General features: G+C 41.5%; 1 protein-coding gene across 2 annotated transcripts; it reads right to left on the reverse strand.

Annotated features, from left to right (window-relative positions):
* Positions 1 to 53,333: 53,333 nt before the first annotated feature.
* On the reverse strand, positions 53,334 to 58,269 carry sdhaf4 (succinate dehydrogenase complex assembly factor 4). Of its 2 annotated transcripts, none has more exons than XM_053410807.1 (3): positions 58,129 to 58,269; positions 54,267 to 54,380; positions 53,334 to 53,772 (listed from the first exon to the last, which is right to left on the reverse strand). In XM_053410807.1, the coding sequence occupies exons 1-3, from the start codon at positions 58,202 to 58,204 to the stop codon at positions 53,663 to 53,665; spliced, it is 300 nt and encodes a 99-aa protein (XP_053266782.1). In that variant the 5' UTR covers positions 58,205 to 58,269; the 3' UTR covers positions 53,334 to 53,662. The 2 variants fall into 2 exon arrangements, with proteins under 2 accessions (XP_053266782.1, XP_053266783.1); XM_053410808.1 differs by having other exon boundaries at positions 58,017 to 58,186.
* Between the last annotated feature and the right edge of the window lie 7,447 nt (positions 58,270 to 65,716).

Here is a 65,716-nt window from a genome sequence, read left to right on the forward strand (position 1 = left end):
ATGAGTGATTAAAATGCGAAGATATGCCTCACTCTTTGTGTTAGGTAAAATACAGTACATGGGACACTTCTAAGCATTTTACACTATAGCAAAAATGCCTAGAAATGTCCCACACGTTTTGTCAGGTAAAAATACAATACATGGGAGAAAAAATTCTCCAGCACCAGCCAAGCCCGGGGGCCCACTCTAAAGCCCCACCATGAGTGCTGAAAAATGCCTAGAAATGTCTCACTCTTTGTGTTTGGTAAAAAAAATGACATGGGACACTTGTAGGCACTTTACATTATAGCAAGAATGCCTTTAAATGTCCCAAAGATTTTGTAATGTAAAAAATAAATACATGGAAGAAAAAATTCTCCAGCACCATCCAAGCCTTGGGAGCCACTCTAAAGCCCAACCTTTAGTGCTGAAAAATGCCTAGAAATGTCTCACTCTTTGTGTTAGGTTAAAAAAATAAAAATACATGGGACACTTGTAGGCACTTTACAGTGTAGCAAAAATGCCTCGAAATGTCCCACACGTTTTATTAGGGAAAAATGCAATACATGGTAGAAAAAATTCTCCAGCACCAGCCAAACCCGGGAACCCACTCTGAAGGCCCACCGTGAGTGATGAAAAATGCCTAGAAATGTCCCACACATTTTGTCAGGTAAAAAAAAAATACATGGGAGAAAAAATTCTCCAGCACCAGCCAAGCCTGGGGAGCCACTCCAAAGCCCAACCCTTAGTGCTGAAAAATGCCTAGAAATGTCTCATTCTTTGTGTTATGTAAAAAAAATGACATGGGACACTTGTAGGCACTTTACATTATAGCAAGAATGCCTAGAAATGTCCGAAATGTTTTGTTAGTGAAAAATGAATAACATGGGAGAAAAAATTCTCCAGCACCAGCCAAGCCTGGGGCGCCACTCTACAGCCCAACCCTGAGTGCTGAAAAATGACTAGAAATGTCTCACTCTTTGTGTTAGGTAAAATAAAATGAAAATACATGGGACACTTGTAGACACTTTACATTATAGCAAGAATGCCTAGAAATGTCCCAAATGTTTTGTTAGGGAAAAATACAATACATGGTAGAAAAAATTCTCCAGCACCAGCCAAGCCCAGGGACTCACTCTAAAGCCCCCACTCTGAGTACTGAAAAGGCCAGGAAATGTCTCACTCTTTTTTTGTTAGGGAAAAATACAATACATGGGACACTTCCAGGCACTTTACATTATATCAAAAATGCCTAGAGATTTCCCACACGTTTGGTTAGAGAAAAATACAATACATGGGAGAAAAAGCCTCAAGCATCAGCCAAGGCTGGGGACCCACTCTAAAGCCCCCACGATGAGTGATTAAAATGCGAAGATATGCCTCACTCTTTGTGTTAGGTAAAATACAGTACATGGGACACTTCTAAGCATTTTACACTATAGCAAAAATGCCTAGAAATGTCCCACACGTTTTGTCAGGTAAAAATACAGTACATGGGAGAAAAAATTCTCCAGCACCAGCCAAGCCCGGGGGCCCACTCTAAAGCCCCACCATGAGTGCTGAAAAATGCCTAGAAATGTCTCACTCTTTTTGTTAGGTAAAATAAAATGAAAATACATGGGACACTTGTAGGCACTTTACATTATAGCAAGAATGCCTTTAAATGTCCCAAAGGTTTTGTTATGTAAAAAAGAAATACATGGAAGAAAAAATTCTCCAGCACCATCCAAGCCTTGGGAGCCACTCTAAAGCCCAATCTTTAGTGCTGAAAAATGCTTAGAAATGTCTCACTCTTTGTGTTAGGTTAAAAGAATTAAAATACATGGGACACTTGTAGGCACTTTACAGTGTAGCAAAAATGCCTCAAAATGTCCCACACGTTTTTTTAGGGAAAAATGCAATACATGGTAGAAAAAATTCTCCAGCACCAGCCAAACCCGGGAACCCACTCTGAAGGCCCACCGTGAGTGATGAAAAATGCCTAGAAATGTCTCACTCTTTGTTCTAGGTTAAAACAAAACAAAAAATACATGGGACACTTCTAGTCACTTTACAGTTTAGCAAAAATGCCTAGAAAAGTCCCACACGTTTTGTCAGGTAAAAAAAAAATACATGGGAGAAAAAATTCTCCAGCACCAGCCAAGCCCAGGGACTCACTCTAAAGCCCCCACTCTGAGTACTGAAAAGGCCAAGAAATGTCTCACTCTTCGTGTTAGGGAAAATACAATACATGGGACACTTCTATGCACTTTACATTGCAGCAAAAATGCCTAGAAATGTCCCAAACATTGGGGTATGGAAAAATACAATACATTGGAGAAAAAAACCTCCAGCACCAGACAAGCCCGGGGACCCACTCTAAAGCCTCCACTCTGAGTGCTGAAAATACCTAGAAATGTCTCACTCTTTTTTTTGTTAGGGAAAAATACAATACATGGGACACTTCCAGGCACTTTACATTATATCAAAAATGCCTAGAGATTTCCCACACGTTTGGTTAGAGAAAAATACAATACATGGGAGAAAAAGCCTCAAGCATCAGCCGAGGCTGCGGACCCACTCTAAAGCCCCCACGATGAGTGCTTAAAATGCGAAGAAATGCCTCACTCTTTGTGTTAGGTAAAATACAGTACATGGGACACTTCTAAGCATTTTACACTATAGCAAAAAATTCTAGAAATGTCCCACACGTTTTGTCAGGTAAAAATACAATACATGGGAGAAAAAATTCTCCAGCACCAGCCAAGCCTGGGGAGCCACTCTTAAGCCCAACCTTTAGTGCTAAAAAATGGCTAGAAATGTCTCTCTCTTTGTGTTTTGTAAAAAAATGACATGGGACACTTGTAGGCACTTTACATCATAGCAAAAATGCCTAGAAATGTCCCATACATTTGGTTAGGGAAAAATACAATACATTGGAGTAAAAACCTCCAGCACCAGCAGAGGCCGGGAACCACTCTAAAGCGAAAACCCACCCTGAGTGCTGAAAATGCCTAGAAATATATCACTTTTTGTGTCAGGGAAAATACAATACATGGGACACTTACAGGCACTTTACATTATATCAAAAATGCCTAGAGATTTCCCACACGTTTGGTTAGAGAAAAATACTATACATGGGAGAAAAAGCCTCAAGCATCAGCCGAGGCTGCGGACCCACTCTAAAGCCCCCACGATGAGTGCTTAAAATGCGAAGAAATGCCTCACTCTTTGTTTTAGGTAAAATACAGTACATGGGACACTTCTAAGCATTTTACACTATAGCAAAAAATTCTAGAAATGTCCCACACGTTTTGTCAGGTAAAAATATAATACATGGGAGAAAAAATTCTCCAGCACCAGCCAAGCCTGGGGAGCCACTCTAAAGCCCACCCTGAGTGATGAAAAATGCCTAGAAATGTCTCACTCTTTGTGTTAGGTAAAAACAAAACAAAAAATACATGGGACAGTTGTAGGCACTTTACAGTATAGCAAAAATTCCTCAAAATGTCCCACACGTTTTGTTAGGTAGAAAAGAAATACGTGGGCGAAAAAATACTCCAGCACCAGCCAAGCCCAGGAACTCACTCTGAAGGCCCACCCTGAGTGATGAAAAATACGTAGAAGTGTCTCACTCTTTGTTATAGGTAAAAACAATTCAAAAAATACATGGGACACTTGTAGGCACTTTACAATATAGCAAAAATGCCTAGAAATGTCCCAAATGTTTTGTTAGGGAAAAATACAATACATGGTAGAAAAAATTCTCCAGCACCAGCCAAGCCTTGGGAACCACCCTAAAGCCCCACCATGAGTGCTGAAAAATAACTAGAAATGTCTCACTCTTTGAGTTAGGTAAAAAAATAAAATACATTGGACACTTGTAGGCACTCTACAGTGTAGCAAGAATGCCTAGAAATATCCCAAATGTTTTGTCAGTGAAAAATGAAATACATGGGAGAAAAAATTCTCCAGCACCAGCTAAGCCTTGGGAGCCAATCTAAAGCCCCACCCCGAGTGCTGAAAAATGCCTAGAAATGTCTCACTCTTTGTGTTATGTAAACAAATACATGGGACACTTGTAAGCACTTTACAGTGTAGCAAAAATGGCTAGAAAAGTCCTACACGTTTTGTCAGGTAAAAAAGAAATACATGGGAGAAAAATTCTCCAGCACCAGCCAAGCCTGGGGACCCACTCTAAAGCCCCACCCTGAGTGCTGAAAAATGCCTAGAAATGTCTCACTCTTTGTGTTAGGTTAAAAAAAAAAAAAATACATGGGACACTTGTAGGCACTTTACAGTGTAGCAAAAATGCCTAGAAAAGTCCCACACGTTTTGTTAGGTAAAAAAGAAATACATGGGAGAAAAAATTGTCCAGCACCAGCCAAACCTGGGGAGCCTCTCTAAAGCCCAACCTTTAGTGCTAAAAAATGGCTAGAAATGTCTCTCTCTTTGTGTTTTGTAAAAAAATGACATGGGACACTTGTAGGCACTTTACGTTATAGCAAGAATGCCTAGAAATGTCCCAAATGTTTTGTCAGTGAAAAATGAAATACATGGGGGAAAAAATTCTCCAGCACCAGTCAAGCCTTGGGAGCCACTCTAAAGCCCCACTCTGAGTGTGGAAAAATTCCTAGAAATGTCTCACTCTTTGTATTATGTAAAAAAATACATGGGACACTTGTAGGCACTTTACATCATAGCAAAAATGCCTAGAAATGTCCCAAACATTTGGTTAGGGAAAAATACAATACATTGGAGTAAAAATCTCCAGCACCAGCCGAGCCCGGGAACCACTCTAAAGCGAAAACCCACCCTGAGTGCTGAAAATGCCTAGAAATATATTACTCTTTGTGTCAGGGAAAATACAATACATGGGAGAAAAAGCCTCAAGCATCAGCCAAGGCTGGGGACCCACTCTAAAGCCCCCACGATGAGTGCTTAAAATGCGAAGAAATGCCTCACTCTTTGTGTTAGGTAAAAACCAGTACATGGGAATCTTCTAAGCATTTTACACTATAGCAAAAATGCCTAGAAATGTCCCACACGTATGGTTAGGGATAAATACAATACATGCTACATTTCTAGGCACATTACATTGTAGAAAAAATCTCTAGAAACGTCCAACGTTTGGTTAGAGAAAAAAACAATACATGGGAGAAAAAACCTCCAGCACCAGCCTCTCGCGGGGACCCACACTAAAGCCCCCTCCCTGAGTGCTGAAAATTCCTAGAAATGTCTCACTCATGGTGTTATGTAATAAAATACATTGGACACTTGTAGGCACTTTACATTATAGCAAAAATGTCTACAAAAGTCCCACACGTTTTGTTAGGTAAAAAAGAAATACGTGGGAGAAAAAATTCTCCAGCACCAGCCAAGCCTGGGGAGCCACTCTAAAGCCCACCCTGAGTGATGAAAAATGCCTAGAAATGTCTCACTCTTTGTGTTAGGTAAAAACAAAACAAAAAATACATGGGACAGTTGTAGGCACTTTACTGTATAGCAAAAATGCCTCAAAATGGCCCACACGTTTTGTTAGGTAAAAAAGAAATACGTGGGCGAAAAAATACTCCAGCACCAGCCAAGCCCGGGAACTCACTCTGAAGGCCCACCCTGAGTGATGAAAAATACGTAGAAATGTCTCACTCTTTGTTATAGGTAAAAACAATTCAAAAAATACATGGGACACTTGTAGGCACTTTACAATATAGCAAAAATGCCTAGAAATGTCCCAAATGTTTTGTTAGGGAAAAATGAAATACATGGGAGAAAAAATTCTCCAACACCAGCCAAGCCTTGGGAGCCACTCTAAAGCCCTACCCCGAGTGCTGAAAAATGCCTAGAAATGTCTCACTCTTTGTGTTATGTAAAAAAATACATGGGACACTTGTAGGCACTTTACAGTGTAGCAAAAATGGCTAGAAAAGTCCTACACGTTTTGTCAGGTAAAAAAGAAATACATGGGAGAAAAATTCTCCAGCACCAGCCAAGCCTGGGGAGCCACTCTAAAGCCCAACCCTTAGTTTTGAAAAATGCCTAGAAATGTCTCACTCTTTGTATTATGTAAAAAAATGACATGGGACACTTGTAGGCACTTTACATTAAAGCAAAAATGCCTAGAAATGTCCCAAATGTTTTGTTAGGGAAAAATGAAGTACAAGGGAGAAAAAATTCTCCAGCACCAGCCAAGCCTGGGGAGCAACTCTAAAGCCCCACCCTGAGTGCTGAAAAATGCCTAGAAATGTCTCACTCTTTGTGTTATGCAAAAAAATACATGGGACACTTGTAGGCACTTTACAGTGTAGCAAAAATGGCTAGAAAAGTCCCACACGTTTTATTAGAGAAAAATGCAATACATGGTAGAAAAAATTCTCCAGCACCAGCCAAGCCCAGGGACTCACTCTAAGGCCCCCACTCTGAGTGCTGAAAATGCCAAGAAATGTCTCAATCTTTGTGTTCGGGAAAAATACAATACATGGGACACTTCTAGGCACTTTACATTACACCAAAAATGCTTAAAATTTGTCCCACACTTTTGGTTAGGGAAAAATACAATACATGGGAAAATAAAACTCCAGCCCCAGCTAAGCCCGGGAACCTACTCTAAAGCCCCCACCCTGAGTTCTGAAAATGCCTAGAAATGTCTCACTCTTTGTGTCAGGGAAAATAACAATACATGGGACACTTCCAAGAACTTTACACTATAGGAAAAAATGCCCAGAGATTTCCCACAAGTTTTTTGAGGGGAAAATACAATACATGGGAGAAAAAGCCTCAAGCATCAGCCAAGCCCGGGGACCCACTCTAAAGCCCCCACTCTGAGTGCTGAAAATGCCTAAAAATGTCTCACTCTTTGAGTTTGGAAAAAAAACAATACGTGGGACACTTCCAGGCACTTTACATTATAGCAAAAATGCCTAGAAATGTCCCACACGTATGGTTAGGGAAAAGTAAAAATACATGGGACACTTCTAGAAACTTTACATTATTGCAAAAATGCCTAGAAAGGTCCCACTCGTTTGGTTAGGGTAAAATACAATACATGGGAGAAAAAGCCTCAAGCATCAACCAAGCCCGGGGACCCACTCTAAAGCCCCCACCCTGAGTGCTGAAAATGCCAAGAAACGTCTCACTCTTCGTGTTAGGGAAAAATAAAATATATGGGAAACTTTTAGGTACTTTACATCATAGCAAAAATGCCTAGCAATGTCCCATACATTTGGTGAGGGAAAAATACAATACATTGGAGTAAAAACCTCCAGCACCAGCCAAGCCCGGGACCCACTCTAAAGCGAAAACCCACCCTGAGTGCTGAAAATGCCTAGAAATATATCACTCTTTGTGTCAGGGAAAATACAATACATGGGACACTTCTAGCCACTTTACATTACAGCAAAAATGCATAGAAATATCCCACACATTTAGTTAGGGATAAATAATATACATGGGAGAAAAAAACCTCCAGCACCAGCCAAGCCCTGGGACCCACTCTAAAGCCCCCACTTTGAGTGCTGAAAATGCCAAGCAACGTCTCACTCTTTGTAATAGGGAAAATACAATACATGGGACACTTCTAGGCACTTTACATTCCAGCAAAAAAGTCTAGAAGTGTCCCAGACGTTTGGTTTGGGAAAAATACAATACATTGGAGAATAAACCTCCAGAACCAGCCAAGCCTGGGGACCCACTCCAAAGCCCCCACTCTGAGTGCTGAAAATGCCTAGAAATGTCTCACTCTTTGTGTTAGGGAAAAATACAATACATGGGACACTTCCAGGCACTTTACATTATAGCAAAAATGCCTAGAAATATCCGACACATTTAGTAAGGGAAAAATACAATACATGGGAGAAAAAACCTCCAGCACCAGCCTCTCGCGGGGACCCACACTAAAGCCCCCTCCCTGAGTGCTGAAAATTCCTAGAAATGTCTCATTCATTGTGTTAGCAAAAATAGCAAAAATACCTAGAAATGTCTCACTCTTTGTGTTATGTAATAAAATACATTGGACACTTGTAGGCACTTTACATTATAGCAAAAATGTCTACAAAAGTCCCACACGTTTTGTTAGGTAAAAAAGAAATACGTGGGAGAAAAAATTCTCCAGCACCAGCCAAGCCTGGGGAGCCACTCTAAAGCCCACCCTGAGTGATGAAAAATGCCTAGAAATGTCTCACTCTTTGTGTTAGGTAAAAACAAAACAAAAAATACATGGGACACTTGTAGGCACTTTACAATATAGCAAAAATGCCTAGAAATGTCCCAAATGTTTTGTTAGGGAAAAATACAATACATGGTAGAAAAAATTCCCCAGCACCAGCCAAGCCTTGGGAGCCACCCTAAAGCCCCACCATGAGTGCTGAAAAATAACTAGAAATGTCTCACTCTTTGAGTTAGGTAAAAAAATAAAATACATTGGACACTTGTAGGCACTCTACAGTGTAGCAAGAATGCCTAGAAATGTCCCAAATGTTTTGTCAGTGAAAAATGAAATACATGGGAGAAAAAATTCTCCAGCACCAGCCAAGCCTTGGGAGCCACTCTAAAGCCCCACCCCGAGTGCTGAAAAATGCCTAGAAATGTCTCACTCTTTGTGTTATGTAAAAAAATACATGGGACACTTATAGGCACTTTACAGTGTAGCAAAAATGGCTAGAAAAGTCCTACACGTTTTGTCAGGTAAAAAAGAAATACATGGGAGAAAAATTCTCCAGCACCAGCCAAGCCTGGGGAGCCACTCTAAAGCCCAACCCTTAGTGCTGAAAAATGCCTAGAAATGTCTCACTCTTTGTATTATGTAAAAAAATGACATTGGACACTTGTAGGCACTTTACATTATAGCAAAAATGCCTAGAAATGTCCCAAATGTTTTGTTAGGGAAAAATGAAGTACAAGGGAGAAAAAATTCTCCAGCACCAGCCAAGCCTGGGGAGCAACTCTAAAGCCCCACCCTGAGTGCTGAAAAATGCCTAGAAATGTCTCACTCTTTGTGTTATGCAAAAAATTACATGGGACACTTGTAGGCACTTTACAGTGTAGCAAAAATGGCTAGAAAAGTCCCACACGTTTTATTAGAGAAAAATGCAATACATGGTAGAAAAAATTCTCCAGCACCAGCCAAGCCCAGGGACTCACTCTAAAGCCCCCACTCTGAGTGCTGAAAATGCCTAAAAATGTCTCACTCTTTGAGTTTGGAAAAAAAACAATACGTGGGACACTTCCAGGCACTTTACATTATAGCAAAAATGCCTAGAAATGTCCCACACGTATGGTTAGGGAAAAGTAAAAATACATGGGACACTTCTAGAAACTTTACATTATTGCAAAAATGCCTAGAAAGGTCCCACTCGTTTGGTTAGGGTAAAATACAATACATGGGAGAAAAAGCCTCAAGCATCAACCAAGCCCGGGGACCCACTCTAAAGCCCCCACTCTGAGTGCTGAAAATGCCAAGAAACGTCTCACTCTTCGTGTTAGGGAAAAATAAAATATATGGGAAACTTTTAGGTACTTTACATCATAGCAAAAATGCCTAGCAATGTCCCATACATTTGGTTAGGGAAAAATACAATACATTGGAGTAAAAACCTCCAGCACCAGCCATGCCCGGGAACCACTCTAAAGCGAAAACCCACCCTGAGTGCTGAAAATGCCTAGAAATATATCACTCTTTGTGTCAGGGAAAATACAATACATGGGACACTTCTAGCCACTTTACATTACAGCAAAAATGCATAGAAATATCCCACACATTTAGTTAGGGATAAATAATATACATGGGAGAAAAAAACCTCCAGCACCAGCCAAGCCCTGGGACCCACTCTAAAGCCCCCACTTTGAGTGCTGAAAATGCCAAGCAACGTCTCACTCTTTGTAATAGGGAAAATACAATACATGGGACACTTCTAGGCACTTTACATTCCAGCAAAAAAGTCTAGAAGTGTCCCAGACGTTTGGTTTGGGAAAAATACAATACATTGGAGAATAAACCTCCAGAACCAGCCAAGCCTGGGGACCCACTCCAAAGCCCCCACTCTGAGTGCTGAAAATGCCTAGAAATGTCTCACTCTTTGTGTTAGGGAAAAATACAATACATGGGACACTTCCAGGCACTTTACATTATATCAAAAATGCCTAGAGATTTCCCACACGTTTGGTTAGAGAAAAATACAATACATGGGAGAAAAAGCCTCAAGCATCAGCCGAGGCTGCGGACCCACTCTAAAGCCCCCACGATGAGTGCTTAAAATGCGAAGAAATGCCTCACTCTTTGTGTTAGGTAAAATACAGTACATGGGACACTTCTAAGCATTTTACACTATAGCAAACAATTCTAGAAATGTCCCACACGTTTTGTCAGGTAAAAATACAATACATGGGAGAAAAAATTCTCCAGCACCAGCCAAGCCTGGGGAGCCACTCTAAAGCCCAACCTTTAGTGCTAAAAAATGGCTAGAAATGTCTCTCTCTTTGTGTTTTGTAAAAAAATGACATGGGACACTTGTAGGCACTTTACATCATAGCAAAAATGCCTAGAAATGTCCCATACATTTGGTTAGGGAAAAATACAATACATTGGAGTAAAAACCTCCAGCACCAGCAGAGGCCGGGAACCACTCTAAAGCGAAAACCCACCCTGAGTGCTGAAAATGCCTAGAAATATATCACTTTTTGTGTCAGGGAAAATACAATACATGGGACACTTACAGGCACTTTACATTATATCAAAAATGCCTAGAGATTTCCCACACGTTTGGTTAGAGAAAAATACTATACATGGGAGAAAAAGCCTCAAGCATCAGCCGAGGCTGCGGACCCACTCTAAAGCCCCCACGATGAGTGCTTAAAATGCGAAGAAATGCCTCACTCTTTGTTTTAGGTAAAATACAGTACATGGGACACTTCTAACCATTTTACACTATAGCAAAAAATTCTAGAAATGTCCCACACGTTTTGTCAGGTAAAAATATAATACATGGGAGAAAAAATTCTCCAGCACCAGCCAAGCCTGGGGAGCCACTCTAAAGCCCACCCTGAGTGATGAAAAATGCCTAGAAATGTCTCACTCTTTGTGTTAGGTAAAAACAAAACAAAAAATACATGGGACAGTTGTAGGCACTTTACAGTATAGCAAAAATTCCTCAAAATGTCCCACACGTTTTGTTAGGTAGAAAAGAAATACGTGGGCGAAAAAATACTCCAGCACCAGCCAAGCCCAGGAACTCACTCTGAAGGCCCACCCTGAGTGATGAAAAATACGTAGAAATGTCTCACTCTTTGTTATAGGTAAAAACAATTCAAAAAATACATGGGACACTTGTAGGCACTTTACAATATAGCAAAAATGCCTAGAAATGTCCCAAATGTTTTGTTAGGGAAAAATACAATACATGGTAGAAAAAATTCTCCAGCACCAGCCAAGCCTTGGGAGCCACCCTAAAGCCCCACCATGAGTGCTGAAAAATAACTAGAAATGTCTCACTCTTTGAGTTAGGTAAAAAAATAAAATACATTGGACACTTGTAGGCACTCTACAGTGTAGCAAGAATGCCTAGAAATATCCCAAATGTTTTGTCAGTGAAAAATGAAATACATGGGAGAAAAAATTCTCCAGCACCAGCCAAGCCTTGGGAGCCAATCTAAAGCCCCACCCCGAGTGCTGAAAAATGCCTAGAAATGTCTCACTCTTTGTGTTATGTAAACAAATACATGGGACACTTGTAAGCACTTTACAGTGTAGCAAAAATGGCTAGAAAAGTCCTACACGTTTTGTCAGGTAAAAAAGAAATACATGGGAGAAAAATTCTCCAGCACCAGCCAAGCCTGGGGAGCCACTCTAAAGCCCCACCCTGAGTGCTGAAAAATGCCTAGAAATGTCTCACTCTTTGTGTTAGGTTAAAAAAAAAAAAAATACATGGGACACTTGTAGGCACTTTACAGTGTAGCAAAAATGCCTAGAAAAGTCCCACACGTTTTGTTAGGTAAAAAAGAAATACATGGGAGAAAAAATTGTCCAGCACCAGCCAAACCTGGGGAGCCTCTCTAAAGCCCAACCTTTAGTGCTAAAAAATGGCTAGAAATGTCTCTCTCTTTGTGTTTTGTAAAAAAATGACATGGGACACTTGTAGGCACTTTACGTTATAGCAAGAATGCCTAGAAATGTCCCAAATGTTTTGTCAGTGAAAAATGAAATACATGGGGGAAAAAATTCTCCAGCACCAGTCAAGCCTTGGGAGCCACTCTAAAGCCCCACTCCGAGTGCGGAAAAATTCCTAGAAATGTCTCACTCTTTGTATTATGTAAAAAAATACATGGGACACTTGTGGGCACTTTACATCATAGCAAAAATGCCTAGAAATGTCCCATACATTTGGTTAGGGAAAAATACAATACATTGGAGTAAAAATCTCCAGCACCAGCCGAGCCCGGGAACCACTCTAAAGCGAAAACCCACCCTGAGTGCTGAAAATGCCTAGAAATATATTACTCTTTGTGTCAGGGAAAATACAATACATGGGAGAAAAAGCCTCAAGCATCAGCCAAGGCTGGGGACCCACTCTAAAGCCCCCACGATGAGTGCTTAAAATGCGAAGAAATGCCTCACTCTTTGTGTTAGGTAAAAACCAGTACATGGGAATCTTCTAAGCATTTTACACTATAGCAAAAATGCCTAGAAATGTCCCACACGTATGGTTAGTGATAAATACAATACATGCTACATTTCTAGGCACATTACATTGTAGAAAAAATCTCTAGAAACGTCCAACGTTTGGTTAGAGAAAAAAACAATACATGGGAGAAAAAACCTCCAGCACCAGCCTCTCGCAGGGACCCACACTAAAGCCCCCTCCCTGAGTGCTGAAAATTCCTAGAAATGTCTCACTCATTGTGTTAGCAAAAATAGCAAAAATACCTAGAAATGTCTCACTCCTGGTGTTATGTAATAAAATACATTGGACACTTGTAGGCACTTTACATTATAGCAAAAATGTCTACAAAAGTCCCACACGTTTTGTTAGGTAAAAAAGAAATACGTGGGAGAAAAAATTCTCCAGCACCAGCCAAGCCTGGGGAGCCACTCTAAAGCCCACCCTGAGTGATGAAAAATGCCTAGAAATGTCTCACTCTTTGTGTTAGGTAAAAACAAAACAAAAAATACATGGGACAGTTGTAGGCACTTTACTGTATAGCAAAAATGCCTCAAAATGGCCCACACGTTTTGTTAGGTAAAAAAGAAATACGTGGGCGAAAAAATACTCCAGCACCAGCCAAGCCCGGGAACTCACTCTGAAGGCCCACCCTGAGTGATGAAAAATACGTAGAAATGTCTCACTCTTTGTTATAGGTAAAAACAATTCAAAAAATACATGGGACACTTGTAGGCACTTTACAATATAGCAAAAATGCCTAGAAATGTCCCAAATGTTTTGTTAGGGAAAAATACAGTACATGGCAGAAAAAATTCCCCAGCACCAGCCAAGCCTTGGGAGCCACCCTAAAGCCCCACCATGAGTGCTGAAAAATAACTAGAAATGTCTCACTCTTTGAGTTAGGTAAAAAAATAAAATACATTGGACACTTGTAGGCACTCTACAGTGTAGCAAGAATGCCTAGAAATGTCCCAAATGTTTTGTCAGTGAAAAATGAAATACATGGGAGAAAAAATTCTCCAACACCAGCCAAGCCTTGGGAGCCACTCTAAAGCCCTACCCCGAGTGCTGAAAAATGCCTAGAAATGTCTCACTCTTTGTGTTATGTAAAAAAATACATGGGACACTTGTAGGCACTTTACAGTGTAGCAAAAATGGCTAGAAAAGTCCTACACGTTTTGTCAGGTAAAAAAGAAATACATGGGAGAAAAATTCTCCAGCACCAGCCAAGCCTGGGGAGCCACTCTAAAGCCCAACCCTTAGTTTTGAAAAATGCCTAGAAATGTCTCACTCTTTGTATTATGTAAAAAAATGACATGGGACACTTGTAGGCACTTTACATTATAGCAAAAATGCCTAGAAATGTCCCAAATGTTTTGTTAGGGAAAAATGAAGTACAAGGGAGAAAAAATTCTCCAGCACCAGCCAAGCCTGGGGAGCAACTCTAAAGCCCCACCCTGAGTGCTGAAAAATGCCTAGAAATGTCTCACTCTTTGTGTTATGCAAAAAAATACATGGGACACTTGTAGGCACTTTACAGTGTAGCAAAAATGGCTAGAAAAGTCTCACACGTTTTATTAGAGAAAAATGCAATACATGGTAGAAAAAATTCTCCAGCACCAGCCAAGCCCAGGGACTCACTCTAAAGCCCCCACTCTGAGTGCTGAAAAGGCCAAGAAATGTCTCAATCTTTGTGTTCGGGAAAAATACAATACATGGGACACTTCTAGGCACTTTACATTACACCAAAAATGCTTAAAATTTGTCCCACACTTTTGGTTAGGGAAAAATACAATACATGGGAAAATAAAACTCCAGCCCCAGCTAAGCCCGGGAACCTACTCTAAAGCCCCCACCCTGAGTTCTGAAAATGCCTAGAAATGTCTCACTCTTTGTGTCAGGGAAAATAACAATACATGGGACACTACCAAGAACTTTACACTATAGGAAAAAATGCCCAGAGATTTCCCACAAGTTTTTTGAGGGGAAAATACAATACATGGGAGAAAAAGCCTCAAGCATCAGCCAAGCCCGGGGACCCACTCTAAAGCCCCCACTCTGAGTGCTGAAAATGCCTAAAAATGTCTCACTCTTTGAGTTTGGAAAAAAAACAATACGTGGGACACTTCCAGGCACTTTACATTATAGCAAAAATGCCTAGAAATGTCCCACACGTATGGTTAGGGAAAAGTAAAAATACATGGGACACTTCTAGAAACTTTACATTATTGCAAAAATGCCTAGAAAGGTCCCACTCGTTTGGTTAGGGTAAAATACAATACATGGGAGAAAAAGCCTCAAGCATCAACCAAGCCCGGGGACCCACTCTAAAGCCCCCACCCTGAGTGCTGAAAATGCCAAGAAACGTCTCACTCTTCGTGTTAGGGAAAAATAAAATATATGGGAAACTTTTAGGTACTTTACATCATAGCAAAAATGCCTAGCAATGTCCCATACATTTGGTTAGGGAAAAATACAATACATTGGAGTAAAAACCTCCAGCACCAGCCAAGCCCGGGAACCACTCTAAAGCGAAAACCCACCCTGAGTGCTGAAAATGCCTAGAAATATATCACTCTTTGTGTCAGGGAAAATACAATACATGGGACACTTCTAGCCACTTTACATTACAGCAAAAATGCATAGAAATATCCCACACATTTAGTTAGGGATAAATAATATTCATGGGAGAAAAAAACCTCCAGCACCAGCCAAGCCCTGGGACCCACTCTAAAGCCCCCACTTTGAGTGCTGAAAATGCCAAGCAACGTCTCACTCTTTGTAATAGGGAAAATACAATACATGGGACACTTCTAGGCACTTTACATTCCAGCAAAAAAGTCTAGAAGTGTCCCAGACGTTTGGTTTGGGAAAAATACAATACATTGGAGAATAAACCTCCAGAACCAGCCAAGCCTGGGGACCCACTCCAAAGCCCCCACTCTGAGTGCTGAAAATGCCTAGAAATGTCTCACTCTTTGTGTTAGGGAAAAATACAATACATGGGACACTTCCAGGCACTTTACATTATAGCAAAAATGCCTAGAAATATCCGACACATTTAGTAAGGGAAAAATACAATACATGGGAGAAAAAACCTCCAGCACCAGCCTCTCGCGGGGACCCACACTAAAGCCCCCTCCCTGAGTGCTGAAAATTCCTAGAAATGTCTCACTCATTGTGTTAGCAAAAATAGCAAAAATACCTAGAAATGTCTCACTCTTTGTGTTATGTAATAAAATACATTGGACACTTGTAGGCACTTTACATTATAGCAAAAATGTCTACAAAAGTCCCACACGTTTTGTTAGGTAAAAAAGAAATACGTGGGAGAAAAAATTCTCCAGCACCAGCCAAGCCTGGGGAGCCACTCTAAAGCCCACCCTGAGTGATGAAAAATGCCTAGAAATGTCTCACTCTTTGTGTTAGGTAAAAACAAAACAAAAAATACATGGGACACTTGTAGGCACTTTACAATATAGCAAAAATGCCTAGAAATGTCCCAAATGTTTTGTTAGGGAAAAATACAATACATGGTAGAAAAAATTCCCCAGCACCAGCCAAGCCTTGGGAGCCACCCTAAAGCCCCACCATGAGTGCTGAAAAATAACTAGAAATGTCTCACTCTTTGAGTTAGGTAAAAAAATAAAATACATTGGACACTTATAGGCACTCTACAGTGTAGCAAGAATGCCTAGAAATGTCCCAAATGTTTTGTCAGTGAAAAATGAAATACATGGGAGAATAAATTCTCCAGCACCAGCCAAGCCTTGGGAGCCACTCTAAAGCCCCACCCCGAGTGCTGAAAAATGCCTAGAAATGTCTCACTCTTTGTGTTATGTAAAAAAATACATGGGACACTTATAGGCACTTTACAGTGTAGCAAAAATGGCTAGAAAAGTCCTACACGTTTTGTCAGGTAAAAAAGAAATACATGGGAGAAAAATTCTCCAGCACCAGCCAAGCCTGGGGAGCCACTCTAAAGCCCAACCCTTAGTGCTGAAAAATGCCTAGAAATGTCTCACTCTTTGTATTATGTAAAAAAATGACATTGGACACTTGTAGGCACTTTACATTATAGCAAAAATGCCTAGAAATGTCCCAAATGTTTTGTTAGGGAAAAATGAAGTACAAGGGAGAAAAAATTCTCCAGCACCAGCCAAGCCTGGGGAGCAACTCTAAAGCCCCACCCTGAGTGCTGAAAAATGCCTAGAAATGTCTCACTCTTTGTGTTATGCAAAAAAATACATGGGACACTTGTAGGCACTTTACAGTGTAGCAAAAATGGCTAGAAAAGTCCCACACGTTTTATTAGAGAAAAATGCAATACATGGTAGAAAAAATTCTCCAGCACCAGCCAAGCCCAGGGACTCACTCTAAAGCCCCCACTCTGAGTGCTGAAAATGCCTAAAAATGTCTCACTCTTTGAGTTTGGAAAAAAAACAATACGTGGGACACTTCCAGGCACTTTACATTATAGCAAAAATGCCTAGAAATGTCCCACACGTATGGTTAGGGAAAAGTAAAAATACATGGGACACTTCTAGAAACTTTACATTATTGCAAAAATGCCTAGAAAGGTCCCACTCGTTTGGTTAGGGTAAAATACAATACATGGGAGAAAAAGCCTCAAGCATCAACCAAGCCCGGGGACCCACTCTAAAGCCCCCACTCTGAGTGCTGAAAATGCCAAGAAACGTCTCACTCTTCGTGTTAGGGAAAAATAAAATATATGGGAAACTTTTAGGTACTTTACATCATAGCAAAAATGCCTAGCAATGTCCCATACATTTGGTTAGGGAAAAATACAATACATTGGAGTAAAAACCTCCAGCACCAGCCATGCCCGGGAACCACTCTAAAGCGAAAACCCACCCTGAGTGCTGAAAATGCCTAGAAATATATCACTCTTTGTGTCAGGGAAAATACAATACATGGGACACTTCTAGCCACTTTACATTACAGCAAAAATGCATAGAAATATCCCACACATTTAGTTAGGGATAAATAATATACATGGGAGAAAAAAACCTCCAGCACCAGCCAAGCCCTGGGACCCACTCTAAAGCCCCCACTTTGAGTGCTGAAAATGCCAAGCAACGTCTCACTCTTTGTAATAGGGAAAATACAATACATGGGACACTTCTAGGCACTTTACATTCCAGCAAAAAAGTCTAGAAGTGTCCCAGACGTTTGGTTTGGGAAAAATACAATACATTGGAGAATAAACCTCCAGAACCAGCCAAGCCTGGGGACCCACTCCAAAGCCCCCACTCTGAGTGCTGAAAATGCCTAGAAATGTCTCACTCTTTGTGTTAGGGAAAAATACAATACATGGGACACTTCCAGGCACTTTACATTATAGCAAAAATGCCTAGAAATATCCGACACATTTAGTAAGGGAAAAATACAATACATTGGAGAATAAACCTCCAGAACCAGCCAAGCCTGGGGACCCACTCCAAAGCCCCCACTCTGAGTGCTGAAAAGGCCAAGAAATGTCTCACTCTTTGTGTTAGGGAAAAATACAATACATGGGACACTTCTAGGCACTTTACATTACACCAAAAATGCCTAAAATTTGTCCCACACTTTTGGTTAGGGAAAAATACAATACATGGGAGAAAAAAATCTCCACTACCAGCCGAGCCCGTGGTCCTACTCTAAAGCCCCCTCCCTGAGTGCTGAAAATGCCTTGAAATGTCTCACTCATTGTGTTAGCAAAAAAAGCAAAAATGACCAGAGATTTCCCACACGTTTGTTGAGGGAAAAATACAATACATGGGAGAAAAAGCCTCAAGCATCAGCCGAGCCCGGGGACCCACTCTAAAGCCCCCACCCTGAGTGCTGAAAATGTGTCACCCTTTTGTTAGGGACAAATACAATACATGGGACACTTCTAGGCACTTTATAGTATAGCAGAAATCCCAAGAAAAGTCCAACACATTTAGTTATGGAAAAATACAATACATGGGAGACCAAATCTCCAGCACCAGCCGAGCCCGGGGACCCACTCTTAATTTTGTATTCTCTTTTCCTTGTGGGTTGTTTCTGTCTTTACTTCCTGTCTTGGTGATTGTCTGTCTAAAGCCTGAAACATGCTTCTGCGACTGCGTCTGCGTCTTTTCACGCCGCTGTGGCGCAAGACTCGTTGTCATTCATGCTTCCCCAACCGTTGCGCGTCTTACAAAGCAATTCCGCGCCAGAACACTAGGCGGAGTAATGCTTTTTGTCGAAGACGACCTGAGAGACGCCATCTTTCTTCTTCATCGATTGTTTATTTACATAGCTACTGCGGCTCCTTGTAGCCTTTTTCAGGCGGACAAATACGCCAGTCAGTGATGGGTTATACAAGTGGACATACTTTCGGATCTCTTCTGCCAAACGCTCTTCTATTTGGTCCATATTCATTCTTCTAAATCTCCCGTTGTTTCTGCCTGTATTATGGGGCATGAAACCGGAAATGCAGCTCCAGAAGGGATGTAGAGAGGACCAATCACAGCCTTGCGGGCTGAGTGAGCTTGCGGAGCTTTGCCGTAAATTTGAGAAAAGTGGGTCGACGCCCGTCAGCACGTAAGAAGGGATACATAAGCACGTAAGGGACCCGGAAGGGCTCTTGCGCTTACGGGCCCGTGAAAACGCAGAAGCATGTTTCAGGCTTTACTCCTCATGTGTTGCATCTGTGGCCAATTACCCCTGCCTTCCCTGTGTATACAAGCCTCTGTCTTTCCCTTTGTCCTTGTCGGATTGTTTGTTCATCTACCCTCTGTCGTCCATGGTGCTGTTCTGTGTTCCTGTCCTGCCTTGTCCTGATCCCCTGAGCCTCTTCGGTTTGAACCCCTCTCGTAACCTTCCTTGTGTTTTTGTTTAGTTAGAGTTTAGTTTAGTTTTTTTTACATTAAATACGCTTTTTGTTAAATATCTCTGCATCTGGGTCCATCTCCTTCCACAAACCGTGACACCTTGACTATATTTTCACCAGAAACTGTTCAACATCTAACCTCACTGTAACCCCAATTCATGTCTCCGACAACTTCTTTATCTCCTACACTCTCCCACTATCTCAAACTGACAACCCTACCACATCAACAGAGTCTGTACCTGTCCGTCGCAACATTCGTTCCCTCTCTCCTGCCTCTCTAGCCTCCTCTGTTTTATCAGCCCTCCCTTCCTCTGACTCTTTCTCACTCATGCATCCTAACTCTGCCACAGACATTCTCCTTTCTACTCTGTCCTCCTCTCCTGACTATCTCTGTCCTCTTACGTCACAACAGGTCCGCAAGTCCTCCCCAGCTCCGTTGTTGTCTGACTCAGTGCGTGCCGACAGAGCCACTATGAGAGCATCAGAAAGGAAATGGCGGAAATCTAAAAACCTGGATGACCTGCTCGCTTATCAGTCTCTTCTCTCCTCTGCCAGTTGATAGTGCCAGTAATATATCAATTATAAATTATGTTCCTGGAGTGGAACAGGTCTAGGAGAGCCGGCAGGTCACAGCCTTCTCGGCTGACCGAATGATCTGCTGCAGTCTGCCCTTGTCCTTGGCAGTGGAGGCAGCAAACCAGACGGTGATTGATGAGGTGAGGATGAACTCAATGATGGCCGTGTAAAACTCAAACATCACTTTTCGCGGCATGTTGAATTTATTCAGTTGCCGCTAGGGTTGCAAAATTCCGGGAATATTCCAAGTTGGAAACTTTCCATGGGAATTAACAGGAATTTACGGGAAATTGTGTGGGTAATTTATACTAACTGTATTTACCTTGTCATATACAGACATAAATATAAACATTTGTTTTGTCATAGGCTGATTAGAGCCCTGAGGATACTTGGGCTCTTGACTATATGCTTCTGCATCTTTGTGTCATTCTTGACATAGGTCTTTGCTTCGTATTTGCAAATGTACACAGCCTTTCCTTCAACATTGGCTGGGGTGAAATGTCTCCACACATGAGATAGTGAACGTGGAATTGTTCTGTAGAATGAGATGAGAAAAAAGCTTTAAAAAAAACACTAGTGCAATGCCAGAGATATAAATAGTTGGCCAATTGGAATCGTCTTTAAAAATATTTTACAATTGATGGATAAATGAATAGAAAGAGGTTGAATGGACAGATGAACAATCCTCAATCAGCATGCCAGTATATTTTCCCCAGTTATATCATCAGAACTTACCTGACTAGTCCTGCACACTACAGCAGGCCTCAATAGCCCTGCTGTAGTGTGCAGGATGCTGGGAATTATCTGCTCATGTGATGGAGAAATGCACAGTGGAGGGTTGAAATTCAACGTGCAGCGTGTGCTGCATTCCATACATCTTTAAAATAGAGTTTTGAATGATGTTTTTATCATTCAGCGTTTTAATTTGCATATATATTTTTTTTTCAAAATTCCCAAAATTCCTGAGCTGAATATTCCCATTGAAAGTTTCCGGAAAGTTTCCGGAAATTTACTGGAAAGTGTCCGCCCCTTTGCAACCCTAGTTGCCGCAGGAAGAACATCCTCTACTGGGCCTTCTTGATGGTGGAGGTGATGTTCTCCGTCCACCTCAGGTCCTGTGCAATTGTATTCCCCAGGAATCTGAAAGACTTCACTGTTTTAACTGGGGAGTCGCACATGGTGAGGGGGGCTGTTTGGGCTGGGCTCCTCCTGTCTGCTACCATCTCTACAGTTTTCAAAGCATTCAGCTCCAGGTGGTTTTGGCTGCACCGGAAGCCAGTCTGTTAACTTCCTCTCTGTAGGCGGCCTCGTCCCCATTGGAAATTAATCGAATAGGGGTTGTGTCGTCTGCAAACTTCAGGAGTTTGACAGAGGGATGGCTAGAGTAGAGAGTGGAGGAGAGAGCACGCAACCTTGTGGGTCTCCAGTGCTGATGGTCCGGGGCTCAGAGACAAGCTTGCCCAGCCTCACGTGCTGCTTCCTGTCGGTCAGGAAGTTAGTGATCCACCTGCAGGTGGGCTCAGGCACGCTCAGCTGTGTCAGCTTGTCTCGGAGAATAGCTGGGGATATGCGGTTGAATGCAGAGCTTAAGTCCACTTACAGGATCCTGGCGTAGGTGCCGGGGGAGTCGAGGTGCTGGAAGACGAAGTGGAGTCACATGTTGACTGCGTCGTCTACGGACCTGTTGGCTCTGTAGGTAAACTGCAGTGGGCCGAGGAGGTGGTTGGTTGTGGCCTTGAGGTGGGTCAGCAGTAGGCGCTCAAAGTTCTTCATTACTACAGAGGTCAGGGCGACTGGTCTGTAGTCATTAAGGCCTGTGTGTGACAGTTCTTTACAGATCTGGGACTCAGTAGCAGAAAAGAAGCACGAGAAGCAAAATAAAGTATAAAAAATAAAACTTTACTTCAAAAGTCCATTCAGGGATAAGGCAAAATCCAAAGTCATAGATCCAGGCAGAGTAAAAAAGCAGGTAGTCCAAAACACGAATGAAAGAGCTGGAGAGCATGCACACACGGTGGCGACAATGACAATCTGGCAGAGGGTGAGGGGAAACACAGGGTACAAATAGAGAGTGCTTAATGAGAAACAAGGTACAGGTGCGTGGGGAAACAAACAGGAAGTAAATCTAGACACAGGACACAAGAACCCGGACAACAAAATAAAACAGGAAGTGGATACCAACAAACAGACTGCACAGATGTTACACTGTGATCCTTTGCTTCTTGGGAACAGGGATGATGGTGGATGTTTTGAGGCAGGCGGGTACAACACATTCAGCCAGGGAGGTGTTGAAGATGTCCGTGAACACTGGAGAAAGCTGATCTGCACAGTGCCTCAGTGTGCAGCGTCTCGTTCAGCTGCCTTGCGGGTGTTCAATTTCTTCAGGAGCTTGTTTACATCTCTCTCCTGAATTGAGAGAGGTGTGAATGGGGGGATGGGGCAGTCTGGGGCCATTTTGTGGGGGGGGCTAGTGTCTTTGTCCAGGCTGGAAAGAAGTGGTGTGATAGCTGTGTGTGTGTGTGTGGGGTGGGGGGGGGGGGGGTTGAGGGTATCTTTCAAATCTACAGTAAAAGTCATTCAGTTAATTTGCAAGCTTCAAGTCTTCCACAGCCTAAAACACTTTTTACCAAACTGCAATTCAATCCATCTTTTCCAACCTCCCCCCGGTCCCCTCCTCCTTCCTCCCTTCTACCAAGCCACTTTGTCAACTATTTTACAAAAAAGAGAGATGATATACGCTCTTCATAATCGGAACCTCCTTCTATAACTACACTTCCATGAACTTTATCTTCATCACCTTCGCTTTCCTCTTTCACCCCCCTGTCTCCCAATCAAGTTCAGACCTTGGTAACCTTCGCCCGCCCGACCACCTGCCCCCTTGACCCCATCCCTTCTCATATTCTCCAGTCTATTGCTCCTGACCTTCTTCCTTTTCTTACCCATCTTATCAACACTTCCTTGTCAACTGGCTGTTTACCTAATCCTCTGAAGGAGGCAAGAGTAAATCCTCTCCGGAAGTAACCCACCCTCGAACCCGTCTGAAGTAGATAACTACAGACCTGTCTCTCTTCTTCCCTTTGTTTCCAAAACTCTTGAGCGCGCTATCTTTATTCCACTCTCCTCCTATCTTAACCACAATAATCTTCTTGACCCTCTGGTTTCAAGGCACGTCACTCAACTGAGCAGGCTGGTCTCATCAAAATTTCGTTTGAAATGTTACTAAAGAACATCCGCAAAAATTTGTGTGAATTCGACTTAATCGTGAGTCAGGCGGCTGGGGACAGGTGCCCTATGCGCTGCTCTCTCCGTGGAAACAAAATACATGGCGGATAATCACTTTATTCTTTATGGTAAATTAAATATTTTCATCGTTTATAAGTGTGTTTGATCAACTTTGAAGCAGCGCATTTTAGGATTATTTTCATAATCTTTTTTCAGATGGTTTGTATGATCTTTTGTTGTTAGTTTACTTTTAACGGATTTATTTTGTTGTTGCTATGGACGCTTCCCTCTGCCACCATAGTCCGGCTCTCACATATAAGGCAACCGCAGTTTAAAACTCCCAAACCGGGACCATTGTCGCATGCCGTTGACGTGTACTTTGTGATGGAATGAGTGAGCGTCCTGGAGCTCCTTGAAAAACGTAATCTAGCATTACAGCGAACCGCCAGCATGGGCGTTTCGGTCTGTTCAGCCTCAAAGCCATTGGCTAGTAACGGACATGGAAATGAGTGATTGACAGGCTTGCCTGCCAACTAGTATCACTCGGACAGGTCCTGTCAGAGAGAGATGCAAGCTCATAGGCTAGCCATAGCCGTGACAACTGAACACCACGTGGTGTCTTGTTTACCTTTTTTTAATGGGGTTACGTAACTATAATAATGCCAGAACCTGCTAAACCCGCATGTTAGCCCTGGAACGTGTATGTATTACTCTATGTAATTGTTATTTAGATTCTGATTGAAATTGAAAACATCTAGTATTTTACAGATATCTAGATCAAGAAACCGGAACATGCCCGGGTAAACTGGGACGTCTGTTCATTGTACTGCTGAACATCCGCCTGGAATTATTCACGTCCCTGAGTTTTTTAGGTTTTCTTCTGACTACCGAGTCCGGACGCGGAATGGCTGAAAACAGCAGAGAAGGGGACGTACGTCCCATGATAAGAGAGGGGAGAGCTAGGATATGGCACGATGGAACGATAGTACAGATGTTGCTACGTCAACATGTCGCGCGATGGCGCTGCAGATGTTGTGTGGGCTCAACTCTACCGACTGAGAATGCAAACGAGTGAGAATGCATCATTCGCGGCCTGGTCACACATCATTGACAAGTAAGTAAGTTGTTTATCGTTAACTGCTAATGACACTTAAAGCAAAACTCGGCTCTATGAAAATGATTAATCAATGCGACAGTCTGCATGTATTGATTATTCAAATTCTATTTATTTCTCTGTCGCGGTGGTTTGAAGACCAACATTAGTCAATTGTAACTGCTAAAGCTACTTAACTCCATTAAAAGTTCAGGCCACACATTTTGTTGTATTGACTAGCAGAAGTAATATGTCTGCAAAGTCCAGGAAGAATCTTAGAGTTGAGGATTCTCATACAGGGATGTTCTTATACTCAAGTTACGATGTACAGGTACAATGGCTGTCCTCGATCTAAAATATACTCTAATAATAATAATTATAATAATGATGATAATAACCAACAAATGTGGAAAAACATGTTCTCCATATGTTTACAATTGTTTACAAGTAGTTAGTTAAATCAAATGCTTATCATAAAATGCTTAAAGTTGCTTTGGAATAAGTAGGGTAATATTCTGTAATGAACCTTTACATAGGTTTCCACTCACAAATAAACCCGAACCTACGATAATATGATCCTGTATCCTGATCACTATTTGCAGCTGAGAATTGTTAATAACTGTTAATTAGGTCATAGGTGTTTTATAGCAACCTATGTTTTGTCTGTTTTCCCTCAGATTGCTATATCTATCTTTGCACACCAAGATGTTATTCTGACAATCTTGATAAAACTGTTCACTCATGACCAATTGATCACTAATAGGACGACACTATAGTTATTGAAATACAAATTTATTATAGATAAAATGGCCTCTGATGGACGAACTCTAATATTTTTTTCTCTTTTCCTTTTCAGTCAAAATGCCCGGGTCTACAATGAAAACCTGCATATCTTGCATGCAGCATATACGTGTTGCATGCAAGATATGCAAACTTTGTGGAGCCCAACAGCAAATGAAAAAGGCTGTTGACAAAGCTAAGGGTAAAGCCGACAGGGAATGGGGAGCCAAGCTTATAAAAGGTGGAAATTTAAACAAATTGATGAATGCTGCCCGGGTTATGGTAAGCTCTTCACTACCTGTAGCCTGCCGACTCTTCACACTAGTTACATATCCCGGTCGAATGGATGTATAATAGTAATAATTATCATAATTATTATAATTAATTTTATTTGTATAGAACATTTGTAACATTCATGCTCAAATCGGACAATCGTATAATACAACATATAAAATTGATAGTCATTGTTTTTTCTACCCTCCCAAGGTCATAGCCCCATTTCTTACTAAATTTACTGCCCAGAAAACTGTAAAAAAAACTCTATTAAAATCTTTTTAATGCTATAAGGTGGACAGGTTATAGGCCATACTGTTTGACCAGATCAGGGCCATGGTCAATTCGAACAACAAGGATATGGAGGTACTGACAATATAATGCTTTTTGTTTTTAATAGTTAATCCATTTTTATTATGTTCCCGATTTGTTTTCAGGTTCACAAATTGAAAATGGCGGGGTTGCATCCAATGCTTCTCTTTGGGAGGGAGAAGAAGGGCTCTGTGTCCTGTGAGTCAATCAGTGGCCTGGAGCTAGTTTCAGACAACGATTACAAGTCCTTGAAAATCATAGAAGGACTGTATGGAAGCCTTGTGACAGGTTAGTCCACAAATGTTTTGTTTGTGCTAGTGTAGTCTTTATTAAATATTTTTAGTTACAATTCAAGATCTCACGACACCAACTCTGGAGGGATAGAGTCTACAGTGAGCTTTGAACCGTCATTGAGTCATTATACATTTTGTGATCAGAAACCATATTAGAAGAAAACCGCAACCCCTTGGACCAGATATATAGAATTACAGAGTTTTCATCCAAATATGTCTATTTCTTTTAAATCTTTCTCTCTTTGAATTTACAAAGTCATTCTTGGTGTATGGACATTATTAATAAGCATACACTACTGGCAGCAATGCCAGCATTTAACATGAAAATCAAATTATAAATATTCTTTTGCAATATTTGTATTCTGCCTTCGTTTTATCAACAATGTTTTTCATGACTTCATGCTGCCTTATCCAACTGCTGCACTTTCTTCACAAATTGTCCAAGCTATCCAAATTCCAGGGTTAAATTTGCACAACATTTTTTGTAGCTTTATTTTTACATATGCAGTCCATAAACATGTGATAAGGAATCTTTAAGATTATAAAAATGTTACTCCCTTAACAACTGACTCATTATATTTTTTAATAAGCACAATTAGATCCTAAACACAACACAGCACACTGAATACGCTTTAGCCTTTATTCTTGACCTAGCTCCTGTGCTGCTGACTATATCTTTCACAGGCTTCACTACACTAAGATTGCCATTGTGTATCAGGAGATGTTTAATATTGTGAGATGAAGTACAACTTTGAAAATTATAAACGTGGAATTAAAAAGTAGGATAGTCACAATAATCAGAACTAAAAGTTGACAGTTTTATAATGTCACCAGACTTCCATCTCAGTAGAATGGAATTTTACTGAATCAAACAACAACATTATTTAAATGTAGAACTCCCTTAAGATAACTTTTTTGCTGTATCAGCAATCCAACCCAGCCACAGAAGCCACAGTCATCCTACCAAATGTAGCTCAGTATGGTTTTATGAGGGTCAGGCAGTTTTTAGGTCTGTATGTGTCCATCTTTGTGTACACTTCTATGTGTGCAAATGTTTATATAATTTTTGAGATATCACTTGCAGCTATGTAATTTCTATCTAGGCGTTTATAAGGAATGTCTAATAATGCCAGACATGTTGTGAATAGAGACAGTATCATTAATTGTCCTCGTTTAATGTACAGGATCAAGACAGATTAACACTCCCAAATAGGTAATAGTGTAGATACTTACCTTTACTTACACTTTGTCAGTACTTGAGACAGCCTATTATTATAATTGTTAATAAATTGAGTGCCCTTATACAACAGTATGGCATAATACAGCTACATATTCCATGACATGTGCAGAAGACATGAATGGTGTCAATATTTAATCATGACCTAAGATAACTCTTTTTCAAACAGTGATGGTTAAAAGAGAGAGGGCCAACCCATTAACTCCGGTGGACCCAGAGGGACCGAGGGAACTGGCTGAATCCCCTCTTCATCCAGAAGCCACGGAGGAGGAGGGAGAGGAAGGGGAGGAAGGGGAGGAGGAAGAGACATTCGACCTCTTGTTGACACCTTGTGGTAAGAAGAAGTTTATGTTTATGTTTATGTTTACAAGTCTTATCTTACTAAGATCCAAGTTAGTTTCAATAAACATCCTGGAATACATTCAGTATGTATTTACTTTGTCATTTATGTTTTTTCTCTTTTGCCAACTGTACATTAGACCCTGCACCTACAGCTCCTGCCACAGCCCCATCCACCTCGCATTCACCTCCTGGACCAAGTTCCCCATCCTCATCTCCCCCGCTCTCCAACTCAAAAGAGAGCTGTCCACCAAAACATCCCGGTAAGACCCTGCAAATCAACCATTTACGTAAAACAAGGTTCATACAATTTTGAGTTCATCATAAGGATGATCATGATAAATCTGACTCCTGTTTTAGAGACAATTTAGTCCATGACACCACAAGACACTTGGACACAATGTGTAACACTGTCCTTTTTCATAAAAGCTGTTCTTACTAGCATATAATGGTAATTTGTCACCCTTTAATATCATATTAAAATACCTTTACCTTATATAACTTTTTTCTCTTTTGCCAACTGTACATTAGACCCTGCACCTACAGCTCTTGCCACAGCCCCATCCACCTCGCATTCACCTCCTGGACCAAGTTCCCCACCCTCATCTCCCCCGCTCTCCAACTCAAAAGAGAGCTTTCCACCAAAACATCCCGGTAAGACCCTGCAAATCCACCATTTACGTAAAGTATGTTTATCCAATAAGTTTCATTTAATATTTGGACTTTCACCACAGTTCAAACAAGGTTCATACAATTTTGAGTTCATCATAAGGATGATCATGATAAATCTGACTCCTGTTTTAGAGACAATTTAGTCCATGACACCACAAGACACTTGGACACAATGTGTAACACTGTCCTTTTTCATAAAGGCTGTTCTTACTAGCATATAATGGTAATTTGTCACCCTTTAATATCATATTAAAATACCTTTACCTTATATAACTTTTTTCTCTTTTGCCAACTGTACATTAGACCCTGCACCTACAGCTCCTGCCACGGCCCCATCCACCTCCTATTCACCACCTGGACCAAGTTCCCCACCCTCATTTCCCCCGCTCTCCAACTGCAGAGAGAGCTGTCCAGCAAAACATCCACGTAAGACCCTGCAAATAAGTATTAGCAGGGTAAATTAAAAAAAAAATTAGGGGCCAGAAAAAATTGCTACATTTTCAGTTTTCAACAACAGATCACATTGGTTTTGATGAGAAGAATTTGAACTTAAACTTAAAGGAGCATAGACTTTGAAAGTATGATATTTCACGTGCCAAATGGATACAGAATCTACTTCCCTATTTCTGTGCCTGGCAGATAAATTTAGGTATTAACAAGTGAAACCTTGAAAAGATTTTCAGAAACATTCTTTTATGTGTTGGATCTCAAACATTTTCTTCCCCTAACTCCCTAGGGACCCGCAAAGGTGGAAAAAAAGTCAACCCAAAAAGTAAGATATAGTAATAGTAACACTATTCCATTTTGCATTTTCCAGATTTTAATTTCACATCTTTAACAGAGTTAAGCAAATTCTTTATCAAGTTAGATCTAAATATGACGTTTAGAGTTGTGGCTAACTAATTATATTTATATTCCTCTGACTAGGAAATGAATTGTCTCTTTTAATTTTTCAGACTGCAATTACCATGACTCAATGGGAAGTTACCCATATTCTAAAATCTGCGCGGAAAGAGTTCGAGATGTAAGTTGAATATTGCACATTTGCACTGAATTAAAATATTTTATGGTACACTATTATGTATATTTTACAATTAATGTTTTACAATTATGTTTCGAGGGAAATTTGTAAATTGTTAACATAATGTGTAAATTAATGTGTTAATATGTGCATTCCTGGATCAGACATGATATGTGTTTGTTAATCTGGTTAGAAAACATCTTATGCAGTAGGGGATGCTGACTTAAAAGATGGTTTGATTTGGATTTCAACAGTATACATGCAGATAAGAATGCCCTGTGTGCAATTATCCAGGTGAATTCTTACTCACCACTAGTTTTGTGAAATACATAAAATATTCAGTTTACACAGATTACTAATGTGGTACTTTATATTTGACATCTGACTGACCTTTGCAGGAAGATCCTTTCAGGGCTTCTACTGTCAATTATCATATTGTAGTGGAATATGCACATTAACTGCTTCATATACCCATGATTTTTTCATTGTTAATGATTTAAATTTGTATTCTTTATGACCACTGATTGTTTTCAGGGGGTAAAGGAGGTGATATCTGAAAGCTTCATATCTGATGCCACATCATGATGCACCATCACAAGTTCTGAATTTTTATTTTACTCCATAAAAGGTAGCTCTGTTATGATGTTTTTAGTCAATCTAAATCTGGATGCGTTTATAATTATTTGATTGGTCTGTAATTTTAAGGTCAACCATGGGAAATATCATTATATATAAACTATATATACTGGCCAGTTGCAAACCCTCTAGCAATACTGATTACTAATCCTTACAATAATTTATAGAGAGATTACAAAGATGTTGAAAGAAATATATCCAATTGATGACATTGTTTATAATGTAATGGAAACTATTTACAATACCATACCATACCATATTTACCTCCATTGGTTCTCTGTTTACATGTTCCTGTGCATTTATATGCCCATAGAGATTAAAGATCCATTTACACTAAACATATTTTCTCTTCCCTTTTTGTTGTAGCAATTTGAGGTGGAAAGATTCTTGGGTCCCTAAAACAGAGCTGGAATAATCCGGACAGAGGAGGATGCAGCTTATATTTCTGCTTGTTTGACGTGTAATTTGTTATTTTAGATGTTATGTTGTTGTGTTAATGTTACATTTACTGTTTCTTGTTCTATTTTACTGTTTTTAAATAAAATGTTATTTAAAAACTGTGTTTTTGTGACTTAAAATGGGTTAAACATCTGCACCTCACAGAAGGCAATTGTATCGCAACTCCCATCTCCAGCACAGCATGTTCTTGTATGGAAAAGGCCTACCAAGCAATTTAATAGAGGTCATGCTACAGTAATTTTCAACAATATGTGTGCAACATTGACTTTTTCCTCATATTTCTAATTGAACTATTACACACTTTAATCTTGGCCATATATTACCTCTCTGTCAGCCAAGGGATGGTTGGTCATATCAAGTTAATATAAAAAAAATACATATGAACTCTGCACCACGGTGATTCAGCAGGGTGACAGCCACAGGAAGAACCTGTTCCTGAACCTGCTGGTCCGGGAACGGAGGACCCTGTAGCGCCTCCCAGAGGTGAGGAGGGCAACAGTCTGAAACTGGGGTGTGAGAAATTGGTTTGTTAATGAACAAAGGGGTCTAAGTTGGTCCAAAAGTGAAACATATGATTGTGTATAAAGCAAATACACATATTTTGACCATATCTGGCCATTAAATACCACTTAAAACCGATTTGACAGATTTGATCCAGCTTGGACCTCAATGGGGTCTGAGAATGTACACCCCAGAGGGCCTGTGTTTGGAGCAAGATGAAATGTAAACTTTGTCGTAGAACAAAAGCAAAGACATCGTTGTAAAGGTCTTGGCCTCTGTAGTAACATTATGTCAGTGGGAAAATTGTGGATGGCTCCTGCTCCTAAGGGGTGACTTTTGAACCTTGCACCTGAGTCAGCTTTGATGGCTTACAGGATGGAAACTAAATATGCAACAGACATGGTATGAACTGTTTTGGAAAGGTCTTGAACTCCACTACCATAGCCCAATGCCAAACTATGGGGGGCACCACTGAGTAGGGCCAAAACCTTGATAAAAAGCGATTTTACCGTTTTATTAGTAAGAAAAACTAAATCTGACTTAACAGGTGTTTTTCTTAGACCAAAATACCATAAAGAAGCATGCAAGGTCACATGTCACAATCTCACAAAATAGTGAAAATACATTAGAACTACAAAAGGTGAGAACAACACACACACACGTACGGGACCACCATTCCGATTTGTAGTTCTTTGTATCCTTCTTCCGGGTTCAGATTAGGGTTTTAAAAATAGGGTTTGGAAAACATATTAGCGGTTTGTTTTTAACCAAATATGCTTAAGCAAAGCATATGTGTTAACATTTTGAAATAAATATCGTTATAAAAAACAGACACATAAACGTTTACCAATGCTTTTTCACACTTTATTGTTACCGCGCTGTTCCGCGGACAGAAAAGGGTGCATTCACTTCCCAACGGATTTATCACCGTTTTCACACAAATTTTCAGGAACTATTACCAGAATTATTTATTGGTATAAAGTGTTAAAATGGTTAACAATTTGTTTATATACAATCTGCCTTCCAAACAAAACCATATAAAAGCATAGAAATTGATTAATAATTAACCAGTTATTTCGGATAACTAATGGAATCAGATGGCTTGTGAACATACCTCAAGTTCAGTCAGACAACTCACGTTCGAGCATTGACAATATAGAGTAACCACAAAAGGTTTTAATGTTGCAGGAAATAAGATTTGTTTAACAGAATGAATAATAATGTAGACTGGTCGTACACCTGTTTAAAACTACTTTCTTGGCAATAAAAATTACACATTGATTTAGGAATAACTCAGATATGCAGTGACAATATTTTATTGAATACAAGTAGAACATCAATACATTGGAAAACATACTAAATTATGATGGCTTAATTGTGTTGTTGAAAAATATGTTTTAATATCGAGGTATTCAATGGCTTTCCCTACATTGATATTATTTATAAAAATATACAATGAAGAGGAGATGTGACCCGGCCCGGAGGAAGCCCGGGGCCCCCGTCTGGAGCTAGGCCCAGACGGAGGGCTCGATGGCGAGCGCCTGGTGGCCGGGTTTGCCACGGAGCCCGGTCGGGCATAGCCCGAACAAACTACGTGGCACCCCCCCTCTCTTCATCCCATGGGCCCACCCCCTGTGGGAAGACCCGTTGGGGTCGGGTGCGCAGCCACATGGGTGGCAGCGAAGGTCAGGGGTCTCGACGGACCAGACCCGGGCGGCAGAAGCTGGCTCTGGGGACGTGGAACGTCACCTCGCTGTGGGGAAAGGAACCGGAGCTTGTGAGGGAGGTGGAGCGCTATCAGTTAGATCTGGTGGGGCTTACCTCCACGCACAGTCTCAGCTCTGGTACCGTACTCCTGGATAAGGGTTGGACTCTATTCTTCTCCGGAGTTGCCGAGGGCGTGAGGCGCCGGGCGGGTGTGGGGATACTCATAAATCCCCGGCTGAGCGCCGCGGTGTTGGAGTTTACTCCGGTAGACGAGAGGGTCGCCTCCCTGCGCCTAAGGGTTGTAGGGGGGAAAACTCTGACTGTTGTTTGTGCGTATGCACCAAACAGCAGCTCAGAGTACTCGGCCTTCTTGGAGACCCTGAATGGAGTCCTGTATGGGGCTCCAGTAGGGGACTCCGTAGTTCTGCTGGGTGACTTCAACGCCAACGTGGGCAACGATGGAGACACCTGGAGAGGCGTGGTGGGGAGGAACGGCCTCCCTGATCTAAACCCGAGCGGTCGTTTGTTATTGGACTTCTGTGCTAGTCATGGATTATCCATAACAAACACCATGTTCGAACATAAGGGTGCTCATAAGTGTACCTGGTACCAGAGTACCCTAGGCCGAAGATCAATGATCGATTTTGTGATTGTGTCATCTGATCTGAGGCCGCATGTTTTGGACACTCGGGTAAAGAGAGGGGCGGAACTGTCAACCGACCACCATCTGGTTGTGAGTTGGATCAGGGAATGGGGGAAATTTCCGGATAGACCTGGTAAGCCCAAACGAGTAGTGCGGGTGAACTGGGAACGTCTGGAGGAGGCCCCCGTCCTAGGTATCTTCAACTCACACCTCCGGCGGAGTTTTTCTGGCATTCCTGTGGAGGTTGGGGGCATTGAGCCAGAGTGGGCGGTGTTCAAAGCCTCCATTGCTGAAGCTGCGGTGGCTAGCTGTGGCCTCAGGGTCTTAGGCTCCTCAAGGGGCGGTAACCCTCGGACACCGGGGTGGACACCGGTGGTCAGGGAAGCCGTCCGATTGAAGAAGGAGGCCTTCCGGGATATGATATCCTGGAGGACTCCGGACTCGGTTGCAGGGTACCGACAGGCCCGAAGGGCTGCAGCTGCGCGCGTGTCGGAGGCTAAGCAGCGGGTGTGGGAGAAGTTCGGAGAGGCCATGGAGAAGGACTTTCGGTCGGCACCAAAGTGTTTCTGGAAGACTATCCGGCACCTCAGGAGGGGGAAACGGGGAACCATCCAAGCTGTGTATAGTAAGGATGGGACTCTGTTGACCTCAACTGAGGAGGTCGTCGGACGTTGGAAGGAACACTTTGAGGAACTCCTGAATCCGAATAACACGCCCTCTATGTTGGAGGCAGAGCTCGAGGTTGATGGTGTTTCGTCGTCAATTTCCCTGGTGGAGGTCACTGAGGTAGTCAAACATCTCCGCAGTGGCAAAGCCCCAGGGATTGATGAGATCCAGCCAGAAATGCTAAAGGCTCTGGGTGTTGAGGGGCTGTCATGGTTGACACGCCTATTCAACATCGCGTGGGAGTCGGGTACAGTGCCAAAGGAGTGGCAAACCGGGGTGGTGGTTCCCCTGTTCAAAAAGGGGGACCAGAGAGTGTGTACCAATTATCGGGGTATCACACTTCTCAGCCTCCCTGGTAAAGTCTACTCCAAGGTGCTGGAAAGGAGGGTTCGGCCGATCGTCGAACCTCAGATTGAAGAGGAACAATGCGGTTTTCGCCCCGGACGTGGAACTACGGACCAGCTCTTCACTCTCGCAAGGATCCTGGAGGGGGCCTGGGAGTATGCCCATCCGGTCCACTTGTGTTTTGTGGATCTGGAGAAGGCATATGACCGGGTCCCCCGGGAGAAACTGTGGGAGGTGCTGCGGGAGTATGGGGTAAGGGGGTCTCTCCTCAGGGCCATCCAATCTCTGTACTCCCAAAGCGAGAGCTGTGTTCGGGTCCTCGGCAGCCAGTCAGTTTCGTTCTCAGTGGGTGGTGGTCTCCGCCAGGGCTGCGCCTTGTCACCAATCCTGTTTGTGATATACATGGACAGGATATCGAGGCGTAGTCGTGGTGGGGAGGGGTTGCAGTTCGGTGGTCTGAGGATCTCGTCACTGCTTTTTGCGGATGATGTGGTCTTCATTGGATCATCGGCTTGTGACCTTCAGCACTCACTGGATCGGCTGGCGGCCGAGTGTGAAGCGGCTGGGATGAGGATCAGCACCGCTAAATCTGAGGCCATGACTCTTAGCAGGAAACCGATGGATTGCTTACTCCGGGTAGGAAATGAGTCCTTAGCCCAAGTGAAGGAGTTCAAGTACCTCGGGGTCTTGTTCGCGAGTGAGGGTACTATGGAGCGTGAGATTGGCCGGAGAATCGGAGCAGCGGGGGCGGTATTGCGTTCGCTTTACCGCACCGTTGTAACGAAAAGAGAGCTGAGCCGCAAGGCAAAGATCTCGATCTACCGGTCGATCTTCGTTCCTATCCTCACCTATGGTCATGAGGGCTGGGTGATGACCGAAAGGACGAGAGAGCGGGTACAAGCGGCCGAGATGAGTTTTCTCAGAAGGGTGGCTGGCGTCTCCCTTAGGGATAGGGTGAGAAGCTCAGTCATCCGTGAGGAACTTGGATTAGAGCCGCTGCTCCTTTACTTAGAAAGGAGTCAGCTGAGGTGGTTCGGGCATCTGGTAAGGATGCCCACTGGGCGCCTCCCTTGGGAGGTTTTTCAGGCACGTCCAGTGGGGAGGAGACCTCGGGGAAGACCCAGGACTAGGTGGAGAGATTATATCTCAACACTGGCCTGGGAACGCCTCGGGATCCCCCCGTCAGAGCTGGTCAATGTGGCCCGGGAAAGGGAAGTCTGGGGCCCAGACCCGGCGCCAAGGGCGGGCCAGACCGGGCCGGGCCCGCCCATTTGGTGTCTTTGCCCCCGCTCATTTGATGTCTTTGCCCTTGTAAAAATAAAATGTATTTTACTTTTTTATTTTATTTTTTAAGCTAAGATATATATGATGTCAGATACTATTTCAAATCTCAAAAAATAATTGTTAAACTAAATAAAAAATGTGTAGAAAATAGAGACTGTGATTGACGTGATGTGTGTAAACCTATCACTATTCAGAATGCGTCACACGGAACGACAGCGTTAAGCGGCAAATTCAAATTAGTAGCTTTTGAAAATGGATATCAGACGCTGGTTAAAAACTAATGGAACTTATCCGGAAAAAAACCCTGCAGTTACAGTAAGTAGGCCTAAAGTTAGCTTAAACCCTGACCGGGCTGAGCCTCTTGCTGGAGCTGGATTTGAGTTCCCACCGCTAGCTGTAACAACGCAGCCGCCACTAGCCCTCTCCTCCGAGACCTTGCCTTTTACCTCTGACTCCGACCTGCCAACACCTTCCGCCTGCTCCTCGCCTCCACCAGCATCCAGCTCTTCTTTACCTGTCCCATCGCCGCTGTCACCACACCTGCTACTACGAGCAGCCTCCGCCTCAACCTCCGCCTCCAACTCGCCTCCATCACGGGGGTCCGGCTCAACAGCCGGTACTGCTGCTGCAATAGGGCCAGCTACACACGCTCTAAGAGCATCAGCCCCGGACGATCTTGGCACGAGTAAACCCAACCAGGTGAAACTGGATACGTTTCCAGCCAGATTGTTTTCTGGGAAGAAGCGCACTTTTTCCAGTTCGTGGTATCACAACAAACCATGGCTAGAGTATTCAGTGAAAGCGGATGCAGCCTTTTGTTTCCCATGCAGAAAATTTAGTACGTCATGTGATGCAGCTTTCACCGTTAAAGGTTTTTGTGACTGGAAACACGCTTTAGAGACTGATAAAGGACTGCTCAGGCATGCCGCATCAAAAGAACACATCTCATGCGAGACTTTGTGGAGGGAGAGACAGATGCGAGAAGCAAGAGGTCAGAAAATAAGTACGCTGGTGCACACAGATCAGCTTGCTCGGAACCGATACTACGTGTCTACTATTGTCGACATGATAGCATTTTTAGCTGTCAACCAACTCCCTTTCAGAGGGGACCACGATTCAGTCGAAAGCATGTCAGAGTCAGGCAGTGGGCTGTTCCTGTCACTGTTTCTGTATACCTTGCAGAAAGACGCAGAGTTGGCCAAAATAATGGAAACTATTCCCCGCACGGCCACCTACACCTCTCATGACATACAGAACGAAATAATAGAATTGATGAGCACCTTAGTGACGGAGCATATTGTTGAAGAGGTGGGGGATGAGTTTTATTCGATCAAAGTTGATGGAACAAGGGATCCTACAGGCCGGGAAAATATCTCAATTGTTCTTCGGTTTATTGACGCACACACCAGTGAAATAAGAGAGCGGCTTTTGACAATAGCCACGGCAGAGGAGGGGGATGCTAAGACTCTGACACAGACCGTTATTTCCGAACTCACTAAGGCTGGATTGAGCACCGACAAAATACTTAGCCAAGTGTACGACGGGGCCTCCGTGATGTCGGGAAAACATGGTGGAGTACAGAAACTCCTTCAAGAGGAACTGAAGAGAGAAATCCCCTATGTCCACTGCTTCAATCATCAGCTCCATTTGGTGGTGGTGCAGGCAATGTCCGCAGAGCAGCCTGTCATAGATTTCTTCAGTGTGTGTAACCTGTTGTACAAGTTCATAAGAAGACCCACAGTCGCTGTTCATTATAAAGGGGAGACACTAAAACGTCTGCTTGACCAACGCTGGATGGGTCATTTGGCCACAGTGCAGGTGATAAGCAAAGCACATGAAAACATTTCCCAGCTGCTAACAGAACTCGACACACACTTGTTCCCAGCCAATGTGAGAGTGGAAGCAGTGGGACTGCTGCGCGCAATTTCCAAACCCAGTTTCAGATTTATTGCGCTTCTGATGAGCAAGATTCTGACCCTGTTTGAAGCAACAAATAGACTGCTCCAGTCAAAAGATATGGATCTTCACACAGCTGTCCAACTGGTGAACGCCGCTACAAAGTGTATCGAGGGCCTCCGCACCGAAACCGAGTTCAGTACGTTATGGGATCAGTGTGCAGAGCCAGAGGATAACCCACAAAGCAAGAGGAGACGCACAGAAACCAACACACGTCTACAAGATTTCGTTGTTGAGCAGTCTGTGGGTGCACGAATTGACCAGGAAAACACAGCAAAACAACAGAGACTCAGACTGTATTATGGATGTATAGACGCAGTGTGCGGAGAGATGGCACGGCGCTTTGGAGAGCGCAACAGCGCGCTGATAGAATCACTGGCTTCACTTGACCCAGAGAGTGACACTTTTTTGGAAGCAGAAAAAGTGAGGCCCCTCTTAGATTTGACCGGCACAAAACTTATCGATGCGGAGTTTGTGGTAGCTCGACAGTTTCTTCGCACCCAAATGGAAGGCTCCACGCGCGCAGAGGATGAAAACTGGACTGTGAAAACACTTTTCACCACTTTCCACAAGACCCTGGAAGCAATGCCCAGTGTCATGGTGGCATTTAAGTCTGCTTTAACATTCGGAGCCTCCACTGCCACATGCGAAAACTCATTTTCCTCTTTGAAGAACATCTTCAGTGATCACAGGCGGAGTATGCTGCATCCACGGAAGGCCCACCTCATCCAGCTCAGTTTTGAGAAGGACTTGACTCGAAAATGCATGGAGCAGTGGAAGGACCGTTTGCTAAGGAGGTTCCATTCCACAGGGAAAAGGCGTCTCCAGCTTTACTAGCATCAATCGGTGAGTTAACTATTTTCATATGATGATTACATGTCACGCTGTTCAATCAGTGTTGCAGAGAATGGGGTTGTTGCAGGAGGAGAGCCCTATTGTGGGAGCAGATAGGCAAACACTGTTGATTCGCTTTATTTTTTATCTCATTTCATGCGCATCAGCCTGCTAGGCCTACTTGCTCCGTGTGTGTTTGCAGGAGCCGCGATAACTCCTCATCCAAACAGAGGATGGTGGAAAGTACCGGTATTCTCCGTTTCATAAGACTACTCATATTAAATTGTAACGATTTTAAAAAGAGAACAGTTAGTCTAAAACAGTTAACCAGTGTTTAACATAGGCAGTGGACAAGATGACGATCAGCTTTTTTTCTCCCCTGCTCACAGCGTTCTCTTTCAAAATAAAATCTAATAAAATCAAAAAAAATCTCCCAGCTCATAAAAAATTATCTTTGCCTCATCAACTTATTTTTTTTATTTGTTTCCTTTACAGGACCACTTTCAGAACTGAACAGGGTTTCCCGTGCATCCTTTTTCCTCTCCACACAAAGTTCAACGTTCTCTCTCCCATTGCACACACGCATGCCCCGGCCGCTCCCGAGAGCACAGACAGTGAACCGATAAAAAAATAAAAATAAACACAACTTGTTATGGTAATTGTTTTGGTTTTTGTCGCTCATTTCCTACAAATTCTGGTGAAAAGAGACGAAGTCTGTTCACATGCGACAATGTTTTACACCTGTCTGTCATAATATTGATGCGGGCCCTCCCACAAAATCGACGTGCCCCCTGTATAGATTTGCTCTGGCGCCGGGTCTGCTGGGGCCCCCTGCTTGAGCTGCTCCCCCCGCGACCCGACCCCGGATAAGCGGATGACGATGAGTGATGAGATGAGTGAGTACAATGAATACAAAAGTTCGACATCCTCTGTCCATAACCCTCAACAAGAGTAAGGAAAAACTACGAAAAAAAAAACTATTAATAGGGGGTACAAAATGTAGAAACCTCAGAGAGAGCCACATGTGAGGGATCCCTCTCCCAGGATGGACAGAAGTGCAACTGATGCCGCTTTATCAGATCTGACAATTAAAAACACTTAAAGTAAACTTAACTATTTAACCCTAAACCTAACAGCAGTATTTAGGATTGCTAAGGGTCAACAACGTCCTCCTCTGGAATCTGCTGTCCACTGTCAAGACCCTATATAGGAAAATATAAGGAAATACATGGTAATTTGCATTTAGTTCAATGTGTATGATCCACAGAAAAATGCATTTCTCATAAATGTTTAAAACAATTTTCAACTAATCACAGTATCTATGATTACTGTCCCATGTTAAAATGTCATTAATCACCTGCATGTCAATGTCCTCCTCATCTGAGGAGCTTTCATTAGCACTTCTTAAAGCTTGCTCCTCAGACTCTTCAGGCTCTTCTCCCCAAACAAGGTCCAGCATTGACCCTTGAAGCCCTGCCTTTATTAGCTCCAAGTACTTTTGCCTCACTAAGGCAAGTTGAGAACGCTGCTGAAACAATTTGCACTTGAGCTCTCCCTGGAGACCTTGAAGGCCTTCTTTGGAGAGACTCCTGTGGCTACCTTAATCATGAAGACAAAAAAATTAAATTTTGATATGGTGCATAAACAGAGACAACTCCTAACAATTTGTGGATCAATGCTTACCCTCTATGATGGTGAAAAGACCACTCAAGTCATGCTCCCTTTTCTTGAGGTACTCCCAATGCTGCCTTACTTCGGTAGCAAGGATTTTGACCTCCTCCTCAAGTCTTTTCACATGCATGACATTGTCAAACACCTTCTTTTTTTGCAAGGAAATCAATGCCATCTAAAAATGCATCCATGAAAATTCCATGCATTAGTTCACAGTGGTGGAAGGGGAAAAACCATTGACAAAAACAGATTTAAAACTAAAAAACAAATGGGATACATTATTTCAAAAATAATAGGATCATCATTTTTCCCTATGACTCTTCTCTCCCCATATTCACAAAAAGTTAAGGCAGGTGGTCGTAGCAAACCATTGACCAATGTATATGCTACAACAATACCAATCAAGCTGTGTCTATATCGTCCACAATGCTTAGTTCACCTGCTGGCACCTGGGACACCCTCAATCAGAATCATGACAAATAATTAAATAGGTAATATACCACTGGGCGGCAACAGCCACGGAAAGATGTAGCCAGCATTTAAGAGATTTTCAACAGCGCCAATTTGCTGTTGTGGCTGGACCATCTCGTCGTGCTGAGCCACATGGACCTCAAGCTTGTTCCTTTCCCTCCACATGCGGCTGCGAATCACAGAGCGTCCTGAGTTGGTGTCTGCGGTACAATGAAATATTTCATTGTTAAAACATTTTTTAAAGATTTAATGTATCCCACAATGTGTGTACCTGTATGACTGTAGAGACGGGCTCTACGTTGTCTCAGGCCCAGTGAATTCTCCTCAATTCTTCTCCTCACTTCCAGGAGAGAATCACTGCTGCCAGCTGGTGAATCTGAACAACACAAAGCAATACTGTAATTTGATGTACATGTGTAATGCAATCTTACCAAGTATGTTTTCTGATCTTATTTGAACACGGAGATATTAAGACACCTAACATGTTCAGCCCAATCCTGTACATCTGTGACCCACTGCCGCACAGTCTCATCATTCAAAGACAGGTCCTCCTTGATAGCCTCTAGGCTCTGCCTCTCCCTCTGAAGATCCCTTTGTGTCTGTGGGGAAAATAGAGAATACAAATATTATCTATTCCTCACTGAGATTGCAATGTGGCCTTTTAAAAAATAAATGACAATTACCTTATGACATCTGGAGCATAAGGTATTGCACATGTTTTTCACCTTCCTTTTGTTCCAGTCCATGATACACTCTTAATTATGCTAATTGCCGTGTAATGCTATTGAATGATTAGCCTGGATGTGCAAATATTATATTAGATAAGTCAGAAACTGCAACCAACCTCCTTTTCCCATAAACTTGGTGTTTATGGCAGTCCTGGAGAGGAAGGAGTTGACCATTTCCACCTCCTCTCCCAAGGTGGAACCAGCTCCATCCTGATTTCCTCCTCCCCATTTTATCTATCATTTTAGGATGATACCGTGCATCCCATTAGTAGAAGGCCAGAGAAACATTCGCTGTTGTTTTGGCTCTGTGATCCAGCACATTTAAACAGATAGATAATAAGAATAAGAATAAAGTGTGTAGTTTAAGCTTTAACCTGAGGTGGTTTACATGCATATTAGTTAACCCCACGAGTAATTTAACAAATGAAAATGAAATTGATGTCTAAAATTACCTCACACTTGATACCGTGTGCTTTAGCATGGAGCACAGACAGAAAGGGTTTCATGGTAGTGAGGTGATGATATTCAGGGTAGGCTTCACAAATTCTGCTTATGTAAGGCCAATATTTGCAAATAACGTCCATGCAAAAGAGGGTTGGAGGACTGATGGCAGAGACTTCCTTCTGCAGGAACATGGGATAAGCGAAGATCTCACCCCTGTAGGATTGCATCACAGCATTATGTCAACAATACATAATAAACTGACAAAAAGACAGAAGTTAGGTTTACGATTAATAGATGAGTTTATGGTGTTAGCAAGTATATGTCCTGAAAGGGTGAAACCTTTTTGGAATAGATGTTAGTAAGAGGGTTATCAAACTTGCCTGAACATATTCAGAGCACGAAGAATAATCCCATGTCGGCACACAGCTACTTCTATACCCTGTCGAACAATGGTACACTTAATTTCACATAATTTATCTGCATAGTAGAAAAGTTATCTAACCTTCCAGCAAAGAAATAGCTAAAAAAACAATGTTACTGAGGAACAAAATAAAACTGCGCACACAAAAATGACATACATCTTAATATAATATAGATTAAGTCTGATACCATCTACATAAGTTTGTAACAGAATTAGCATGTTTATTAGGGACTTAGTATGGTAAATAGTAATTCCAAGAGAAATCTCTTACAACACATACCTGCTCATCAAGGCTGGAGCTACTCCTCTTACTCGTCTCTTTGGCTGCATTCAGCTGAGACCTGCCACAAACCCCCTTTCCTGGCACCTAAAATTGACAAAACATCGTCACAGTAGTCATTTTAATTAATTTATGAAAATTTTGGGTGTAATTTTGCAGGATATACTTTTGCAAATGGTAGTACTCATCTAAAATAAAATTGGGCTTGCAGTATACAAAGTACAATGACAAATTATGTGATTAAAAACAGACACTCTTACATGCTTGGTCCTCCTTTGGATGTCTTCCACAAAGGCTGCCACCTCATCATCTTTGCAGAGAAGCACACCCTCAAAGTAACCTGCTTCATCAGTACTAGAGAACATATATAGCAATATATGATCATTTTAACATAAATACACAAATATACATAAATATTGCGGCTGCTGCTTCAGCAGTCACGTAATCTATATTTGGGAGTCCCAGCTGTGGGAAATCCTAATCTGAGGAAAACACAGATTTTCAACCACATGTGGATCTATGAGTATCTTGATAGATACTCACAAGCTCATTATTTGTAGGCATTGAAATAAAATATGTTAACATTAACAATTTAAATGCAAATAGAAGGTTCCGTCACTTGAGCACAACAGGTTGAATGTGTTAAGAATCCCTCAAGTGTTTTTTTTTTTGTTTGGCTCCCACTATAACAGTTTGCATTGCTTAAGAATTTACACAAACACTCTTGACATAACAAAAAAAAGCTGATACATGGACATGATAGGACAATGTAACATAAAAACATAGACACACCACCCATCCTTTTTGAAGCGGTAGTGCTTCCTGTTTCCATCGACGGACACAGCCAGCATTTGTGGACAACAGGCTGGGCAGATGAACGGCTGCTCCAAACACAATTTGTTCACCTCGTAAGAGCTTATCACCCACTCCATGAAGCTCTTGTAGAATGTGTCAGAACACACTCTACCAGTCTGTTGAAATATCCATTACAATTTAAGTTATACGTATGCAGAATTATAAGGAGTAATTGATCAATATTGTAAACATATAATATATGCCAACCCACCCTGCCACACTCTGTTGTTTGTGCATCGAGCATTCTCATATAGCTCAAGCGAGAATTCCCTGGAGCAACCAGCTTAATTTCCTTGAACCCTTGAAATATGGCTACATCATAAAGTGTGTAAAAATGTATTGTGGCCGGCCAGTAGCCGCTAACTTGTACATCTTTGAGCTCTGGTTTCAAGCTAGCACAGCAGCTTCCACACCGCAGCTCTGGGAGGTTCAGATCATATCGCCCTTGGTAAAAAACAAAACTTGTTATATTCTCTGATAAGAATATAAAGAAAAGGTGCTCAAAAGCCTAAACTTGTCTGACAGTATGGAATGTTCATGCTAATGAGTTACCTTTCATGTTTATGAAGACTATAGGTCTCCCTGGAACAACATTTAGACTCTCTGGAGGGCATTCACAAATATGGTCTGGCATTTCCATTGGTAATATTCTTACTAAGGGAAAAGAGATTAAAAACATAAATAAATAGATTTGTGTTTTTAAAAAGAAAAGAAAATATATTTATTTACCACATATGTGATGAGAATAGTGCCCGTCAGCATCATCTTTCACCACAACTGTTGGCGGCAGTGGCTTGTGGAAGCCATGAATCCTGGATGCCCGATTGTGAAGTGCTTGGGACTGATGATGGCTAATGTCACAATCACAGCAGTAGTATTGCATGGGCATGCATTCAGCGCATCTGATTGTGGCGTCCTTCTCTAAGCATCTCTGACAGAGCTGTGGTTTGATGCAGTTTGCTCTGAGCATATTGTCCACAAGCTGTTGTCTGGCTTCCTTCCATCTCTCTGACGAGAAGATGTTTCGAGTCTTCCAGTCGCTGGCTGTTGTTGGTGTGCTGCCATCAATAACGACATCGGTGTCATCGTGTGAAACACTGAGAAGACTCTCAAGTTCTTTTAGTGCATTCTCTGTTTCAGGAAGAGAAAATGGTGTATATAAGGAAAAGTATGGGCTGGGCCATCAAATTTGTTTGCCAATCAAACATGGCACAGAAATATAAATATAGAAAATATCGTCACTTACCAAGTCCTTCCTCTTTGTCATCGGGTATCTGTACAGAAACCCCCTCAGGAACACTGGGAGTGGATGATCTGACCCGTTTCGCTAAGAAGAGAAAGTTTAATGTGAAGTATGCCAACATTTCATTGCAGTTTTAATGTCAATCACTACTAATCTTATTAGTTCTCAATGGAACTGCCCTTGTCTGTGGATCTCTTTGCCGTTTATAGGTTTGGTCAGGTTACTATTTCAGTTGTCATAGTATATGACAACAAAACATAGACAGACATTATGGCAGAGTTCACAGTACAGTATATTAATGGTACTCTTGGAAATAGCGGAGTTAAAATGTGTTTGTTAATGTGAATGGTCCCTGATAAAAAAATAAATACAATGTTTCAGTATTTCATACCAAGCCAAAGTGTGGCCCTTGGTCGCATTTGTTGAAGAGTGAGGAGAGGATGTTTAGGTTGTATTGAGATGTAAACACTTCTGTTTGCGTTAGAAGATACTCTGCTTAATTATGGCATACCTTTGTTATTGTGCAATATTTCACAACAATCACCAGCAATTTTCTCTCAGCGAATAGTTTGTGCAGCATGCCAATTCGAGTATTGAACTAACCACATGAGTTTGATGAGGGGGACTTGCGTCTTTGGGCAACAATGTTGCCGTCTTTGTCCCGTTTCCTCCATCGAACCAAAGGTTTTGGTTTTGGTTTTGATTTTCTCTTTTTCTTAGGTGACTAAGAAGGACAAAAATCGAATTAAAGAAAATAAAACCATATAGACTGGCATAGCAAATCCTTTAATGAAAACAGGAAAATGGAAAGTGTATCGAAAGTGTTACAATACCAGAGTTGCGTTGAGCTCCTTGATCATAGATAGTGCTGCCTTCTCCATCTCTTCAAGATGAGCCTCTGCATCCTGTAGTGATGACATATTGCCTAAACAAGCCACGAAACTACTTACCAGAGACTTAGTATGCCACTGAAATTGGGGTAACAGGTCTTACAGGGAGACAGACACATACAAACAAATACGACACACTGTCTCACACAAAGAGAAAGGACAAAGGACAGATGTGGGCAGACGTTTTTTTATCTATAAAGGACTTGGTTGAGGTCGGAGTTAGGAGCAAGGGACAGGTAAGGTGCGGTAGGTGAAGGAGAAGAATGAATCAACATCCGGCGCGAGGCAGTGTGGGGGGGGGGGGGGGGGGGGGCGAAGGAGAATGACGCAACGTCCGGCGCACGGCTCTTGTTACGGACGTTGTTATGTGCTGTAAAGCGAGGAATTTACGGGGCGAGGAAAATAAAAAGGCATTTTGTCCTGATTAAATACACATCTTGTGTGTCCTTCTTCTACCGATGCCTTGCACTATATGAAAAGATAGTAACGTAACGGGGGCAATTTACAAAGTGTTCCGGTTTGACGGCAAGGAGCGACAAAAGCGTCCATAGCAACCCTCTTAGATACGACAGAAACTCTTCGGAATAACTAACAAACCAAACATCGTAGAAGGTCACTGAATGAAAATATTGAAACTGAAACACACATATCTCGCCATAAATATCTTCAAAACACATTTTTATTAAGAAACATTGCTTAAACATAGCGTTTTCCAAAAAAGAATACAGCAATCTCCGCCATGTTGCTTTATCAGAGCACCGCAGAGCGAGAGCACAGCAGAGGTCTGCGCAGGCGCACTGGTCGTTTGGAGCATTTCGTCATATCTGTACGGATATTTGTACATTGCGTCTTTAGTACGATATCTTACGAACCGTTTCGTGAGACCATGTTGAACTGAGAACACTCTCCTTGCTGTCTCTGAGCAACTTCACACTGCTAGAGCAGCCTCTCTCTCCTCTGTCCCCATCCTTCTAGACCTCTCTGCTGCATTTGATACAGTAAACCACCAGATCCTTATTTCCTCCCTTCAGGACCTGGGTGTCTCAGGCTCTGCTGTCTCCCTGCTCTCTTCCTACCTCAATGAACGCACTTATCGGGTAACTTGGAGAGGATCTGTGTCTGAACCTTGTCCTCTCACTACTGGGGTCCCTCAAGGTTCTGTCCTGGGTCCTCTCCTCTTCTCTTTGGACACCAACTCTCTCGGCTCTGCTAGAGCAGCCTCTCTGTCCCCATCCTTCTAGACCTCTCTGCTGCATTTGACACAGTGAACCAAAAGATCCTTATTTCCTCCCTTCAGGACCTGGGTGTCTCAGGCTCTGCTGTCTCCCTGCTCTCTTCCTACCTCAATAAACGCACTTATCGGGTAACTTGGAGAGGATCTGTGTCTGAACCTTGTCCTCTCACTACTGGGGTCCCTCAAGGTTTTGTCCTGGGTCCTCTCCTCCTCTCTTTGGACACCAACTCTCTTGGCTCTGTTATTCACTCACATGGCTTTTCCTACTATTAGCTATGCTGATGACACCCAACTAATTCTGTCTTTTCCCTTATATGAAACACAGGTAGCAGCACGAATCTCTGCCTGTCTGAATGACATCTCTCAGTGGATGTCTGCACACCACCTGAAAATTAACCTTGACAAGACTGAACTACTTTTCCTTCCAGGGAAAGAACTCTCCCACCCACGACCTGACTATTAACTTTGACAACTCCGTGTTAACCCCCACTTAGACTGCTAGGAACCCTGATGTGACACTCGATAGCCAACTCTCCTTTACTGCCAACATTACTGCAACAACACAGTCCTGTAGATTCATGCTGTACAACATCAGGAGAATACGTCCCCTTCTCACTCAGAAGGCGGTGCAGGTTCTGGTCCAGGCTACGGTCATCTCACGCCTAGACTACTGTAACTCCCTCCTGGCTGGACTACCAGCTAGTGCCATCCGACCTCTGCAGCTCATCCAGAATGCAGCAGCTCGACTGGTTTTTAACCAACTTAAATTCACTCACACTACTCCGCTCCTCCGCTCCCTTCACTGGCTACCAGTGGCTGCCCGCATCCGGTTCAAAACACTAGTACTTGCGTACCATGCTGAGAACGGATCAGGTCCAGTCTACATCCAGGACATGGTCCCACGTCACACCCCAGCACGTTCACTCCGCTCTGCTTCGGCTAATCGGCTCGTTGCTCCCTCACTGCGAGCTAAACACTCATCAAAATCACCACTTCTTGCTTTCCTGGCTCCTAAATGGTGAAATGAGCTCCCCATCGACATCCGGTCATCAGAAAGTTTACACGTCTTCCGCCGAAAACTAAAAACAAAACTCTTCCGTCTATATCTTGAATAAAATAATTAAAAAAAATACTAATAACTTTTTGAAACTAACACTTTAGTAGCACTTAATTGGCACTTACTTATAGCACTTTGTAGTTTTGCTTTAGTTTGAAGAAATTGTACTTTCTTGATTCTTGTCGTCCTGGGTCTGTACCCTCGGGGTTGACTGCACTTATTGTAAGTCGCTTTGGATAAAAGCGTCAGCTAAATGAAATGTAATGTACTGTAATGTAGATGCTGCATAGAGTGGATGACGTTCCCTGACATGCACGTTCAACATATGAAAACTGATAATAAAGTTCACTGTTCGCGAAAAATATGTGCGACATGCACAACACTGCACAGGGAGCCACTGCAGAGAGGCTCAAGAGCCGCAGGCTACGGCGAAAGAGGGATTTGTTTACTGCTCTGCCGTTAAAGAGATGCGGACGTCAAAACATTAGTTTGGTCTTAAATATTAGTCCTGCCTCGCAATTTCCCCTCCCGGTCGCGCACCCTACCTGTTATGCCTCCGCGCCCGAGCCGTGTGGCGAGCGACTCTTCAGCTGTGCTGGATTGCTGTTCACTGCAAAGCAAGCCCGGATGAGCTCTACTCACCTTGAAAATCAGCTGCTGCTCATACTCAACAAGAAGTTTGTAGACTAGTGCTCTAAAGGTGGACCAAAGTTTAACCAAAAGTTTACATTTACAGTGGGACGGCGGCATTTTAACTTTTTATTTTAGCTGTCATGTAGTTCATGTCTTGACATATCCTCCCAAAACTTCTTTAACGTTGTGTTGTGTTAAATGTTTGACATGTTTAATGTCATTACACTTATATTTGTAAAGATTCTTCTTTAATTAAAAATAACTGTTTTTGGATTTAAGACCCCTTTTCCTTTTTTGCACTGTATAGGAGCGGCCCCCATCAAGTTGTTGGAAGTAACTAAGTAACTTTTACTTAGAGTACTTTTACTTGACTAGATTGGTACTTTTACTTGTACTTAAGTGAAATTTCATCAAGTAAAGGTACTTTCGCTACTCCGATCCGTTACGGACAGACGGATGGACGGACACGACAGACTCAATTTAATTTATGGTTCTCCGAAGGCTGTGGGTGCTGAAAACAATTCACCGCTAGAACAGTAGTCGGCGCCACGTTTTTTTTGCCTCTGGTGGAAACCAACAGGCTGTAGCGGCGAACTGCAAACTGGCATCCTGCACAGAGTCCGGCATTGTGTCCGAGGTGTGCAAGGGCATTGTGGTCAGCTCTACAGTCAGACTACCTACCCTGTCCCTCAACCAGCCTGTGGACAGCGATAGCAGCGGACTTTTGGCGGCTCTGGATGAAACAGGATGTGTGATGTACGGAAATGTGAGATTACGGAAATGAAGTAGTTTGGAAATGATGTCGTTAGCGGACCAATCACAGCCAAGAGGTATCCGTAGGCTCTCCGACATTCTGACGTATAGTAAGAAAAATCTGAGGTGTACGTAGAGGGCGTTCCACGTCGGAGAAGGCGTTCCCATGTGTCCGTCTCCGTCAAAATGGAGTAGCATATATCGGCCTTAACCCAGAAAGTGCGGTCATTGAGGTAGGATGAGAGCAAAGCCTGAGACACCCAGGTCCTGAAGGGAGGAAGTAAGGAGAGTTTTGGAAAGAAAGGGAAGAAGAGAGACAGGTCTGTAGTTGTTTACTTCAGACGGGTTGAGGGTGGGTTTCTTCACGAGAGGATTTACTCTTGCCTCCTTCAGAGAGCTAGGGTAACAGCCAGTTGACAGGGAAGTGTTGATAAGATGGGTGAGAAAAGGAAGAAGGTCAGGAGCGACAGACTGGAGAATGTGAGATGGGATGGGGTCAAGGGGGCAGGCAGAGGTGACCAAGGTAAGAACTTGATTGGGAGACAGGGGGATGAAAGAGGAAAGCGAAGGGGATGAAGATGAAGTTAATTGAAATGTAGTTATAGAAGGAGGATAAGAAAACGAGGAGCGCATGTCTTCTATCTTTTTTGTAAAGTAGTTGACCAAGTGGCCTGTTAGAAGGGTGGAAGGATGAGGGGGACTGGGGGGTGAGGAGGTTGGAAAAGATTGAGAAGAGTTATTTCGGGTCAGAAAATGAGGATCGAATTGTGGTTTGGTATTTATGAATTGTTAAGATAAAACAGGCAAGAGAAAGCAACATGGACACAATGCTCCAGACCAATTGGATACTACTCAGTGAGTGTCGACATTGGATATAATTTCAGTGTAGGGGCAAACATAATAAGAATGGAGTTGTTCTGTAACCCCCTATTTTAATGTCCTATTATTTCACCACCATGTGAAGAGCAGTGTTAATTTTGGCAGCTGTTTTTGATTTAGTCTTAGTCTTAGTCTTTTGACGAAAATGCATATTAGTTTTAGTCACATTTAGTCATTTTTATCCTTCTTAGTTTTAGTCTAGTTTTAGTCGACGAAAACGAATTACATTTTAGTCTAGTTTTAATCACATTAAGTAGCCACATTAAACTCATTTTCTTCTCTTCTCAGGCCCAGGGACCCTGTGTTGTGTCTAAAACTGCATAATAGTCTAGCTTGCAGTACTTAGGTTGTCCATTAGATATCCCTACCAGCATAGGTCTATAGCAGGGGTCGGCAACCTCAACTTACTTATTTTGCCCCTTCTTCCCCCAAATAAAATGTGTCTGGAGCCGTAAAACATATTTGATAACAAAGCTAATAAAGTTTAATATAAAGTTATACTATACTAAACTATAGTTTGTTGCATTTACGAAATTATAGAACGACAATAAAGAAAACAGTTTATTGCTATTTGTACCTGTTACAACAAAGGAAAACACCGAACACTTATGAAGAGGAGAAAATACACAGGCAAGTGTGACCTACTTTGAATTAAATTAAACACAGAACTTTGTAGGGCTATTTGAGTCCTCCCAATATTTGTGGGAAATGTATGAAATAAGAAGTACCCTATTTTGAAATAAATAAAAACATATAGCTGCAGCCTAATAGCTTAGAAATATATATTTAGTTTTAAATGTGAAAACAAAAAGTGAGAGCAGGTCAGGCTGGAGGCGGACACAGATACTGAAGATCGGTACAAACCAACTGCAGCTTCTGCTCTGATCAAGAAGCTGCTGCGCTGATCTCTGAGCAGCTGAGACCAGAGAAACTCTGTGTTTTCACTGTTTCCATAGTTAAGTAGCAGCCGGTCCACGTGAACGAGCTCTGATCTTGTGTCTCTGAGTGAGTGAGCGGGGCGGGGGGCGGAGCCTTGGGACCGGTGCACTATCTGGGGCGCTCACACACACACAGACACACTCACTCGCCCGCTCCTGATACTTCATGACGGCCTGATACGATGATGTTAAAACAATTATTGTGTCTTAGTCAACCATCAACATTTTCGTCTCGTCTCGTCTCGTCAACGAAAGTTAAAATAGATTTAGTCATAGTTTTTATTTTCAAAGATCCGTTTTCGTTACGTCTTCGTCTCGTCTTCGTCATGGAAAAATGATTGTTAACGAATATTTTTCGTCATAGTTTTCGTCAACGAAATTAACACTGGTGAAGAGTGGGGCTATCTGTCAGTTTTCAGCCTGGCATCCAGAAAATAAATGAAAAACAGGTTCATCGTTTGTGTTTTATTGCAAAATCAACATAATACTAGGCTAAATTTGCAACTGTGATTAAGATGTTGACTTTTATAATCACTGAGATATTCAAAATGTGGGAGAATGCTTGGAATTGTAAAATAAAGCAAAATTTGTACAATGATTCCAATGTTGACTTTACTAATTCCAGATTTGCTCAGAGTACGGGCAATACGATTGAAATGGTGAAATAAAGCTAAAAAGGTGAAGTAAGGCTAGATTTGCACCAATGGTTAAGGTGGTGGGGTTTTATAATGAGTTGCTCATATTACAGTTCAGTAACTGAAATGTTGAAACAAGGCTAAACATCCAACAATGGTTAAGATGCTGAATTTCATAATCACAGTTATTCATAATACTGGAAAACATTTGACATGGAGAAATACAGCTAAATTTATAACAATGGTTGAGCTATTGAGTTTCGCAAACAGAGTTGCTCAGAATGCAGGAAAACGCTTGAAATGGTGAAATAAGGCTTCATTTGCAACAATGGTTAAGATACAAATTTCATTATTACCGAGTCACTCAAAATGATGGGAAATGCTCATAAGTGATTAAAAAGTAAAGTCAGCTACATTTTCACTATGGCATCCACAATTTCCTCCTATAATATAAGATTTAAATATCCTTAAGAGGTGACTAATCACTTTCACTTCACTCTTGTTCAGGATGACCCCCACTATCTATATGTCAAGATTCAAGTTATTTTACCAGAGAAATGAAAAGAAAATTAAATGGAAAGTCAGCTACTTTTTCATTAAGGCACTCATAACTTGCTCGTATTAAATATTATTTAAGAAATCCATTAGAGGTGACCAAGAATTTTCACTTTTTCTCCCTTTGGTCTTTATCTGTATGTCAAGTTTCAAGTAATTTTACTGTCGAAGGTTAGAGAAAATGCATCCATTCACCCACTCACACGCACATCCAGTGCATCTATGGGCAGCACTCTTTCTATAAGGGGCAATTCAGGGTTCAATATCTTGCACAAGGACACTTCGGCGTGCAGAAAACTGGGAACAAACCTCCGACTTCAGACCCAGCTGCCACAAAATACCATATTCACACCATTGGAAACAAAACCATTTGGCCAGGAGAAAAAAACATAATAGTTAAAAGGGTTCTGTCAATAACCATTATAAACAAATCACCTACTGATTATAAGGGTGTAAAGAAAGTTGTTCCATTATGAAACTTAGACTATGGCAACCACCGGTGACAAATGGGAAACACAGATACAAAATACATTAACGCAGGATTGCTGTGGAACTCAAAATGTAAACTGTTCCATTATTAGTCTATGAATTTCTGATAATGTTACCTAGCATAGCAAAAGTAAGAGATACATTTTATGCTTGTGTATTTTTATTGAGTATTTAAATGCAAAATAGAACAAGCCTTTCCCTTAAATTTTGAAGTTGAATAAGTAAGATTCTCCCGCATGTTGTTCAGAAGCCCAATATTATTGACCTCTGACAATTAACTCTCACTTTTTCCTTGTTTCAGTGCTGGACATTGTGTGCAGAGGTTTTTATACACACTACGGAGCACTGTGAAGTTATAAAAGTGCACGTTTATTCTACAAGTTTTTTCATAAAATAAAACTGAATGTGTTATTGTTCACATATGTGGCTTTTATATTAGTTTGAATGATTTGCTAAGCTGGTGTTACTATTTCAAACATTGCCTGTCACCCATTTTAGAGGTCAATTAAGCAATCGATACAATCTTAAGACAAATTCACATCTTTTCAAAATAGCAACAAAACTGAGTAAAAAGTAAGAGTTAAAACAAACCTACTAAAAGCGGAATCTTTCAAGAGGATTGGATTGCTTTTTTATGGAAATATAGGAAGCCATATGGTCTATTTTAATTCACAAGTAATACACAACTACCGTTACTGTAAAGAATGCTGTTGAAGACATTATGTTATCAAGAATATCCAGTACGAAAATCTTGTTTTACCTGAGCAATGGAAAAGCGTCATGCTAAGATGTTTCAAGCTACAGTTGGCTGTCTGTAAACATTTTTATAGAGGACTTGTACAATGACTCACATTTCCTTTTATTAATCGACACAAGACCAGTTCACACTCACCTGCAATAATACAACAAACATATTGCAGATTTCAGATGATATTTTACATTAACAGCAAGGGCACACTTAACACGCTGTGTAAAACATTTGTTTTGGCCGTCATGTATGTTTAGAAGTATGAATACAGTGATAGGTAGAAACAGTGTGTGTCTTCTTACATTCTGTAGTCTTCTAACAATGAATTCTGGCATAAACAACCAATGATTTAAGAAGTGTCACTGACTCTAATATTCATAATACAGATGTGACACATCAGATTTATCAATAATGCACTAGAAGTCCACACAGCGGCCTTTTCTTTCCCAGTCTCCATAACGGGTGGGTTCTGGACCCCGAGGACCCCCCTTCTCCTTGGTTAAAGGGTTAACATCGCCAGGGAACTCTGTAGAAATAGTTGAAGTTCATAAATTTACTTAGAAACTTTAATGCCATTTTGGAAGCTACATTGTGTGCAGCTATGAAATTGAAGGTGGAGTTGTTAGCAGTATTTTATGTTAACTTTATGAAACACTAAAGGTACAATGCGCTATGGCAAAACAGAACATTAACTTGAGCATCTGAAACAGTTAAACAAGCCAACATTGGAGGATTTATCACAGGTCAGTTGAAAAAGACTGAATTTGTTTTACCTCATGAAATGTTCATTTACTCTAAAAATGATCAGCTCATTTTTATCCAGTGGATGATGTCAACGTAATATGCTATCAGACACACTGATCATATTTTTATTAGAGATGGTATTTTTGGTACAGTAACAATAACTGATGTGTTTGCTTTTACTAATATCGACAAACTAATCAAGAGCATTGTTCTCACAAAATGTTTGTGCAGTTTGTGTCCAACTAAAGAAATTGTCTAATGTTGCATTATCCTCACTTTCCAGAACATCTTTGGTTTTGTCGTCTGGATTGTCAAACCGACCCTTTGGCGTTTTAGCTTTTTTCAGTGGCACTTTGTCCATCACTGCTCCGCTGGTTGCTCGTGAACAACCTGAGAATAAGACATTTAGAGAAAAGAGACAGCCGTGATATTAGTTTAAGGTTGAATAATGGACATGATCACAGGACTTTCACTTGGGCACTGTTCAGACCTGGTATTCACATCCACTCTGAGATCTGATCACGAGCGGGCAGCATTAAGTATGCATGTTCGCACCTGACATTGAAATGCATCCTGAATGTGTCCCCTGTGATCAGATCTTACTTCCCCACTCTTTATTAAAATAATCACGTACACCATTTCTGTCAGCAAAGACCAAATTTTGTTATTTTTATCAAATCTTGGTTTACAGGGGCCTGTAATAACGAAGCAAGTGTAACCTACTCTGATTTATCTCTTAATTCACAAAGGAAGTCGGGGTTGAAAACCCTAGTTCAATGAATCGGATTGCTTGTTATGATGTTGTCCTGTTGAATCTGGGTTGACTGAATCTGTGTATGAGAGCATGTACATCCACGTGCTGAAAAGGCATGTTCGGCAACACAAACTCATGCACCATATTTCAAAGAGGAAGAATGCATGTTGATTTTGTACGGATATGAGGAGATATAAGGAGAGTTGAATAGTGACATGACTGTGGAAAGCCAGGGAGTCTTTTTGACACACGTTCTATATATAATCTCAATGTGTAATATGAGTGGATACAAGGACACTGGACAAATGGGATCTCCACAGCAGAATTAATACGTTACATCCTGCCCCTGCAGGCTGCTCCAAATCTTATCTGAACACTGAGGAGATAACTGTGTTGCTGTGAACACGTCTGAGCATAGAATCTCCTGATGTGTTCTGCATGTGTGGACAGCAAACTTGCACAAAGTCTGGACCCAATTCTCTTGAAATCCTTCTGCAGTCATGTCTGAAAATGGCTTGTTTGTTTCATATAGAAAATGATTCTGATGATCTTTAAACAACCTCGCCTGCTGAGTTATGGATTTGAGCTAAGGGCATTGAAAGTTGTACTTAAATATGGCACTTACATGTACCACTTTGTAGCTTTTTTTAAGCATTAGCAACCCAAACTAATAAAAAGTTACGATGGTATGGAAAATGCGAATAAAAAGACATCAGCGACTTCTAAATTGAATATGCCTTGTATTTCATTGCAGACAGCATGAACATAACATATTATATGTTTCGTCTGGTCCTCTTCATTTTATTTGTAAATATACATCCATTTCTGCCATTCAGGCCTGCAAAAAACTGGGATGGGGGCAATTAAGGGCTAGTAATCAGTTTGAATGATAAAAAAACAGGTGATTGTAATCATGATTTGGTACAAAAGCAGCATCCAGGAAAGTCCTAGCTCTTTAGGAGCAAAGATGGTCCGAGGATCGCCAGTTTGCCAACAAATGTTGGAGAAAATTATTGAAATGTTTAAAAACAGTGTTGTGAGAGGAATTCTATAAAAGCTCTCATGATAAATGGTAAGGAGTGTTCAGACCCAACGTTGATCGCAAAAGAAATAAATAATTTGTTTCAAAACCTTTACAACTCAGACACTTTTTTAAACCAAATTTAAGAATTTATCCCTCAAACTAACAATGACTTCAGGAAAGAATGTGATGAGGACTTTACAATTAATGAATTAAATAGAGCAGTCATGTGCTTAAAATTCGATAAATCTCCTGGGCCGGAGGGATTGACAAGCCAACATCTACAAACAATTTTGGGAAGGACTACTTTTTTCTTTACCAAGTCTTTAAGGAAGCTACAACTAAAATTTCACTACCAACTAGCATGAAGCAAGGTTTTATTACACTACTACCAAAGCCAGCCAAAGACAACAAGTTCTTAGACAATTACCACCCCCAATTTCACTTTTAAACAATGATTAGATGAACAGATCATAAGTCAACTAACTGATGACACCACTATCCTCTAAAAGTGTAGAACAAATTCCCAAGGCTTTGATTTAATAGATTCTATAAAGAATCAGGCTTAACCATGAATTGCAACCAATATGAATTAATGGCTAAACATGATTGCAACCTCACAGAGGTTTACATCCCCATCAAGTTATCTGTAAAATATCTGGGAATTCATGTTAAAAAAAAAAAAAACACACAACAGTCAGAGTTACCTTAAACATACAAAACTAAATTCTTCAGTCAAAACTGAAAATGTCGCTACAAAGAGACTTGACTGTTTTTGGAAGAACATACCTAATAAAAATGAAATCCTTAGCAAGGTGCATTTACCCCGCGGATTCAATGGCAATACCCAATAAATTCAAAAAATACATCAATCAAATGACTTGTCCTTATTTCACAAACAGGCACCATCATCCAATGCATTGCTAAGAGTGAGATTTAATATTGATCACAATAACGGCAGCTTTTCCGACAATGGAACTGAAAGTACTGATCATCTGTTTTTCTGATTGCATATATTCTGTTAAATTCTGTGAAAACTTACAAGACTGACTGTCAACTCAAATCCAACTCCCCACTCCCCTCTCAAGAGAAAACATTGTGTTTGGTATCGGCTCGGGAGACATTAAGAGTGGCCTGATTGTTTACAACCTGATAGAAGAGACTTGATGGACAATCATCTCAGTGCCTAAAAACTAATGGAGGTGAAACCTGCAAAGTCTCTTCTCAGAGCTTTTGAAGACCTTAAAATATATGACGACCTCTAGTGGAACTAATAAATAACTTAATTTAGAATTTATGTATTTACTCATAGACTTTCTCTCAATTATTTTAAAGGTTGTTATCTTATGTAATTTCATTTGTGCATAATGAGCCTTGTAATTTGGTTGTATTCACCATGGTTTCAATGCCTTGATATTTGTAAGATTCAACTTTGAAAACTCAGCAGCTGGGAAGCGTAATGACATCGTCATCAGTCTCGAGAATATGAATTTTTCTACCCTTTGATTTATATTGTTGTCTTAAGCTGATGTTGACACTGACATGTTATATCAACTCGTAATGTGTATTTGTTGATGTGTAGTTCAGCAAGACCTTCAGTTTACCACCACACTTCTGACGCAGGCGCTTTGTAAAAAATTACAAATCTGCGATCAAATCTGAAATAGACAACATCTGGAGCATAGAGACTGGAATATAAACAAATATCACCAGTTAAATTGGAACACAGGTGTTGTTGTAGCAATTTTGTGTCTACGATATTTCATGTGTGCCTTATTTAGTATTTCTAAAGAGCTAATTAACAAAGAAGAAAAAAGTTGTCTCTGTTTATTTCTCTCCAAAGGGGATGCGATTAATTTCGTCTCCTTCTGACAGTTAATCTGTGTATTTACACATTGTCAATTTACACTATAGTTCTAATTGTCAGCTTAAATAAAGTTAGTCAACTCCATTTTTCATTGTAATTTTCGCACAATACACAGGTAATTCCAACGCATCGGTTTAATCGACAACAGCCGCTGCAAGTCCATCCCGAACTGTGCTGCGGTAATCTAAAATTGAAACAGGAATTTATGTTGCTCTTGAAGTGAAAGTCACTTCACCGCGGTAAATAACGAGGAAGACAACAAACAGTCGAGTCAGATATAAATACATCGTGGTAACGGTCACTTAAACAAGGGCTTGAACATGCAGACGTAAAAAGGAATGAAATAATTAAACTCAGGAAGAGACCGAGGCCCGTTTATCGAACCTGTCCACCCGTCCACCATTAGGCCCACTGAGACGATGGGTCTTCTGGCTGAAGTGTAGAGGCTCAACATGACAAAGTTGTCCGTAGCTGTCACAAACAACTCCTCTCTGACCTTGTATAAAAGTATGCTGTTGTTGATTGTCGCACTTCATCAACGTAATTTTCATCATCATCAAGCGACGGAACATTTAGTGCAGTATTTATTAGACGCCAGTAGAGGGAGACAAAGCACTGCAAACATCAGACAAATTCATCTCCGGGTTCAAACCGGAGGCGGAAGCGACGGCAAAGCGTGGCAAGCGCGGTTCACACCGGACGCGGAAGCCACGCTGAAGCGCCGGTGTTCCAGTTTAACTGGCGCGCATGGCAACTGGCGACATTCCAGATGTTGACGCTCTTTTTCAGAGCCGGTGGCAGATTCGTCATTTTTACAAAGCGCCTGTGTGTGAAGTGCGGTGATCTACTGAAGGTCTTGCTGAAATAAAAATCCTACAAAAACCCTTCACGAGTTCATGTGTCCGTGTCAGCATCACGTTGAGACCGCAATATACATTTCAAAGGTAAAAAAAATAGTACAAAAACCTTGAACGGGATTCGAAACAACGAGCTGAAGCACTATGAGCGTCTAGCCTCATGACGATCTCACTACGACACCGAGCCGCTGAAATCTGCATCGCGCGTCAGATAAATGTCTCGTTTTTTGCTTTGTCAGCTGTATATCACCAGATGTGCTTCGAGGTACCGCCCATGTCATCTGGTGATAGTCCGAACACAGAATAAACGCTATAAACGTAATACCAGGCTTTACAAATCTGACGCTCCTCTTCATAGGAGACACAGGGAGCATTGAAGAACACACACGCGTCAAGGCTACAAGGGAGGGAATGAGAAAGTGGAGGAAAGAAAATCTGAAAACAGAGAAGGGAGAAAAAATAAATAAACAAGGCAGAAACATTACATTTACAATATATTGGCAAAAAATATATTTAGCAACATATGAAATTCTAGATACACAAACAAAAAGCGGTGAAGTACTCAACCAGGTGGTAGGAGGTCTAGCTTGGTGAAGATGGAGACCAAAAGCCGAATCAATCAGAGGGGGTACTTATTCTTGACCGTGATACTATTGACGGCTCGATGGCCAATACAGGATCCTACAGGCGATGAGGATGGTTGGATAAGTCCTCCAGCCAGCGCTTCCTGGATGTATTGTTCCATGGTCTCCTTTTCAGGTTTGGACAGGTGGTAATGTCCGCTGGAGGGAAGTGTGTGACCAGGGAGGAGTTTGATGGCACATCATAGGGTCTGTGAAGGGGTAATGTAAGGCCGTTATTCTTACTAAAAAAAAACTCTAAGTAGTGATAAAATGAGGGAACATGGGATAGGTCTGGGGATTTAGAAACAAGAGAGTGACAGGAACCTGCATTAGAACAGATTTTGTATTTGTATTCATTGGAGCTGGCCTTCTTCCTTGTGCTAAGGTCAGGTTTGCTTGGGCACACCGTCCTCCCGACAACTGTGGGAGACAGAAAGGATGAGACAGTGAGCCTACTACAACAACATGCTCACCATCAAATAAATAATAAAAAGTTCATGCAATATTAAAGTTTGAAAATACACACAAGTACAAGATTTTCACCCAGTGCAGCCTCACCCCAGGACGGAGACAGTGTGTCGATATGGACCAGGCCTTTTACAGTATCCTCTACAGAGAGGAGGAGAACAGACTCGTTACAGGCAATCATCAATAAAGAAAATATAGTAACTATATTTAAATTCGCTAGAGGTTAGTAAATTTAAATGTATCTATAAGCGGGGTGTCCACATAACCCTGCCATAAACCTTTAATCAATCAATCAATCAAATTTATTTGTATAGCTCATATTCACAAATCACAATTTGTCACATAGGGCTTTAACAAGGTGTGACATCTTCTTCCCTTAACCTTCAACAAGAATAAGGAAAAACGACAAAAAAAAAATACTTTTAACGGGGTAGAAACCTCAGAGAGAGCCACCTGTGAGGGACCCCTCTCCCAGGACAGACAGAAGTGCAGTTGATGCCACGTGTAAAGGAGAACATCAGAAAGACAAGGATTTTTGCTGCATCGATTAGAATAAACACTTTGTAGCATAACTGACGGTCAATGAATTGATGAATTATTGTCAGTAATGGTCGAGTATCTGAGGAGAAATATTGTAGATCAAGCAGTCTTGTTTTAATCATAGTCCATGGTCAGCAACCACCACTATCATGATCAGATGCCACTATAGTCCACAGTCATTGTTCACTTCCGCCATCAGGATCCACCATCAGCTGCCCCCTCAATCGTGGTCCACCAACACTATCAGATGCCAACGCGATACCTGATCCGCCACTATTATCACAATCAGCCAGCTAGATACAGGATTCACCATTATTATCACGATCAGCCAGCACGATACACTATCCACCATACAGGATCCACCATTGAGATCACGATCTCTGATATGCGGTCCAACATCATATCCACGTTGTGGCTGTGGCCCTGGATCTGCGGACGATAAGGCAAATGGACTCCTCGGAAGAAGTCCAGTCAGTAACATCTATGGATGAGATATTAATTTCTTTGATGTTTATCATAAAGGAAGGTTTTATTGACAAGTATTGTCAATTTTGTTATTCTCATTATATATGTTCCACTAGGAAACATTATCAGGACATACTGTGTGCGGCTGTGGCTGAGGGGTAGAGTGGTTGTCCTCCAACCTGAAGGTCGGCAGTTCGATCCCCAGTCTGACCCATCTGCATGCCGAAGTGTCCTTGGGCAAGATGCTGAACCCTGAATGGCCCCCCCCTAGAATATCAAAGTGCTGCGAATATATGCACTGTATGAATGTGTGTGTGAATGGGTGAATGTAACACTGTACTGTAAAGCGCTTTGAGTGGTCATCAAAGACTAGAAAAGCGCTATATAAATACAAAACCATTTACCATACTTGGAGAGGAAAGCTTTCTGTATCTTCTTCCGTCTCTTGCTTCCAGCTCCCCACACCTTTGGCCACTAAGCTTTGATGTCACCAAGCACCAAGATCTTTCCCACTGTTTCCTCTTCAAACGCTTTTATCCACTTGCTAGCCCCCTGATGAAGGTCACGCAGTCTAGAGATCAGCCCCTCGTGGTCAAGTGTTTGCCAAGGAATATACTGGTGGGGCTTCTATAATTGGCTCCAATTGAATAGTGTTATGATTAATTGCTCTTTTTGTCTATTTTTTTGTTTCTATTTGCTCTCATCCTTTGGTTAGAAGTCTCTTATTTTAAGTTCCATATCCTCACACACGCTCACATCAAATGTACCCCTTTAGTTTGTTTTTCAGACTCCTTTTCTATGTCTGTCTTTTTTTAAGGATATTTTTATGCATAGGACAGCTATTGGTGTATTCATATTGTGTCTGTTAACTTTATACTAGACTACACAAGACTAGAAAAGTGCTATTTAAATACAAAACCATTTACCATTTATACCTAACTCATAGTTTTGGATTATAGCTTTAGTACATTTTTAGCAACACTTGATTTAGTTTACTAACTAGGTTTCCTGTGGGATACTGTGATTTTACAATGCTCTGAAATATGTTTTTATGTTATGTTTGCAATAGACAAACTACAATTTCCTTTTCTTAGATGTGAACACAGGGCCTAAACAACAGAGGTGAGCAATCAAACAACATGGCAACAACACTGTCACACTCTTACACATAGACAGACACACACACAGAGCTAGGACACACTGCCAGCTGACTTACATAGCTACTTTTAATCTATCTCTTCCCCAAGATAGAGAAACACTTTTTAAAATGTTCAGAGTTCCTATCTAAACATTCACGCAATGGATTACTTCTTTGTAGTCTCACTGGTAGCTAGCTTAGAAGTTACTCCTTGTCTCTAGTCGTGAGTTGCCTCACCATATTGATTATTAGGTACGCCAACTTCACTGTTGCTCACTGAACAAGTGGTATTCAGTCTATGAGTAATTCAGCGCACTTACTTTATCAGTACAAAAACAGTCAGGCCTATCTCATTCGGCCTTCACTTGGCTACCAGTCTTGAAGCAGCTGCAGCTTTTCACTTTTCCTGTAAGCCACACTTTGATTGACCTTTGCAGTTTTTCACTTTTCTCATAAGCCACTTGGCTTAACTTATGCCTTCTTTGCATGAACCCTTTGGTATAATGCAGGGGCGTTTCTAGGATTGAAAGAAAGGGGGGGCTTAGCCCCTAATGATGCTGAATGTTTGCGCGCGCAACGCGCGCCAATTTCTTTTGGGCTCATTTGGGGCTGCGGATATCCATGTTTCATACAGTTCATAGATTGGTTCAATCAGAAAGAGTGTGGTTGTTCTCTGTATCTTTGCTTGCATTCATTCAGTATAAGATAACAGAAGAGACAGAATTTCAGGGTCATTGTGAAATTTGAAAACACAAATATGAACTGATTATAAACAACATTCTATAGGCACTGATATTGTTTTAAAATACTAGAGATAGATATTAATGCAAAGAATAGAGAGCTGTCGATAGTTATTTTTTACATTTCAAATTTGCTCGTTCACACTTTTGCTCACTGGAGACATTTTCTAACAAAATAGCTAGCTAGCTAGCTTAGTGTTAACATAGCTCATTACAATATTCCCTTTCATTTGCCTCAAGTAAACCTAAATTTAAGCAGAGAGCTACATTCTGTAACTACCTGCACTTACAATTTCACTCTGTGCATCATTTACTATGAGCTAAACTCCTTGGCTGTAATCCTGCTGTCTTGATGAGAGACGTTACTTGGCAGAGTGAGAAAGCCAGCGCAGCAGCGATGCAGACTCCCCAAGGTCCTAGTGCCCGGTCTTTTATTGTTAAGTATGATGAGAGACTATTGGATTGTAATTTGAAGGGGGAGAAAACATACAAACCAGAAACGCACTCACATATGTAGCATGTTAGAGTTATAAATAACTTGTCCATGTTTAAAACAATAGTTTAATTAAAAAAAAAGAAAAAAAAAAAAAAAAAAAAAAAATCACATTAATTATTTGGGGGGGGCTGAAGAACATTTTAGGGGGGCTTCAGCCCCCCTAAAACAGGCCTAACGACGCCCCTGGTATAATGCCCTCTCGGCATATGTTCTTCTGTACAGACTTTTGAGTTCAGATTCACTTCCAAAGACTCACTTATTTTTATTTTGTGGCCTCTTGCGCCGTTTTGGGGACTCGTCAGATGTTTGTAAGATGTCCTTCTCATACCATTCCCAATTCTGTCCCCATTATGCCGATTCCCAGAGGGCCGTTTCAAGTTGTCCCACGGGCCTGGCCTGTATGTATCAATATCAATATGTATGGAAATATTTCTGATGGGTCCACGTCATTACCTTGTAATAAAACACCCACACTGTATCCTTCCAAACCTGGCAGCACTCAGAGTGTACAATTAGGTCGTTAACTAACTGAGGATAGCGCATACGATTGCAGATTCAAAAGAGATACCATGGAAAGTCCTTACATACCAATTGGACTGGTTTCAATTGAATTGTTCACGTTATAAGTCACATTAAAGGTGTAAAAAATTTGGACATGATCAATCTTTGTCCAATTTTTTTACCATTTTTACAGGGGTGTGTAGACTTTTTATATCCATCGTAGATGCCATTGGTGTACCACGTGGCACACCAACCGAGTTCAAAGTGTGTAGCAAGGTTGCTGCTGGTTTTACTTCTGTTATCCCTTTAATAGGTGCTATCATCGAGGTGAATAAAAATACTGAGGACATGCTGATGGCTGACAAAGAGGGTGTCTGTCATCTTTTCGAGGATGATTGCTGTCTTACATCAAAACCAATATGTAACCTATTGGTTCATTCATCACTGCTCTAACTAAGCTGCAAATACTTTCACATGAATTTAAGGAAAATGTTGGTGTAGACAATGGGGTTACTTCTTGGCTAGAGGACACGTTTGGTATATGGAAAGGTGTTTTCCTCGCCCTTCTTACATCCTTGATTGATGCATTTGCTATAATTGTACTTTGTGTTTGTTGTCTCATCCTTCATGCTATAGACAAATCCATGACCCTCATATGTTACATGCTGGCACCAGTTCACCTTTGCTTGATGATCATACTCCTGATGTGATCCCCACCCCCGATTGGGAACCAACTTTCCCTGATGGTTTATCCTTTATGTCCAATTTTGGTGATGATGAAGACGCCTCGGAAACTTTGATGTAATGAGTTTTGTTCCCCTGAGGTTACCCATTTTAAGAGTGTCTGTGCTCACAAAAACAGCACACTGCTTTCTTGAATGAACTTTATGAAGTGATGCATTGAATCTATGAGAACTTGAATCATGGATGTTCCTATGATATGTCTTTGTTTGTCCAAAAATTACAAAAAGGGAAGTGTAATGAAAATTTACCTAATAACCACTCTGTTTATGCCCACAGCAGACATTTCCATCGGAGTATGGCTCGATATGAACTTTATGTTTATAGCATATGCGCCAACTGTCTAAACATGTTTTGCAGAAGTCGGTCCTGCGGTTAAACTCTCCTCAACCTGAACCAAATTGTGACCTTAGCTGCACTGTTTTCACTCTGTTTTAGGAAACCAGCTGGTATCTGTCTAGATTCAGACACCACAGGGGTGTAAGCTGTCTGTTCTACAAAATAAACCCCAGTTTGTATCATTGTTTCTTCATCACATGTCTCTCAAGCCTCTAACGTCTGGTTGTGCCGTGATCCTTTCTCCAGAACCTTGTGGTTTCCAGATTTCCACAGGTTCTATATGCAAATATGTCATAGTCACAGCGCCCCCTAGCGGTGACAGGCAGTATCATGTTTTATACTTTGACATGCTATGCCTATCTTATTCATTTGATCCACCTCAAAATAAGTCAGGTGAGCTTTGACATGTTGGGTAACTGATATTTTGAAAGTTAAGCCTCTACATTGAATGACAATAGCGTGCACTTTGAACATCAATAGCCATGCTTAAAAACTCACCAAATTTCACAAGCAAGTCAGGTCCGGTGAACATTTACATATTTTGATGATCACGGCAGTATACATCCAAAAATGTCTCATAGCGCCCCCTGGAAAAGTCTTGTCACTTATCCATTTTGTAGAAACAACAGCTTATAACTTGACTTTGAATAATATTGGTTTTAGAAATGGCTCATATGAAAGCTAAAACCCTCCCAAATTATGTTTAATATACTAAAATAAATTTGCTTCCCTGAAGAAAGATTGATCATTTAATGAACACAGAAAGGTCAGATTTTGGCAAGACAAAAGTTTTGTCGACTACAGAGAATAATGTGAAAATTGAACAAATAATTTTCTTCAAATACAAAAATATGTTGCATAACAAAAGTGAATTAAGTAGTGGTGCTGTGAGATCCATATTTAATATATTGTATGACTTCCATGAGCTTGAAGGACTGCATCCATGCCGTTCGACAATGATTCTTACAATTTATTGATGAAGTCATCAGGAATAGCAAAGAAAGCAGTGTTACATGTCTCCCAGAGTTCATCAAGATTCTTTGGTTTCGTCCTCCATGCTTCCTCTTTCATTCTACCCCAGACATGCTCAATGATGTTCATGTCTGGTGTCTTGGCTGGCCAGTCTTGGAGCACCTTGATCTTCTTCGCCTTGAGGAACTTTGATGGAAGATGATT

Source organism: Pleuronectes platessa, chromosome 19 (genome assembly GCF_947347685.1).
Source record: "Pleuronectes platessa chromosome 19, fPlePla1.1, whole genome shotgun sequence".
Classification (NCBI taxonomy): domain Eukaryota; kingdom Metazoa; phylum Chordata; class Actinopteri; order Pleuronectiformes; family Pleuronectidae; genus Pleuronectes; species Pleuronectes platessa.

Bases quoted from the DNA above. Each gene is read 5' to 3' on its own strand.
- sdhaf4 (XM_053410807.1), bottom strand. From the start codon at position 58,204: ATGTTCCGTCGCTTGATGATGATGAAAATTACGTTGATGAAGTGCGAC. The intron at 54,381-58,128 runs GTCAGAGAGGAG...TCTTATTCTCAG, and splicing joins ACAGCATACTTTTATACAAG to GTTGTTCACGAGCAACCAGC. The intron at 53,773-54,266 runs GTGAGGATAATG...CTATTTCTACAG, and splicing joins AACCAAAGATGTTCTGGAAA to AGTTCCCTGGCGATGTTAAC.